General features: G+C 39.3%; 4 protein-coding genes across 6 annotated transcripts; 3 read left to right on the plus strand and 1 right to left on the minus strand.

Moving 5' to 3' along the window:
- The first annotated feature begins 2,590 nt into the window (after positions 1–2,590).
- LOC126080656 (oocyte-secreted protein 2-like) lies at positions 2,591–10,298 on the plus strand. Its single transcript, XM_049891834.1, has 4 exons — positions 2,591–2,666; positions 7,468–7,646; positions 9,093–9,196; positions 10,163–10,298. Exons 1-4 carry the CDS (start codon positions 2,591–2,593, stop codon positions 10,296–10,298), a joined length of 495 nt encoding a protein of 164 aa, XP_049747791.1.
- Positions 10,299–24,253: 13,955 nt separating this feature from the next.
- MS4A3 (membrane spanning 4-domains A3) lies at positions 24,254–29,477 on the plus strand. The gene is given in 8 exon segments (XM_049891835.1): positions 24,254–24,269; positions 24,272–24,408; positions 25,826–25,862; positions 25,865–25,933; positions 25,936–25,961; positions 26,621–26,672; positions 27,162–27,199; positions 29,295–29,477. Coding segments are annotated over 8 exon segments (558 nt in total).
- Positions 29,478–35,107: 5,630 nt separating this feature from the next.
- LOC126080898 (protein tyrosine phosphatase type IVA 1-like) lies at positions 35,108–35,785 on the minus strand. Its single transcript, XM_049892114.1, has one exon. The coding sequence runs from the start codon at positions 35,697–35,699 to the stop codon at positions 35,178–35,180; it is 522 nt and encodes a 173-aa protein (XP_049748071.1). The 5' UTR covers positions 35,700–35,785; the 3' UTR covers positions 35,108–35,177.
- A 3,467-nt stretch (positions 35,786–39,252) lies between these two features.
- MS4A2 (membrane spanning 4-domains A2) lies at positions 39,253–57,262 on the plus strand. 3 transcript variants are annotated; one of them, XM_049892090.1, is made up of 8 exons: positions 39,253–39,304; positions 41,309–41,534; positions 43,527–43,650; positions 44,199–44,333; positions 47,732–47,788; positions 49,239–49,397; positions 50,155–50,253; positions 53,349–57,262. In XM_049892090.1, exons 2-8 carry the CDS (start codon positions 41,473–41,475, stop codon positions 53,445–53,447), a joined length of 735 nt encoding a protein of 244 aa, XP_049748047.1. In that variant the 5' UTR covers positions 39,253–39,304; positions 41,309–41,472; the 3' UTR covers positions 53,448–57,262. The 3 variants fall into 3 exon arrangements, with proteins under 3 accessions (XP_049748047.1, XP_049748049.1, XP_049748048.1); XM_049892092.1 differs by having other exon boundaries at positions 39,279–39,304; positions 41,312–41,534; XM_049892091.1 differs by lacking the exon at positions 39,253–39,304 and adding an exon at positions 40,361–40,386.
- The last annotated feature ends 14,827 nt before the right edge of the window (positions 57,263–72,089 follow it).

Raw genomic sequence — 72,089 nt, forward strand, 5'->3', positions numbered from 1 at the left:
CTTTAGCAAAGCAATTAGCAGTTGGCTTCCTGTTCTCAAGCAACTGAAGCCCCTGATTTAGTGTAGAAAAAACTTGAGCTAATCACGGTAAAATTTTTTGACAACTTCTCTCCTTCCTCTTCCTCATTATTTCTTTCTTATTCAGCATTTCTTTCCTCTTCAAAATCCATTAGGAAAATCCATTAGGTCTTTTTCTGTCAATTCCCCTTCTTTGTGATGTATGAGCTGTTCTACATTGGTGATATTAAGTTCTAAATTCAGTGTTCTTGCCATATGGATGATTTTTCTACTGATTTCTTCCATTGTATTATCCTGATGCTTTTTATAATATGAAACACTAAATAAGATCTTGCTAGAGACCTGGTCTACAATGCAGTTGGAATCAGTGTTGTAATGAAGTCGGAGTCATAACAGCTATCAGGTGTGTGCACAGTTCAATTGTCATATGTCATTATAGTTGAACATTGCCCAACTTTCTATCCATTATGACTCCTGACACCAACCCTGACTTCATTGTAGACCATGCCATATAGCCTGCTATATGGCAGTGTTTTGAACAGTAAATCATAAAATTGAACATCTATGAGTGAACATCTGAGAATAAAAACATCAACAAATTATGCACTGCAACACTGTATGTAGTATGTTTTGCTAATAAGATGGACCAAAAAAAAACCCCACAGAAAACGGTTTTAAGTGTGGTTCGTCATAACTAGAATACGTCGTAAGTCAGGGACTATCTGTATATTTTTTCTACAATATTATCTTTGGCTAAGCTATTTACATTTTTTATCTCATTTAATCCTCACAAAAAAACTTACAAGGCAGATGGTATTATCATCTCCTTTTCACAGTGTGTGAACTTGAACCTTAGTTCACCTAACTTTCCTAACTGTGCGTAAATAGAGAGTGGAGAAACTGGTCTATGATCCTACATCTTAGAAGTACACTCCAATGCCTTTTGGAAAAATATTAGATGTTTATTTTGGAATGCTTTAAAGATCAATGTGGAATTAATTAATTTAGATTATAGGCATGATCAAGTGAAAATAAATGATGAAAAGAAAGTAAAAAAAGAAAATGATGAAAAAAATAACATGTGGACACCACCAGGATCGCCAGGTTGGTTCAGGTGTTGGACTTAAGATCCAATTGGTCAGTGTTTGCTTGGGTTTGAACTCCACTCTATGTACATCAAAAACCCTGCTGGCTAGTGGTTAAGAGCTACAGCTGCTAACCAAAAGGTCGGCAGTTTGAATCCACCAGGTGCCCCTTGGGAACCCTATGGGGCAGTTCTACTCTGTCCTATAGATTCCAACTATGAGTCGGAACTGACTCGACAGCAACAGGTTTGGGTTTTTTTTTTTTTTTAATAGATCAGCTTGTCATCTCAGGAATACTCCCTGCATTTCGGTTTTTGGAAATGTGTATAACTGTCCTGTTCCTATGCAAAAAAATAACACATAAACTTGCTCTTGTCTTTCTCCAACACTCTTTCCCTCCTCATAGTTGATGACTGGGTTCTCACCAGGCTTCCAGGTGAAGGGCTTTTTGGGGTCACAGCCTTGGGGATCTCACTATCCACCAGAGAGTGTGATGTCAGAAATGGAAGTCCTTTTCATAACACACGAGGAAGCCCTGGGCATCCACTTATTTTGACAGCAGATTAACATTGAAGATGTAATTCAGATGCCACTAACAAGGTTGGTAGGCTTTCAAATCAGGTGTTTTGTATTTACTTTACTGTCAACCTTTGATTTCCAAGTTCATTTGAAAACTACACGGTCATATTCACTTCACTACTGATGTTTTTAGAAAATATAATAAAAATTCTTAGCTGGAACTTGTATTCCAACTGAGTATTGGAATATGTATATATTCCAATACTTGGTGTAGAAAAATATAGTTTAGAAAAATATATAATACACACACACACTCACATTCACATATACACTCACATATAATTGTCCTCTTATGTTGTAAGCAAATAACTATAAGGCTTGACCTGACTGAAGCAACTAAAACGTTAAGTTATGGGAGAATCAACAGAGATGGATTTGTGGATTTTTTGATGTCAAGAAAATTGGTTTATCTTTGGGACCTTGTTCCCTCCCAGGGATTTACTTTCCTGGTCAAGTCGCTTTATCACTTCTGCTTCTGATTCTTCCAGCCAAACCCATAGAAAAGTGAAAATAATAGTCTTTTGACATCAAATATGTATGATTTAGGCTACTAGGCATATTAGATGGAAACTTACGGTGCCTGAAAATTGTCTTGTAAAAACAATTCCATGCAATTTACTACGTATTGAAAGTATTATGTGACTACGTGTTATGTGCCAACCTCCTAGACTATTTTAAAATGCCTTGTGTGGGCACAGTTAACCTGATATACCTCTTTGAGCTTCTGTGTTTGAGTAATCAGGAGAGTTTCAGGCTTTAGGTGCCTGAAGCTGTGGTAAAGGCCTCCTGTGGGCTATCTAAATAAGTTGGAAAATGAAGGCAGCTGAGCATGCGATGCCATAAGACATCACTTAAGCTAGTCACCACTTCCTGTTTCCTGAGAAAGCCTGTGCTAGTGGTCTGCCTAGATGAAAGTCTCTGTGGCTTTAGAGGGAATGATTCTCCTTGCTACCTCGATTTGGCCTTGTGCTGAGAACATCAATGGTAAACCATCAGTTTTTGAGAATGCTTTCTTGAAGGGGTTATTCCTAATGATTGCTTTCCACGAAGGCACCCTCATCAGAACCTGACTCTGTTATTTGTTGTTGTTGTTAGTTGCCTTCGGGTTGGCCCCCAAACTCAGGATGACTCATGTGTTACAGAGTAGAACTTCTCCATAGGGTTTCTTTGGCTGTAACCTTTAAGGAAGCAGTTCACCAGTCCTTTTCCACAAAGCCACTGGGTAGGTTCGAACTGCCAACCTTTAGGTTAGCAGCCCACCACAAACTGCTTGTGCCACCCATGCTCCTAAATTAAGATTCACTTTTTTAGAAAAGAAAGATTTCTAGGCCACATAGACTTCAGCCTATATATTGACTACTCATTTTCTCTTTCTGCCTCAGTGTCTGAGTTCTCAGGCTTTTATTCTCTCTTTCCCCTTTGTTTTCATCTTCTTTCCACTTTTAGTCTCATTTGCAGATGTTCCTCAGAAATAGTCCTTGGCTCTACGCTTCAGCCGGCCTTTTCAAACGCACTGTCAATGATCTTATCCAGCACTTGATTGTATTATAAGATGTTTGGTTGTATCTTCTTAACTGAGCTTCTTGCTTCTAAACCGAAAACACCAAACCAGTGGCTGTAGTGTCAATTCTGACTCATAGCAACCCTATAGGACAGAGTAGAACTGCCCCATAGCATTTCCAAGGCTGTAATCTGCAAGCTGACTGCCACATCTTTCTCCCGCAGAGCGGCTGATGCATTTGAACTGCCCACTTTCAGTTAGCAGATGAGTGCTTAACGACTGCACCAACCAGAACTCCCTCTTCTTGCTTCCAGGTCTTTGTATTTTCTTCAATGATATTGTGCTCTCTCTTTTTTTTCTTTTAAACATATGCTCTGACTTTCACCCATGTCACATTCATCAGTGGTTCTGTGAAGTCAATAGAATAAAATGAATAAATCAGCTTCTGGGTCTTCAACTAGTTGCTTCCAATATCCCTTTTCTATTCTTCTACCTGGAACATTGTCCATTTTCGTGCTGTCCAAATGTCCAAGGCTTGATGAGACATCATCTGATTTCAATATTACTTTTTGTGTTCTTTATTTTTTAAAAATGTCTCTTAGCCTTGTCTGTTTCCTTCTGGTGGAACCGAGGTCTCTCTTTGGAACTGGTATGTGAATTTCTTATTCATTCATTTGGGCTATTACCTTGTATAAGCGAGGACCACATATAGTTTCTGGTATCTTTCCATTTCACCTAAAAAGCATCTTTCAGAATGCCTACATTTGTGTAGCTCACTGTGAGGCAGTTAATTCTTGAAATAAATGGCATGTGAGGAGAAAGGACAGTTACTGGTGAAGCAGGAAAGAATGCTGGCTGTTGGGGATGAGGTGAGTGAAGAATTCAGGCCGTGGCTCTGGTGCCTTCTGCCCTGTTACTATAGCTAGCCATGGTGTGTATTCTTCGGGTTTTTCCCCAAATGATTCACACTGCTTAAGAGACAACCTCAGATTGTCAAACTGAAACTTGACTCTGATACAAGTGTGAAAAAAGGAGAGTGAAGTGAGAAGAGTAGACTTCCAGTGTGTCCATGTCTACTTATCCATCTGAATTCTTTATGAAGGATATTTGTGATAATCTTCCCTAACCAAAATTTTGGAGGTTCAAGTCTATGCGGAGGTGCCTCAGAAGAAAGGCCTGGCAACCTACTTCTGAAAAATCAGCCACTGAAAACCCTCTGGAGCACAGTTTTACTCTGACACACCTAGGGTCGTCATGAGTTGGAACTGACTTCAAGGGCAACTGGTTTCTGTGTTTCTCCCAACTGAGAGTTTTCACTTCCGGGAGCCTTCACTTACTCATGACTAATTTGGGTTGCAGCTTTAGCCAGTTGCTTTTTCACTGATAATTGAGTGCCTACAAATTTAAAGACCTTTCTAGCCAGGTGGGAGAATAGTTTCCCCCTAAATATTACATTCCTACTTATACTTTTATTCTCTCCTGCCCCTCCCCTTTTGTAACTAGTAAAGTGTACTTTCTGTGATTTCTGTTCACCTAGAAAGTCCTGCATGCAGGCAGCATCAGCAAAGGCTTCGCTTCAATCTAAACAGCTTTCCATTTTTTCCAAGGCAGAGCATCACGGTACAGAGAAATTGTACAAAGAGTCCTGAGGCTTCATTGTCATCAGGCTGTATTCCCCTGGACAAATCGTGTATTATCTCTATATATGTTTAACGGAGCCCTCAGGACTCTATGCACAGTAACATTTATTATTTTCTGTGCAGCTGTGAATATAAAGATGCTTAATAAAATAAATCCATGTTTAAAATATTGATTTATTCTAGCTTGGATGACAGGTTGTGTGGAGTTACTTGTATGAATGCCAAAATGGAAAAATGAGACTTAAAAGCCCTGTTTCTTTTTGATTTTGTGTAACACGAGGAGGCTGTCTCAGTTGAGATCTGGGGTTAGGTTTTAAGAATCTAATGCCTTTATATTTGTAGGACAGGTACTGCCTATCACTAAGAACAGTCTCCCTTTATTTGGAAATAATCTCTTTTTTTAAAAAATTGTGTTTCTCTCTCATTTTGAACTTTCTATCTATATATAAGATTTGCATTGTGACTTGGTTTTTGGAACAATTATTTTTTAGATTTATGTATGTTTATATGTATAATTATAACAATTTCCTATGCTATACAGAATTTGATTATATGAACAAACTACCATTTATTTCTTCATTCTGCTATTGGTCATTAGCCTGGATTATTTTGTCCACTTACATTTATTATTATCACTGATATATTTGCAATTCATTTATCAGAGCCATCTTATTATTTAGTTTTTGCTTTTCTGTTTTTGGCTTTTTGTTTCTTTTCCCTTTCCTTTTTTGCCTTCTTCTAGGTTTTTGAAGTTTACTTTTGTCCTTTTCTTCATTCTATTTTAATCTTTTCTAATTTGGAAGTTTCTCGATCTGTCTAATTTATAAGTTTTTTTTTCTGAACTTTAACATGCATCCACAAATTACAAAGGTAATACATTTTTTATTTTCTTTCTAAACAGTAGAAGAACTTTTGAACTTTTAACTCTAATTATCCCCTCACAACTTTTGGTTTATTTTCGTCTAGCACACTAAATCAGGATCCAGCTCTCCCTCACTTCTTCCAAAGGAAAATGAATCCATTGGAAATAGTGATTATTATTGATTTAATGAATATTTCAATGTAGAGTATAAGAATGGGTTTTACATGAAGACTTCGATAGAACTTCCACCTATTAATATTATCCATCTCTTCCTCCATCGCCTCCCACACAGTGGATTTTCTGTCTTCATATGATTTCCTCTTACGGTGGCTATTGTTTCTGGTTCTGGCTGCTCTGGATATGAATTCTATACCATCACCATCATTTCTCATTCCTGCTCCCCAAAAAAGCATGACTGGCAGTATATTACTCCTAGCCTGATACGTTATAGTTTACTTCTGCCTCATTTCTGTAGTCCTAGATATATTATGCAGATGACACAACCTCGCTTGTTGAAACTGAAGAGGACTTGAAGCAGTTACTGATGGAGATCAAAGACTACAGCCTTCAGTATGGATTACACCTCAACATAAAGAAAATAAAAGTCCTTACAACTGGACTAATAGGCAGCATCACGATGAATGGAGAAAAGATTGAAGTTGTCAAAAATTTCATTTTACTTGGATCCACAATCAACACCCATGGAAGCAGCAGTCAAGAATTCAAAAGACTAATTACATTCAGCAAATCTGCTGCTGCAAAAGACCTCTTTAAAGTGTTGAAAAGCAAAGATGTCACCTTGAATACTAATGTGCACCTGACCCAGTCCATGGTATTTTCAACTGACTCATATGCATGGGAAAGCTGGACAACGAATAAGGAAGACTGAAGAAGAATTGATGCCTTTGAATTGTGGTGTTGGTGGAGAATATTGAATATACCATGGACTGCCAGAAGAAAGAACAAATCTGTCTTGGAAGAAGCACAACCAGAATGCTCCTTAGAAGCAAGTATGGTGAGACTATGTCTCACGTACTTTGGACATGTTATCAGAAGGGATCAGTCATTGGAGAAGGACATCATACTTGGTAAAGTAGAGGATCAGTGAAGAAGAGGAAGACCCTCAATGAGACGGATTGACCCAGTGGCTGCAACAATGGGCATAAGCATAGCAACGATTGTAAGGATGGTGCAGGCAGGACCAGGCAGTGTTTTGTTCTGTTGTGCACAGGGTCACTATGAGTCGGAATGGACTCTATGGCACCTAACAACAACAGATATATCACCTTTTTGAAATCTAACTTCTTTAGGAGGAAGCAGGGGGCTATAAAGTTATGGTTTTTCTTATCCTTGCTTGTAGGTTTTTTTCCCGTTGTCAAATAACAAAGCTAATTATTTGATGAGGAGCCCTGGTGGCACAGTGGTTAAGTGTTCAGCTGTGAAGCAGAAGGTCAGCAGTTTGAATCTACCAGCTGCCCCCTGGGAGAAAGATGTGGCAGTCTGCTTCAGTAAGGATTAGAGCATTGGAAACCCTATGGAGCAGTTCTATCCTGTCCTATAGGGTCACTAAGAGTTGAGAGTGATGTGATGGCAATAGATCAGTTATTTGAAGACAAAATTATGTAGATATTTTGGAAAAGAGTGGTAAGATGGAAATGCTTTGTATGCTATTCTCTAAGTTGAGGTTACTGTTACTTATCACAAAGGGCAGAACTAATGTTCTTTAAACTCTTCCTTAACGTAGCTATACAACTGACCCTTCTTATTTGATTCTTTCTGCAGCACAAGTAAGTTGTTCTATGGACTGGCTGATGGTCACAGTCAGCCCATCTTCGTGCAGCAGCAATCTGTATATATTTGCTGATGAATTATTTCTGGGATTGGGCTGCCCTCCGACTCGGATACAAACATATGCATATGATTTTGTATACTGTGTTAATGATTGTGGCATCAGGACAAAGGTGAGAAAGAAAAAAAAAAAACCTCCTAAATATTTTGTCAGGTTTTTATGACTGGTTCTCAAAGTATTATTTAAAAGAAAATAACTAATTTTGCTCCTAGTTATAGTAATGTATGAAGCACTGGTGACCCAGTGGTTAAGAGCTTGGCTGCTAACCACAGGGTTGGCAGTTCGAATCCACTGGTGGCTCCTTGGAAACCCTATGGGGCAGTTCTACTCTGTCCTATAGGGTCACTGTGAGTTGGAATCGACTCTATGGCAATGGGTTTTTTGGTTTTTATAGTAATGTATGGGTAGATGACAACACAGTTCCTCATTTCTTAATTTCAAATATCAGGCAGGACCTTAGAACACAGATTTCCAACCTGAATAAGGAACTGATTTTAGATCATCTATAGGCTACTACTGTATTTCACTAAGTCCCTGGAAGGCACAAACAGTTAAATATGTGGCTGCTAACTGAAAGGTTGGTGGTTTAAATCCACCCACAGGTGCTTTGGAAGAAATGTATGGTGATCTACCTTGGAAAGGTCAAGGCCATTGAAAACCCTATGGGGTGCAGTTCTACTTGGAAACACTTGGAAAGGTCAAGGCCATTGAAAACCCTATGGGGTGCAGTTCCACTTGGAAACACATGAGGTTATCATGAGTGGGAGTTAACTCAACAGCAACTCGTTTGGTTTTTTGGTATTTCACTAATACTTAGCATGCAGTTTTAATTTTATTCAGTGTCCCTAATGCTGAAAGATCACCAATCCTGGGGAAGGTATATCGTATTCAAGTTTAAGTCTTTTTAATCTATCCATGCTCCATGAGCGTCTGTATCAATATAGGCAGTGGATTTCACTGGAATAAAAACTTGGTTGTTTTATTTTGCTACGTGAGAATCTTAAACTGTGGTGTTTTCCTGGAACAGTATCTTCTTATAGATTTCCAACGTTAAACAATTTATATTTATACTACACAAATGTTTTGGGCCTATGACTACTTCTAACAGTCACCTCTAAGTAAGGTGTCTTTATTTTAGAAGTAAGGGAACTAGACCTTCAGAAGTGCTTGAAAAACTGTGTCTTGGGATACACACCTGGTCGGTGGTAGTTTAGAAGCTAAACCAGGATGATTATCCTCCAAAGCTTGTCCTTCGAGTTATTTGACTTCCAAATCATCTTTCTCAAAGGAAATGTTGAAAGCATTTTAATTAATGAATCATAAAGATGGCTCTCAGTGGTAGTTTAAATGTGCTCCTGTATACTATTAAGACTTTTGTGGGCACTTGAAATTCACCTTTATAGATGACACTCCTATCCCAGTGGGTTGTCAGAACTTTGCATGTCTTACAGTGGTAAGAGCCATTCTTGAGATCCTGAATGCCCTCTGCTTCCTACTCAATTATGTGTATCCCTCCGTTACTAGAATTACCTTCTCCTAAAACTTGGTGCTCTCCTAGGTTATTTCAAAGGACACCCTCCTTTTTCAAACGGAGATGCATTTTATCCCAAGGAATATGCATTATGCCAGTCAGGAAATCCCTCTGGAGTGTTCGGCCTCTCGGTGAGTCCAGCAGACCAGACTTCCTATCAATGCTCAGGCTTCACTCTCACTTTCCAGATGCTTCTGCAGAAGAATAGATTTTAGAGATTGTATCATGGCTAAGCCATAAGCATAATTCCAAACAAATCCCGAATTAACATGTATGGAAACATTTTAATGAATATTCTTTCCTTTGGCTTATGTTCATAAAGCAAAACCAAGGCTAAGGAATTGAATGATACCCTGGGGGGTAGTTGAACCCTAAACAGAAACCAATCCTTGATTCTGTATTGTATACATATTTTTGACAGTCCTACACACTAGCCAGTGCTAGAGTAAAGCAAAGAGTTCTGTCCTAAGGCCCTGGAGTTATCTATCCATAGGCCACCAGGTTAATCGTGGTGAATAAGGTATTCCTATTTTGACAGTAATCACTATGTTGCCTGTGGCTTATCTCCCTTAGAAAAAAATTGAAGGCAATGCCAATAAGGGTGAAAGATTAGATTTTGGCACATAACTTTTACACACACACACACACACACACTCTCTCTTTCTCTCTTCCTTTTTCACCACCACCATTACCCTGGGTCAGATCAAAATTTTAACAGCTTTTAATCACCATTTTTATGATTCCTTTGGCTAAGTTTGACTATCTGGGCACTTCAGTATTCCAGGAATGCAAGTATTACCAATCATCTAAGGCCATTTATCTGTACTCTCAGTGAGTCTGATCAGAAACATGGGGAGATCTTCTGGAATTAGCTTTTTTATAAACAAGTCTGCCCAAATTCTATACCTTACCCAGAAGGTACAGGACACTGACACTCTGCCATACTCCTAAAAAACAAAAACAAAAACCCAAAACCCTGAAAATGATCATGGTATTAAAAGCAGTGGTAAAAGTGACTTGGCTCCAATTTTAAACTCAGAAAGTTCTAAAACTAAATATGCCTAATCTTACATCCTCTCTGTTTCTCTTTTCTTTAGAAAATCAGTGTGGCTTACACCAGTTTCTACCGATAATGAAATAAAGCTTGATCCCAGTCCCTTTATCGCTGATTTTGAGACAACACCAGAAGAGATAGGATTATTAAGTTCTTGTCAGAGTGGCTTCCTGTTTTAAAAAGAAGTGGAAACTTGGAATGGGCATTGTGATTTTGTAAAAAAAAAAAAAAAATTTTTTTTTATAAAGAAAAATAATTGGTATAAATCTCTGCTTAGGTATCTGATCCCTAAAAAGCCCTAATTTAGTAAAGGCCCGGATTCAGTAAAAGTGTATATTTAGATACTTTTATTCATTAGAGGTATGTCTTGTTGATTTAATGTTAACTATTTTTTTATTAGCTAATTCATACCTATTTACATTGTTTTCTATACTGTATGGTAGATCCAACAAAATGTCCTCAATGACAATAATTGGATCTACTTGCTATGAACCTCTAAGAAATATATTCCAAAATTCTTTACTAAAAATGAAGAACAGAGATACCCATGCAAATGTGCCATTTTGACCTGATCTTTGAGCAGAGTCTAAAATTTAACATTAACTCCTAAGAGAAACCAGTAAGGAATATTTAACTCATGTGGGCTTTTCCAATTAATCAGTGAAGACAGGTTCTGAGAAATTCAGTTTGACATAGTATTAGATAACTCTTCCAGAAGGAACTCAGCTCATCTTCTAGAGCTCAAGCAACCAATCCCTTAACTAAAACTTGATGTCAGGTTTTCCTTTATCCTTAAATGATTCTTCTACCCTTGAGATAATTGATTGAGATGGTCAAGCATAGAAACATATTCCTGCATGTTTAAATGGAAGAAACACAGTGCCATTTAAGAGCAAACAGTTAAGCACATGGCTACTAATTCCAAGGTTGGTGATTCAAACCCACCCAGAGACGCCTTGGAAGGAAGGTCTGGTGATCTGCTTCTGAAAGATTACAGCCATGAAAACCCTGTGGAGCGCAGTTCTAGTCCAAAACATATGAGATTACCATGAGTTGGAATTGGCTTGACAGTAAGTGGTTTGTTTTGGTAACACCAGCTGCTTTCTGCCATCTTCTAAAAGTCACTTTGATTTGGGAATATTTCTTGCATCAAGTATGATAATTGAGTTGCACGATTGGCTATACCATCACTTGTTGAATGTACATTTTGGATGCTACATCTTTCTGGAAACAGATTCTTCCAAGATAACATTTTTCATGAAGTTTTGTAAAAATTTAAATAAAGTGCTGCTGCCTTATGGTTTCCTATAAAATGTCACCTGTGATTGTTTACTGCTAAAATAAAGAATGTAAAATTGTTGTTAGGGTCATCTACATTTGGCAGTTAATACACGGCTAAGAGCAAACACTTCTGTAGGACTTAGTGCACGTCAGGGACTATTACAAGCACATTATTTAACCCTCTTAACAGCCCAAGTAGGTACGTATTACTACTGTCTCATTTTAAAGATGAAAAAACAGACAGGTTAAAACGTGTGCCCAAGTCGCACAGCTGATTCATATAGGTGACAAAATTCAAAATAGGATTATCTGGCCATTAGCTGCTACATCCTACTGCTGTTAATCATTTTAAGTGCTGAACTTTAGTTCTCTGGCTAGAAAACTATTACCCACTGACCACTGCCGTTGAGTCGATTCCGACTCATAGTGACCCTATAGAACAGAGTAGAACTGCCCCATAGGGTTTCCAAAGAGCACCTGGTGGGTTTGAACTGCTGACCTCTTGACACGACGGCAATGGGTTTGATTTTTTTGGTTTTTTTAGTGCAAGAAGAAGGCTCAAATCCTTTTAAATGATTTAAACGCTGCATGTACGGCAAGTGAAGGTGATTGTGATTTTTTTTTTTTTTTTTTTTTTTGCAAGAAGGAGTTGGTTCAGTTGTTTCAAAGTAAGGGTAAAATTACATAACTTTAAGGGGCAAATAGGATTGTCCCTAAGTCCAATGAGTAACCCGGGGACTGTCTGTAGTTTAGAGCAAAGTGCTTATTTTGAATATCAAATACCAATTTCATGGTTTAATTAGGGCTCAATTTAGTTTCCCTTTCTGCTTCCCAAGAAAAACAGGAGATACATATTTAGGAAGAAAACAAATCAGTGGCTAGACATATAGTTTTCGACTGCCGTATTTTTTAAATATATAAAATCCAACTTTGCCTCCAGAAAAACAAAACAAAAATTCCATTAATAATGAGAAGTACACTGGGTTTTGCATATTATCTTTGCTGAATTTACTACCTAATGACTCACCATAGGAAGAAAGACAGAACGCCCATGTCCACAAACACATTACTTTGCAGAACCTCTCCAGACTACCAGAATGAACGTAGAGTTTTTAACCTTAGTGAAATGAGAAGCTGTTGAAAGCGTTGTAGGAGGGAGTGACATGGTCTGATTTGTGTTTTTAATCACTCTTACCCTACGAACAATGGATGAGAACCGTAGCCAGGAGAGTGTGTAAGAGTTTTGTTAATAAAGGCAAGTGATGATGTTAATATGGCCTGAGTTTGTGGCAGTGAAGATGGAAATAAATCTGGTCCATTTTTCTATGCAGTTCGGAGCTAGAAGAATGAATTTCCAATGAGTTTAAGGTAAGGTTAGAAATAAGTTATATGCTATCAAATATGACTCCTAGTCATCTGGCTCAGGCAATTGTGTAGGTAGAAATGACGTTTACTAAATTCGGAAGGACTGAGGATAGAAGATTAAAAAAAAAAACAAAAAACACCTTGCGGTTGAGTCAATTCTGACTCATAGTGACCCTATAGAATATTTTACACATAATAAATCTGAGATGTCAAAGTAACAACTGGATAACTAGTCAAAAATTATATTCCATGTCATTTGAGGAAATGGAAGTAAGACATGGAATATAATGTTGTTAGGTGCTGTTGAGTCAGTTCCAACATATAGCGACCCTATGTGCAACAGAACAGAACACCACCCTGACCTGCGCCACCCTCACGGTCATTGTTATGGATGAACCCATTCTTGCGGACACTGTGTCAGTCCATCTCGAGGGTCTTCCTCTTTTTTGCTGACCCTCTACCAAGCATGATGTCCTCCAGGGGCTGGTCCCTCCTGATAACATGTCCAAAGTATGTGAGATGAAGTCTTGCCATCCTGGCTTCTAATAAGCATTCTGACTATACTTCTTTCAATACAGATTTGTTTCTTCTTCTGGCAGTCCATGTTATAGCCAATATTCTTCTCCAGTATCATAATTCAAAAGCATCAGTTCTTCAGTCTTCCTTATTCATTGTCCAGCTTTCACATGCATATGAGGTGATTGAAAACTCCATGGCTTGGGTCAGGCGCAACTTAGTCCGTAAAGTGACATCTTTGCTTTTTAACACTTTAAAGAGATCTTTTGCAGCACATTTGCCTACTGCGATGCGTTTAGTCCGTAAAGTGACATCTTTGCTTTTTAACACTTTAAAGAGATCTTTTGCAGCACATTTGCCTACTGCGATGCGTCCTTTGATTTCTTGGCTGCTGCTTCCATGGATGTTGATTGTGGATGCAAGTAAAATGAAATCCTTGACAACTTCAATCTGTTCTCCATGTATCAGGATGTTGCTTATTGGTCCATTTGTGAGTATTTTTGTTTTCTTAATGTTGAGGGGGGCCCTGGTGGCACAGCGGTTAAGCGTTTGGCTTCTAACTAAAGGACCAGCAGTTTGAATCCACCAGTCGCTCCTTGGCAACCCTATGGGGTGGTTCTACTCTGTCCTATACGGTTACTATGAGTCAAAACTGACTTAACAGCAACGGTATTTTTTTTTTTTTTGGTTTATGTTGAGGAGTAATCCATACTAAAGACTGTGGACTTTGATTGACATCAGTAAGTGCTTCAAGTCCTCTTCACTTTCAGCAATCAAGGATGTATCATCTGCATGTCACAGGTTATTAATGAGTCTTCCTCCAATCCTAATGCCCTATTCTTCATATAGTCCTGCTTCTTAAATTATTTGCTCAGCATATGGATTGAATAAGTATGGTGAAATGATACAACTGTGACACACACTTTTTCTAACTTTAAACCATGCAGTATCCCCTTGTTCTGTTGGGATGACTGCCTCTTGGTCTATGTACAGGTTCCTCATGAGTACAATTAAGTGTTCTGAAACTCCCGTTTGAAATGTTATCCATAATTTGTTATGATCCACACAGTTGGATGCCTTTGCATAGTCAATAAAACAGTGGTAAACATCTTTCTGGTGTTCTCTGCTTTCAGCCAGGATCCATCTGACATCAGCAGCATCCCTTGTTCCACATCCTTTTCTGAATTCAGCTTGAATTTCTGGCAGTTCCCTCTTGATGTACTGCTGTAGTTGCTTTTGAATGATCTTCAGCAAAATTTTACTTGTGTGTGATATTATACTGTTTGATAATTTCTGCATTCTATTGGATTTCCTTTTTGGGGGAATGAGTATAAATATGGATCTCTTCCAGCTGGTTGGCCAGGTAGCTGTATTTCAAATTTCTTGGCATAGGCGAGTGAGCACTTCCAGTGCGGCATCTGTTTGTTGAAACATCTCAACTGGTATTCTGTCAATTCTTGGAGCCTTGTTTTTTGCCATTGCCTTCAGTGCAGCTTGGACCTCTTCCTTCGGTACCGTAGGTTCTTGACTGTCTGCTACATACTGGAATGGTTGAATGTCGACCAGTTCTTTTTGGTACAGTGACTCTGTGTAATCCCTCCATCTTCTTTTGATGCTTCCTGCATCGTTTAATATTTTCCCTATAAAATTCTTCAATATTGCAACTCGAGGCTTGAATTTTTTCTTCAGTTCTTTCAGCTTCAGAAATGCTGAGGGTGTTCTTCCCTTTTGATTTTCTATCTCCAGGTCTTTACATATTTCATTTCAATATGCTTATATGGAATATGATGGTGGGATATATTTGCTTAAATGAACTTCATGTACAACTTTTCACTCTCATTCAAATAAATATATATGTATATAAAATTCTTATGTAAAATATGTAAGAATTTAAATCAAGTCTATATTTCTATAATTAATTTACAAAATATCAGAACAAGCCCTTTGCCTGCTCTCTCCCTTGCTTTTTCTTATTTTGGTCCATGTACTTGTGGTCTGCTATTTTTAAATTATTTGGCAGAATTATAATCTCCAAACTTTTCTTGAATAGTACTTTAGAGCAGCTTGACTGTTGTTGGCACAATTAGAATTTATAATGAATGAATGAAGATTTGAGGCTTCATGCTGACTGTTGTATTAAACAGTATAAGTTCATTTCTCCAGCTACATTGGACAGTACTGATTAGGTTCTGCTGAAAGAATATGACACTATCAGTGGTTTAAAAGAACACACATTTATTTCTCACTTACGTAAAGTCTCCTGTAAGCTCCAACAACCCCCCAGGGCAGCAGGACCTCAACATACTAGGCTGTATATATCTTATGAAACCTCCCTATCAACAAATTGCCACCATCACCCAGGCAGTGGAAGCCTGTGTGCAATCAACTGTCAGTATATGGTTCTTCATGGCAGGAGGGACAGTCTTTCTTAGACAAATGCATTTGTTCTTTCCTACTCCATCTTCCTACCATTTGTCTGTCAGTTTGTCGTACTGTAGAGGCTTCCATGTTGCCATGATGTTGGAAGCTATGCTACCAGCATTTCAAATACCAGCAGGGTCACCAATGGTAGACCAGTTTCAGCAGAGCTTCCAGACTAAGACAGACTGGGAAGAGGGATGTGGCAATCTATTTCTGAAAAACTGGTCAGTGAAAACCTTATGAATAGCACAGAACATTGTGCTGAAATATAGTGCTGGAAGATAAGCCCCTCAGGATGGAAAACACTCCAAATATGACTGGGGAAGAGTTGCCTCCTCAGAGTAGAGTTGACCTTAATGACATGGGTGGAGTCGAGCTTTTGGGACCTTCATTTGCTGATGTGGCATGACTCAAAATGAGAAGAAACAGCTGCAAATATCCATTAATAACTGGAATGTGGAAGGTATGAAGTATGAATCTAGGAGAACTGTAAATAGTAAAAAATGAAATGGAACACATAAAGATCGATATCCTAGGCATTAGCGAGCTGAAATGAACTGGTATTGGCCATTTTGAATCAGAAAATCATATAGTCTACTATGGTGGGAATGACATCCTGAAAAGGGATGGTGTTGCATTCGTTGTCAAAAAGAACATTTCAAGATCTATCCTGAAGTACAACGCTGTCAGTGGTAGAATAATATCCATACACCTACAAGGAAGACCAGTTAATACTACTATTCAAATTTATACACCAACCACTAAGGCCAAAGATGAAATAATTGAAGATTTTTACCAATTTCTGCAGTCTGAAATTGATCAAATGTGCAATCAGGATGCATTGATAATTACTGGTGATTGGAACAAGAAAGTTGGAAATAAAGAGGAAGGATTGGTGGTTGGAAAATATGGCCTTGGTGATAGAAACAATGCTGATGATCACATGACAGGATTTTGCAAGACCAGTGAATTCTTCGTTGCAAATACCTTTTTTCAATAGCATAAAGAGTGACTATACATGTGGACCTTGCCAGATGGGATACACAGGAATCAAAACAATTACATCTGTGGAAACGGACAATGGAGAAACTCAACAACATCAGTCAGAACAAGGCCAGGGAACAACTGAGGAATAGACCATCAATTGCTCATACGCAAGTTCAAGTTAAAGCTGAAGAAAATTAAAACAAGTCCATGAGAGCCAAAGTACGACCTTGAGTATATCCCACCTGAATTTAGAGACCATCTCAAGAATAGATTTGACACCTTGAACACTAATGACTGAAGACCAGATGGGTTGGAGAATGACATTAAGGACATCATACATGAAGAAACCAAGAGGCCATTAAAAAGACAGGAAAGAATGAAAAGACCAAAATGGATGTCAGAAGAGACTCTGAAAGTTGCTCTTGAACATTGAGTAACTAAAGCAAAAGGAAGAAATGATGAAATAAAGAGCAGAACAGAAGATTTCAAAGGGCGGCTTGAGAAGACAAAGTATTATAAATGATATGTACAAAGACCTGAAGATAGAAAACTGAAAGGGAAGAACACGCTCAGCATCTCTTAAACTGAAAGAACTAAAGAAAAACTTCAAGCCTCGAGTTGCAATACTGAAGGATTCTACAGGGAAAATATTAAACGACACAGGAAACACCAAAAGAAGATGAAAGGAATACTTAGAGTCACTATACCAAAAAGAATTGGTTTAAGTTCAGCCATTTCAGGAGGTAGCATATGCTCAGGAGCCAATAGTACTGAAGGAAGAAGTCCAAGCTGTACTGAAGGTATTGGCGAAAAACAAGGCTCCAGAAATTGATGAATACCAACTGATATGTTTCAACAAACAGATGCAGCACTTGAAGTGGTCACTTATCTATGTCAAGAAATTTAGAAAACAGCTACCTGAGCAACTGACCGGAAGAGATTCACATTTATGCCTATTCCCAAGAAAGGTGACCCAAATGAATCCAGAAATTATCAAACAATATCATTAATATCACATGCAAGTAAAACTTTGCTGAAGATCATTCCAAAGCAGCTGTAGCAGTACATTGACAGGGAACTGCTCTAGTTTCGCTGCCCCTTTATCTTCTCATCTTTATCTTTACTTTAGAGTAATTGTTGACTTTTTGGTATTTTTTTTTTATAATTGTTAAAAAAAAAAAAAGAACCAAAGCACAAATTAATAAAGTATGTAAGTTTTATTTGAGCAGTTGTTCTGTATGCATACAGGGAGACTATTTGTTTAGAATAAAAAAAGGCTCAATGCAGGCTAGTTACAATGAGGCTTTTAAGGTGAAGAGGAGGAAACAGTAAAAATGAAGCATTGACTAGTCTCAGCCTATGGAGCCCTGGTGGCACAATCAATAAGTGCTCAGCTGGTAACTGAAAGGTGAGCAGTTCAAACTCACCAGAGACTCTGAGAGAAAAGACCTGGAAATCCGCTCCTGTAAAGATTGTAATGTAGGAAACCCTATTTTTGTTGTTAGGTGCCGTTGAGTTGGCCCCTACTCATAGTGACCCTATGTGCAACAGAACAAAACACTTCCTGGTCCTGCACCATCCTCACAATCATTGTTTTGCTTGAGCAGCCAGTGTCAGTCCATCTCATTGAGTGTCTTCCTTTTATTCGCTACCCTCTACTTTACCAAGCATGACGTCCCTTCTGATAACATGTCCAAAGTATGTAAGATGCAGTCTTGCCATTCTTCCTTCTAAGGAGCATTCTGTACTTCTTCCAAGACAGATTTGTTCATTCTTTTGGCAGTCCATGGTATATTCAATACTCTTTGCCAACTCCACAATTCAAAGACATCAATTCTCCTATTCCTGGAAACTGCACATAGATAATTCTTCAGAAGAGCCCAAGGCCTAAGGTAAACTTAGACCATTGTTTAGCTCAAAGGTGGTTTTTAGGAGACTGTTATCTTTAAGGCTCAAAGTTCAAAAGGACACTTAACAGCAATGACCTGGGTGGGTTACCCCAATTTCATGTGTCCCAGAAACCTTGATTCCAGGAGAATTGAAATTGTTTCTCAGGGCCCATCATATAATGCACACTGAGCTAGGAGGTACTGGAGTTAACAGTAATGAAAAAACGAAATACACAATATCTAGGTAATTGAAGCTTGGAGTGATAAGGGCTATGAGAAGAGAAATATAACGTATTCTGAGAATAACTACAAGGGACGCTTCATCCAGACTTGGCCAGGGCTAAAGATGCTTCCTGAAGGTCTGACTTGTGGGCTGAGCATCAGTCTGAATGAAAAGCAGGAAATATCCAGGTGAAGCTTAGGAGGACAGATGTTTCAGAAAGGAGGGAATAGTAGTAAGGATTGAAGCCATTAGGAGCTTGGCACTTATGAGGACTGAAAGAAATAAAACAAGGCTGAAGCTGAGCTTTCTGATAGGTAGGGGCGAGGGATGAGGCTGGAGATAGAGACAAGTTACTCTGATCGTAAAAAGCAATGCTCTGGACGTTCCATATACGCACTGCCACTGAATTGAATCTGACTCATGGTGACCCTATAGGACGTAGTAGAAGTGCCCTACTGGGCTTCCAAGGCTATAATCTTTACAGAAGCAGACTGCCACATCTTTCTCCTATGGAGTGACTGCTGGGTTCAAACCGTCAGCCTTTCAGTTAGCAGCCAAGCTTTTAACCACTGTGCCACCAAGACTTCTTATATTACACATAGCTTATTAGATATTTCCTCTAAAATATATGCAGATTTCCAAACTGATAAATTTTAAGTCTGGGCTTTGCAAGCTAATGTTACATGGATGAGAGGAAGATTTAAAGAAGCTTCCTTCCACGTGGAGACGTGGGCTTGATTCCTGGCCAATACACCTCATGTGCCGCCACCATCTGTCTGTCAGAGGAAGCTTTTGTGTTGCTAAGATGCTGAACAGGTTTCAGCAGAGCTTACAGACTAAGACAGACTAGGAAGAAAGGTCTGGTGATCTACTTCAGAAAATAAAAACCTTATGGATCACAAAGTTTTGAGTTGCAACTGGTCATGGGGATGGTGCAGGACCAGGCAGCATTTGGTTTCGTTGGACTTGGGGTTGTCATGAGTCAGGGAACGACTTGGCAGCAGTCAACAACAACAACATTCTACTTTTGATCATTCTTACTCATATGCATCTCGTACGTAATTACATTAGGCATAAATTAAAATAGAGTTTGTTCTAACTTTTATTGACCTTTCCTCATTCTTGGATTCTGTGCACAGGATTGAACATAACAGGTCCTTGTCACTTCACCTTTATCAGTGTTTAATACAGCATGGAAATCAGTACTGGTAGGAAACTTCTATGAGGAATCGAATAGAAACTCCTAGTGTAATAAAATTGAAACGTGCTGACCCTCACCTCCTTTGAAATTCCTGCCTTAATGATTTGTTACCACACTTAAATAGGCTTGATAAATACCCTCTGTGATAGAAAATTAGAAAGCTAAACATTATATTGGAAGAGGATGGGATATATTTATTGTGATGAAAAAGAATAAAATTATTATAAAAATGGATCTGCTATATAATTCCAAAAGTAGAAATTAAGATCCTTATTCTAAACTCAATGTCAGTAGTTTTGGCAGAGTTCTGCAGTATTTAATGCTTTCAGGGTTATACCAGCCACCTCATCAGTTGTAAAGGCATATAACCATTTTCCAATCATTTTGTCTTGGAGGACACTATGTATCAGGAAGTTACATTGGTCAAAGTTAAAAAATTCTAGGTACATTTTTTAGCTGTAACCATCGAGGTGGTTGTTTGATCACCGTTATATAAAATACTTAAAGTCCTTTTTAACATAAGGCAGAGTATAGTTAAAAGTCAATGATAACCAACTGCTTAAAAGGCTAAGGACCTCGAACATTATCAAACTTAACCCTTATGATGTCTCCTTTGTGGTGAGCTTAAAATTTACCTCTATTTGCCTAAGATGAAATCTTTCATTTCTTGATATCACCTTAACTTCCTCTCCATAATGATAGTTCTATGATTACACTATTTAGTCTCTCTTTTTTTGTTTTAATGTCATCATTTACACATTGATGTCTCTGTTTCTCCTGTTTTAGCTTTGACTTATTTTCATGACTTCCCTATCTGGGTTGATATCTGGTAGTTGTGTTCTGTGTTTTAGACTTGGGTTGTTATCTGATATTTGGTTCTCTAGCTAGAGGACTCCCTTTAATATTTCTTGTAATTTCAGTTTGGTTTTTAAAAATTCCCTTAACTGCTGTTTATCTGGAAATGCCCTAATTTCACCTTCATATTTGAGAGACAGTTTTGCTGGATATATAATTCTTGGCTGGCATGTTTTTTCCTTCAAGGCTTCATATATGTCATTCCATTACCTTCTTGCCTGCCTGGTTTCTGCTGAGTACTTACAGCTTAGTCTTATTGACTATGTTTTGTAGGTGACTTTTCGTTTATCACTAGCTGCTCTTAAAATTCTCTATCTTCGGTTTTTGAAAGTTTGATTATGATATGTCTTGGTGACTTTCTTTTGGGATCTACCACGTGTGGGGTTCAATGAGCTTCTTGGATAGATGTCTCCTTGTCTTTCACAATATCAGCGGAGTTTTCTGCCAGCAAATTCTCAACAATTCTTTCTGTATTTTCTGTTATCCTCACCTGTGCTGGTATTCCAATTGCTCATAGGTTATTCCTCTTGATAGAGTCCCACATAATTCTTAGGGTTTCTTCATTTTTAAAAATTCTTTTATCTGATTTTTCCTCAAATAAATTGGCGTCAAGTGTTTTATCTTCAGTCTTCCTAATTCTGACTTCCATTGCCTCAATTCTGCTCCTATGATTTTCTATTGAATTGTCTAATTCTGAAATTTTATTGTTAATCTTTTGGATTTCTATTTTCTCTTTCCTTATGGATTCTAGTAGCCTTTTAAATTTGTCGTTCTGATTTTGTACAGACTTTCTGAATTCCTTTATTGCTTTGTCTGTGTGTTCTTGGCTTGGTCTGAGTTTTGCCTTATCTCCTTCCTGATCTCTTGAGGAGCTCTGTATATTAATCTTTTGAATTCTACCTCTGGTAATTCCAAGATTGTATCTTCCTCCAGAAGGTTTTATGGTTCTTTGTTTTGGTCGCTTGCTGGAGCCATCATGATCTGCTTCTTCATGTGATTTGATATTGACTGTTGTCTCTGAGCCATCAATAAGTTATTATATTTATTTATTGTATATTTGCTTACTATGTTCTAGCTTTTTGTTTTGGTTTGATATGCCCAAATAGGCTGGGCATGTGAGCTAGTTTGATTATTGGTGTCTTTGAAGCTTTCACATTCTGTCACCAAGCAGTTAGAGCTGCTATTAGGTGTGTGAGCCCAGGAGTCTATTTATTTTCTTGTGTGGAATCAGCTCAGGTGTTCAGGTCGTCGGTCACTGAGCACGTGGTGCAGGCTCTTACCTACAGTCCTAATGGTCAGGGCTATGTAGGGCTGACTGGAGGAGGCACAGGAATATGGCTGCAGTAGGGGTCTATGTGTTGAGTAAGGCAGGGGGCTGATGGCTGCCCCTGAGTGCCTAGATGGAAGGCATGTCAGTGCTTCATTTTTACTGTTTCCTCCTCTTCACCTTAAAAGCCTCATTGTAACTAGCCTGCATTGAGCCATTTTTTTTTTTTTTTTTTTTTTTTAGAAACAAATGGTCTCCCTGTATACATACAGAACAACTGCTCAAATAAACCTTACATACTTTATTAATTTGTGCTTTGGTTCTTTTTTTTAACAATTGTAAGAAAAAAATACCAAAAGGTCAACAATTACTCTAAAGTATTCTTTTTAAAGATGAGAAGATAAAGGGGCAGGGAAACTAGAGCAGTTCCCTGTCAATGTGCTGCTGCAGCTGCTTTTGAATGATCTTCAGCTTAGGGGGCATGGCAATTTTTCAAAGCCACGAGACTGGTTTTGGTGTGGTTAGTCCTGAGTGTCTGGCTTAGGGGAGTTAGTGAGTTTTTTTTTCTCCCTAAAGCTGGGAGACTAGTTTGGGTGAAATAGCTCCTCTTTGCAGCTTAGGGGATGTGGCAACTGTTGAATAGTGCTGGAGTGATGGAAACCCTGGTGGTGCAGTGGTTAAGAGCTATGGCTGATAACCAAAATGTTGGCAGTTCGAATCCGCCAGGCACTCCTTGGAAACTCTATGGGGCAGTTCTACTCTGTCCTATAGGGTTGCTATGAGTCAGAATTGACTCAATGGCAATGGGTTTGGATTTCTGGGTTTTGGCTGGAGTGATACCAGAGCTGAGTGGGGAGAAGGGTGGGTAAGGAGGAAAGAGGCACTTCTCTGCTATGAAAGTCCCAGAGCAAGAGGGATTGTTTTGATCCTATGTGGTAAGTTAGATGCTTTCACTTGACTTTCACAGATCCAGTGCAGCTTCCCCCTGGCTCTGGAGGCTTGTGCAGACTCTCAGCTACCCTGTCTGTCCTCACGGGGAAAAACACTTCCCTAGTGCTACTGCTTGCCTCAGCCCTTGTGTACCAGCTGACCCAGCTCACGGGGTACCGGCTACCTCAAAGATTGGCACTTCTTGCTGCTTCTGAATGTCTCTCCCTCCCCCTGCTGCTCAGTCCTACTCCTCAACTTTGTCTTTGATGTTCAGGGCTCCTAGATTGTCATACAATCAATTCGCTTGTTTTTTCGGGTCTTTATTGTAAGAGACTCCACAGAAAGCATCTGACTATTCTGCCATCTTGCTCCCACCTCCTCACTATGTCAATATAAGTTTAAAAAGATGTGAAAACTAAGGTTCTGACTACTAGGTCACATGACTGTTAAATGGCCAAATCCAATTTAAACCTGGCAGTTTGGGTTCCATGGTACTTAAATGTTTTCTTCTATACTATATTTGCTATCCAGAAGGTATTTTTCATATAGTACTATATAATGATAAAATTTGGGGGGAAGGATATTATAGTAGAATATTTGTAGTAGGATCTGAACTCACTTAAGGGCTGTATGAGTTTAGATAAATTACTTGACCTCTCTATGCCTCGTTTTTCTCATATATAATATGAGAATAATAATATTACAACAAATCTTGGGGGCTTTAAATATGTTTATATATTTAGAGCAGCTAGGTAGTGAGTGGCACATGGTAGTAAGTACTCAATAAAGTGTACCTATTATTATTGCTAAAATATGACTTAAGCCGCCTTTCTCACATAAAAGATCACTGCTCAGAGAAACCATAAGCTCATCTGTCCAGGAATGATTTGAAGAGGGACGGAGACTATATATCAGTGCATGTAAAAATGAGAAAGGATTGCTCTTTCCTGTTTCAAAGTCAAGCAAAGTACCCAGCTATACTACAATGGTCTCATGTCCATTGAAAAAAAAAAAAAATGGGATTGAACACTGTACAAACTCTATTATTCTGTCCTCCTCTACCTCTTTTGTGAAGAGTCATTTTGATTTCGTACAGAATGGAACCCTTCTATTATACTCAAAAATATTGTAGCTAGTGGTTAAAGGGAAAACATTAAGCCTTTGGATTTCTTCTCCATGACAGCTGTCAATAAACCTAAATGGCCTCCCAGGAAATTATAATGCAGAACTGGGGGCAGCCTCTGCAGGTGGTGTCCCAGGTAATAAGATGAACCCAGAGATGGTGACTAACTCTGTCTGCAGTCCCATTGATGGATCACAGAATTTCATGAAGGGAGAGATACAAGCCCTTGGGGTAAGTCAACTTTAGTTAAAAATTATATTTAAGAAGGACAAAAGTAAGTATTATTTGTAAAACCTTGTTTATGCCCATGAAAGGGAATTTCTGAGTTATTTCTCATTGAGTCAATGATGTCGCTCCTTTAAGAAAAGACTGGAATGCATTTTAGATCTAGAAACACCAATGCAGAGGCATCCTCTCATGGACTAAAACATCCTACAAAAGAAATGTTGAGAATATACTCCAAGGTCCTTCATTCTTTCCTTGTGCCTTTGGCCATCCAACGTCAGGAGGAGGCACTCTATATTTTTATTTATTTATTTTTATATTAAGTGTGCTTTAAGTGAAAGTTTACAAATCAAGTCAGTCTCTCATACAAAAACTTATACACGCCTTGCTATGTACTCCCAGCTGCTCTCCCCCTAAAAAGACAGCATACTTCTCTCCACCTTGTATTCCCTGTATCCATTCAACAAGCTCCTGTCCTCCTCTGCTTTCTCATCTTGCCTCCAGACAGGAGCTGCCCACATAGTCTCACGTGTCTACTTGAGTCAAGAAGCTCATTCCTCACCAGTATCATTTTCTGTCTTACAGTCTAGTCCAGTCCCTGTCTGAAGAGTTGGCTTTGGGAATGGTTCCAGTCTTAGGCTAACAGAGGGTCCAGGGATCATGACCTCTGGGGTCCTTCTAGTCTCAGTCAGACCATTAAGTCTGGTCTTTTTATGAGAATTTGAGGTCTGCGTCCTACTGTCTCCTTCTCCATCAGGGATTCTCTGTTGTATTCCCTGTCAGGGCAGTCATCGGTTGTAGCTGGGCACCATCTAGTTCTTCTGGTCTCAGGCTAATGTAGTCTCTGGTTTATGTGCCCTTTTCTGTCTCTTGGGCTCATATTTACCTTGTGTCTTTGGTGTACTTCATTCTCTTTTGCTCCAGGTAGGTCGAGACAAATTGATGCATCTTAGATGGTGCTTGCTAGTGTTTAAGACCCCAGATGAGTTGGTGCTCTATAAAACTCATATTCTGTATTTTAAACTCAAACATTGGGTTGAGGAAGAAGGCTGAGTAGAATGCTGCTTACCCTCTGTCTGTCTTTGTCATATTATTGGCCCCAAAGCATATCAAAAAGTATTTTGACTTAATTTACCTAACCAGCCACATCTCTTACTCTTCTGCCACTTTCTGAGAGGAGTTAGTGAGAGTAAATAGAGGTTGGGGGAGAGCTGAAGATGAAGGGCTACTGTTTGAATTGGGGAGGGGGGTCGTATGGAGCAAAAACCTGCTTGCGGAATCTCTTGCCCAATTGATTTGGGTTTGACTTTTTAACCATTGCAAGCAAGGACATTCTTTTCTGAGGACAATTGAAATGGTTTCTTCTCAATGTACACTTTAGTATATGACCATTATGCCTTTCTTTTTCTTCTTGTCCTCACAGGCCATCCAGATCCTGAATGGAGCAATGATTTTGGCCCTGATGTTTTCCTGGGTTCCTTATAATACTTGTCCTACCTCTTCAGATACTTCTTTTTCTTCACCTTCTCCACAGCTATTCACTATGGGGCACTGTGTTTGTGCATATGCAGATTTCTCTGACCATTGGTCATTTCTTAGGTAGCTCCACTAGAAATGTGTTTGGTTTTGAATGCTTTGTACTAAAGGGCTGTTCAGAGGTTATTTGACGGTTGCGTGCTGTTGGCTTGATTTGTAATTCTTGACAAAAACGGGTTTTTTTTAAAGTGCTTTTCTTTCTGATTAAAAAAAAACAACAAAAATGATACAACTTACTATTAAACAACAAAACAAAACAGACAAACAAACAAAAAAACCCATTGCTGTTGAGTCAATTCTGACTCATAGTGACCTTACAGGATAGAGTAGAACTGCCCCAAAGGGTTTTCAAGGAGTGCTTAGTGGATTTGAACTGCTGGCCTTTTGGATAGCAGCCTGGGCTTTTAAACTTGTAATTATTGAGTACAAATTAAGTCCCAAACATTACCTGAATATCCGTGCAGCAAATTTATGGATACTAAGAACATTGAATGAAAAATTAATATTGATGAATTGATTTGTGGTACGGGGGAGTCCTAGTTTGGGAAAGAAGTAATTTGCCTGCTGATTTCTGTCTGAAAATAAGACGATTGCTAGAAATCTGCTAATCAAGGGAGGGCCAAGAAGAAAATGGTTGAAATTTAATATTCCTTTGTCTGCTTCACTTTCTATTTTCAAAGAGTTTATTAGTTCTGGATCCTTGTCCATTGCAGCAGAGAGAAAAACACAAGATTGTTGCTAAGTGACAATTCTTTTTTCTCTGACCATGGAAGTGGAAATAAATCATGTGTAAATCATAGGAGAGTACAGGTTGTGCATACAACTGGGCCGCTGAGTCTGATGTAACGCATAAGAAAATTAATTTTCTTTATATAGAGAAAATATGGAGGACAACAGAAAACCATCTAGATTGTGAGTACAAACCTGGGATGGGTCTGAAGCCTGGCCGTTTCTTGATTTTTGTGTGTTGTTCAATTTGGCCAATTCTAATTATTTTGGGTGTGGGTTCTCCCACAACTAATTCCACAACTGAGAGTAAAAAAATTCAATTTCTTTAGTTGTTTGTTAAATAACTATAAAGTCTCTGTTATGTGCCAGGTATGGTGTTCTCATTAAATTATCTATTCCACTTTCCTGGTCTACTCCCTCTTTCTTCTTCATAGATGACTATTTCACATTTTACCCACAAATAACAATCCCTTTTCTCTCATCTTCGCTTTCAGTTAATAACCTGGCTTCCTACTCTGAGAATACTGAAGCAGTAAGACGAGACTTTTCATGCACCCCACTATAACATCTACTCCATGGGCTAGGTCTGTACTAATGTATTTTTCATTCTAGCCACTTACCAGAGATGAACTGTCTGTGATTCTCTTTAAAGCCAATCCCCTTGCTTGTATTCTCAATTTCATTCCCTTTCCCCCATACAAGTTCATCACTCTAATTTGTCCCTACTAGATCATTTTAATTGGCATATAAATATTCATTTACTACTGTCAAATTAAAAGAAAAAGGAAAAAAAAAATTGACCTCATTTTCCCCTGCTGGTGACGGCACAGTCTGTTTTTCCTTTTGTAGGAAAACTCCTTAAACGAGTTGTCCATACTCTATTTCCAATTTCTACCTTCTCATTTTGAATTAAACTCATGCTACCAACAAAACTAAACCAGTTGCCAGCGAGTCAGTTCCAAGTCATGGTGGCCCCATGCATGTCAGAGTAGGACAGTGCTTCATAGAGTTTTCAATAGCTGATTTTTTAGAAGTAGATTGCGGGGCCTTGCTTCCAAGGTGCCCCTTGGGTGTACTCGAACCTTCAACCTTCTGGTTAGCAGCCAAGCATGTCAACTGTTTGAATCACCCAGGGACTCCAAACCCCGCTCTGATCAGACTTTATTTTCATCCCTACCACACCTCTGTAACTGCTGTTTTTAAGATCACTGAAGACTTTCATATTCCTGACACCTAACAGAGTGGTCAGTTCTTGAGCCCCATCTCACTTGAACCATGAGCACAGCTGGTCAATCACTCCTGCTTCCAGTAATTTCTTCACTTGGCTTCCAGGACACCTTGATTGGTAGGTTTTCCTACTGTCTTTCTAGTTTCTCCTTCTCAGTCTCTTCTCCTGATTTCTTTTCTTCTCCTTGACCTTTTAATGTTGGAAGGTCCCAGAACTCTAATGGTATCCACTTAGATGTCTAAAAGGTCCAAAACTCAACTTCTAATCTTCAAATGTTTTCCATCCACAGTCTTCCTCATGTCAGCTGATAGAAACTCCATTCTTCCAGATTCCCAGGCCAAAAACCTTAGAATTATCCTTGATCCTTTTTTTTTTTTTTCACAATCTGGCATCCAATTTATCAGCAAATCCTGTTGGTCCTACCTTCAAGGTATATCTACTTTGGACCTTTTCTCATCTTTATTCTGATAACACCCTTGTCCAATCTACCTTCACCTGTCCTAATGGGGACCCTTATTACCCTCCTGTGCCTGCTCTAGACTAGTCTCTACGGAAATAGCAGGGTGATCTGATTAAAGTATAAACCTAATGATGTTACCACTTTGCTCAATCTCCTGCCCTGCCCCTGCAGTTAGTATGTATTTTCCTCAGAGTAAAAACCAAAGTTTATATCACAACCTACAAGCCAGTTGGTATTGAGTTGCTTCTGATTTATGCTAACCCTGTGTGTACAGAGTAGAACTGTGTTCAATAGGGTTTTCAAGGCTGTGAGCTTTGGGAAGCATTTTTCCAGGCCATTCTTCTGAGGTGCCTCTGGATGGATTTGAAATGTCACCATTTTGGTTAGTAATTGAATGTTGAACAACAAGGTTGTATAAGGCCCTAAATGATGTAACTCTCTGAGTTCTCTGTCTTTACTCCCCAATATTGTCTACTTTGGTCACCCTCTTCAGACACCCTGGCCCCGTTGTTTTCCCTGGAGCACATCTGGAACACTCCGGGCTTTGAACTGAGTCTTCCTTGACTTCAAGGTCATTCCCCCAGATATCCTTATAGTTTACTCTCGGGTCCTTTACATTTCTCTCCAAAAGCCATTCCTATTTAATACCACAAATCCCTACTCCTTTCTCTGCATTTCTAGACCCTCCTTATCCCACAGTGCTTTTTCACTTTAAAAAATACTATATAATTTACCTATTATTGTGTTTATTGTTTCTTTGTCTTTGCTGCTAGAATGTGAACTCTGTGAGGATGGGGATCTTTATTTATCAGTGTTGCACAGCATCCAGAATATTGCTGGGTGGGTAAACATTTAATCAGTGTTTGTTTAAATGAACTGTGGCTGAGGGAATGATGTATGTGCTGCTTATATTAAGGAAAAATTCTTATTCTATTTTAGATGCAGAAGAGTTTTGGGATGAACATCGTCTGTCCTACAATTGCACCCATCGGAATTGTTTTTCTCTCCATAAATTTAGCATTTGATAACCAGTTGTTCAAGAGTTGTCAGTCTTCAGGCATCAGATTTATACATTTACATGGGCTCCTCATCAACACTGTGTTTTTAAAAAATGATGTTTAATTATAAAATAGTTTAATAATCCAAAATGTACAGAAAATAATATATTAGGTGCTATGCTGTCTTGGACATGTCATCAGGAGAGATCAACCATAGGAGAAGGACGTTATGTTTGGTAAAGTAGACCCGTTGCATCGAGTTGATTCTGACTCATAGCAACCCTATAGGACAGAGTAGAACTGCCTCAAGGGGCTTCCTAGACTGTAATTTTTACAGAAGCAGACTGCCACATTTCTCCTGTGGAGCAGCTGGTGGGATTGAACCGCCGACCTTTAGGTTAGCAGCCAACTGCTTAACCACTGTGTTACCCGGGCTCCTCTTGGTAAAGTAAAAGATCAGTGAAAAAAAGGGAGGCTGTCAATGAAATGGATTGACACAGTGACTGCAACAATGGGCTCAAACACAGCAACGATTGTGAGGATGGCACAGGATCCGACAATGCTTTGTTCTGTCATACAAAGCTTACTATGAGTTGAAACCAACTTGATGGCATCTGAGAACAATACTGCCTTGATTTGAATCTTGGCTCTGCAACTTATTAGCTCTATGACCATGGGTAAATTAACCTCTTTGTGTTTTAATTTTCTCATCTCTGAAATTAAGATAATAATAGCACGAATCTCACAGGATTGGTATAAGGATTAAATAAGTTAACATCTGATAAACAAAATAGCTTAGAACACTATGTTATTATCACTGTCATTATCATTATTTCTATTATACTCCCCAGAAAGATTATCCCTTTCTTTTTTTTCATTTTGCTTTGCATCTCCTAGCTTAATATAACTAACCTGGGGGCTTATAACTTTCTGTGTGGCCTGGAATTTTCAAATAATATCTCATTGACATTTTGAATGACTTCAGTTATGAATTTATTTGAGTATGGTCACTTTAAAGGGAAGCTCTTTAATAACCTCTCCAAATTATGATTTTTTTGTTCATGTTTATATATTCTACCTCTTCTAGGATCAATTTAGAAATTAATATTTTCCTTCAAATTTATTCACTCATCCATGATAATCTATGAACTATTATTCGCTGAGTTACCCATAACACTCCTGTTTACTAACTCTACTCATGGAAGATTTTTACCGCATTTTCTTTATTACATTTTTGATTTATCTTATCCTCAGTCTGATTTTTCTGGGATTTTTGAGGTATTTTTCCTCCAGAGCAATTTTGTATTTGTTCTTCTAGGTGCCCCAATAATAATACAATAATAACAAACAATTTTATTTTGTGTCTAGGTTTTCAGCCTGAGGGTTTTAGGTTGTAGAGATAGTGCAAATGCCTACACCTCTATGATGTACTAATAACAAGATGGTGGAGGGGCCATTTTTGCCCATTTCTCCACCTATTCATTGCCTTAGTTTGCTACTCTTCAAACTGGTGGCTATAAGTGATAGTTTCAAGGTTCCTGGGTGGCATACATAGTTTGCACTTGACTACTAACCTAAAGGCTTGCATTTCAAACCACCAGAAAGTCCTGGCGATCTGTTTCTGTAAAGATTACAGCCAAGGAAACCCTATGGGGTAGTTCTTCTCTGTAACACATGGGTTTGCCATGAGCTGGAATCATCTTGACGGAAATGGTTTAGTGATAGTTTCAGAGTTTTGCCTCTACAGCTTCTCCCTCCCATGATTATGTCACATGGGTTGATATAGAAATACAATAGGAAACATTTTTCATGTATTTAGATTGGGATCATGTCCCTTCTAGAGTGTTGTCGTGTGTTTGTGTCTTAAACGTAATTGGTTTGCTTCATTAGGTTTTATGGGAGGGAGACATTGTAGTTTGATTTCCTGCCAACAGTTTCTTCTCTGGATGTTTCCACTGGGTGTGATATGAGACATCGTATCCCCGAGGGCCTGGTGTCTCTAATGCTGATACTCAACTTGCTAGAATGTGCGTAACCATCTCTATTAGAGCCACGTGGTGCAAAGTAAACTTCTGTAAATCAAGACAGGTGAGTGTGTTTAAATCACTAGTAATTTGGTCTGCAAACCTACCTCTAGGGTTTGAGGTTTTCTCCTATTAGGACTGGAAGGAAACTTGTATGCGGTGATGATTTGTGGAGTTCCTGGGGTTAGAGATTGTGTGACTGGGAGAGTTGGAATAAGGGTTAGATAAGAACCCCAATGTGAAACTGAAAGAGGAAACAGTGTATCTAATATTTAAGAGCATACATTTTGGCTACAAAAGGAATTAAGTTTATTCTCTCATAGTCTGTCATGTCTAACTGTATGACCCAGGAGAAACCATGAATTCATTCTAGATCTTAAGCAGAAAATATATCTCCACTGGAAAATGAGGATGATAATTGCGCCCTCTTTGATTTTTGGAAACCCTGGTGGGATAGTGGTTAAGTGCTATAGCTGCTAACCAAAAGGTAGGCAGTTCAAATGCAACAGGTGCTCCTTGGAAACTCTATGGGACAGTTCTAGTCTGTCCCGTAGGGTCACTTGCTATGAGTCAGAATCGACTCAGTGGCAATGGGTTTTGGTTTGGTTTGATTTTTGTTGTGTAGACTAGATAGATACTATTAGTACAGCATTAAAAAAAAAAAAAGCCAAAGAGTTGCCATCAAGTCAACTCCGACTCCATTAGGAGGGGATGCATGTAGCTAAATAGCTTTACCCTATACACCATAACTAATTAACGATGACATTGGTGGTAGTGGTCTTACTACTGCTGTTAGAGTCGATGTGGGATTGTGGTCAGATGCTTTGGGGAGATGTAGAAGAAAACTGCGCACTTCCATTGTGGCTGCTCTGTACCCTCTAACAACTTTAGTGGTCATCTTTTCCAGGTGTCCATTTGCTGCTAAAACGCCTTCTGATATACCTTGGTGTGTGGTTTATAAATGTCCTACCAAAGTACTTGTATTTCCGATTTGTAAGTTAGTTTTTGCCTTTTTTGTATTCAATTGAGTCATCCACCCCATTCACAAATTCATATTCATAAGTTACTCTCAGCTCCTTGTTCACCACACCTGCAAAGATTCCTCCACCCTCCTTTCTACTAATTATAGCCTCTCTCTTATTTAGAGTCCAGTTTGAGCACCATTTATTATTACCCGATGTATTCTCTAACTATATTAGTTCCAAATCCATTGCCAAAGTGGTGATCCCAATCATGGCAACCCTGTGTGTTACAAAGTAGAACAGCCCCATAGGGTTTTCTTAGCTATAATCTTTATAGAAGCAGATTGCCAGACCTTTCTACCATGGTGCCACTGGCTGGGTTCAAACCATCAACCTTTTGGTTAATAAATAAGTGTAAGCCATTTGTGCCACCCAGGGACCTATTATATTAGTTTTACTATACATTTATTCACTTAAGCATTTATTTTTTAAATTCATTCAGCCATCATTTGGAGAGTACCTACTATGTGTCGTGTGCTGTGCTGGGAGCTTGGTATACAATAGAGAATGAAGCCCAGTCTGCTTTCAAATTGCTCATCCAAAGAACCAAACCCATTGTCCTTGAGTCAATTCTGACTCATACTGAACCTATAGGACAGAGCAGAACTGTCCCATAGGGTTTTCTAGGCTGTAATCTTCACAGAAGCAGACTGCTGAATCTTTCTCCTGAAGAACAGTTGCTAGGATCAAAGCAGCTGCCAACCTTTCTGTTAGCAGCTGAGTGCTTACACATTGCACCACCAGAGCTCTTCAAGTTGCTCATAGTGGGAGATAAAGACCCACTGAATCACATAATTACAATATAGAGTAATAACTGCTATGACAGGAAGTGTGCAGGAATCTAGCGAAGCACAGAGGGTTTCTAAGCTGTGTTTAAAGGGGGTCATTGATAATTTCTCAGAAGACTTTTCTTCTAAACTGAGACCTTAAAGATAACTAGATGTTAAACAACAGCAATAAAAAGAGCAGCTGCTGAGGCTGCTTATGTACAACTAAACACCTCATGGGATTTGGTTTCTTGGTTTGGAGGCTTAGGATCATGGTTTTATGGGCCATCCCAGTTAATTTGCCTAATATCATTTTTAGTGCTTCTGTTCTACCTCCTAGTTTGTTGCATAGTGTCTGGGGTCTTAAAAGCTTGCAAGTGGCCATCCAAGGTACAACAATTTGTCTCTATTCTCCTGGAGCAACAGAGAAAGAAGGAGTCAGGAGAAGGAGAAGGATATGGAACGTGTGGCTAATTGCCTCCACGAACAACTGCCTGCGTCCTTGCCATGAGACAAAAAGAACCGGATGGTACCTGTCTACCATTATTGAATGTTTTGATCAAAGATTCTATAGAAGAATTCCAATCAAAAGGGGGGATATGCAGGACAGAATTCCAAAATCTCATGGAATCCAGGTTTTCTGGAGCCATTGAGATTGACTGAACCCCTGAAACTATTGCCCTGAGACCATCTTTATTTATTTATTTATTTTTTTGCATTTCATCATTTATTTACATGTTTAAGCTCTCGCAACTAGGTTTTTACAAGCTGGTGAACACTGACAAATTATTTCTCCCACAGAACTATAACCACACATTCCCAGACAGTATAAATACATGGTTGAACTAACATTAATACACATCACCATTTTATCAATTACATAATAAAACAAATTATCAAGTATCCAAATATTAAGCTACACAGCTCAAAAGGCATATAAAAATTAGAGTCTGCTCAATTCATTAGCAGAAGCCCACTTCTTTTTTTGCAAGAGAGGTTGAAAAGGAAAAAAAAAAAAATCACACTTCAAACAAAAGTTGGTAAACAACTTTCAACTGATATGGAAAAAAGACAAGAATTTCAGAAATTTTATGATTAAGAATTGTTTTAGCTACAATAACAAAGCATCTCTACCTTTTAAAAAAATATTTACTAAATTAAAGAGCATATTCTACATGTTCTGCACAAGACAAAGGCAACATTTTACTAAAAATATTTAATAGCCCCCTCCCATTCCTTTTTCAGGCCCTCCCTGTTAAGTTGCACCCCAAAGTGCAGACATTAAATTAACTGTAAGGCTTTTTTTTTTTTTTTGCCTGGAGACATTAAAGATATGTGCTTCTGTACAATGTAGATTTTTCAAAATGGTTTTCCATTAAAGCACAAAATGAGATTTATAGAAAGACGTTAAACAATCACTGTAAGACTTGGTAAAAATCCAACAAAATCAATGGTTGTGCAAACCTGATGTATACTGGTATGAATGTGGGAGATGTAAACAAAAAAGTGAGCAGGCAAAAAAAACTATAGATCTTTCAATGTTTGAAATGACTGAAGGAATAAACCACATAAGGTCTAGAGTGTTCATAGTTCTGGGATTTTTTAGTTCTGTATGATACTAAAAATATACAAGCGTTGTGCTGGGTATTTTGGCACCTAAATCTCTCTAAATTTCTTATATATTGATAAGCTTCTGGCATGGGAATAGATTTAAAGAAGACTTATAATCATACTGCATGATTTCAGGAAAAGTCAATTGGTACAAATGATAAGCACATTTTAAATGCTTAACAGTAAGAAACTTTTGCTAAGTATCCAGATAGATTGATCGTAACCCAAACATGGAGGTTGCAATTCTGTCAAGCTTGTAAGCTTGGTGAAACTGCTTTTCAATACTCCTATGGAAGCTTTATTAGAATTATTCACCAAATTAATATGTTGGTAAATATGCATGACAAATTAGGTCCTGTCTCAAGTTCCACTTCCAAGGCAATACCAACAGGCACCCATTTTACTGAATACAACAGTTGTTTCTATGACCATTGGACTCTTTGAAGCGCAGCCGCGTTTTAGGACGATACTTCTCCAAATACAAAAGTTGCTTGCTGTTAAAAGCTCCACGCCGCTTTTGTCTTATGAACTGTACGGCATCTTCATATTTCATCCCACCTTCAATTAATGCTAGGGCAACGAGCACTGGAGCTCTCCCAAGACCTGCAACACAATGAACAGCAATACAACAACCAGGTTCTTCACGAAACTGAATTTTTACAAGACTTAACCAGTCATCAACAATCTGATTGGATGGTGGGGTACCATCATCAAAAGGCCAATCAAGAACATGGATGCCTTCTTTTTCCACAAGAGCAGTGTCATAAGTTGCTTCACATACTCTTACTATTGTGGTAACTCCATATTTCTTAAGTTCCTCTATAAATTTGTTTAAGGTCGCATTGGTTGGGTTGTGTGTAATAAGAAATCTCATGTTCTTGTATGTGACTTCCACAGGAGCTGGGCGGTTCATTCGAGCCATGTTAATTTAGTTAAAAAACACTCAATAGGGTTATGAAAGAATTTAAAAAAGTGAATACAGAAATGATGTAAAGAAACTAAAGTCTACTTCAAAATACTCCACTTGAAATTCTCGTGCTTTGAGTATGATGTTGGGAGTAATGGAAAATGAAATGAACCTCCTAACAAGAAGCAGCAATTCTTCAATCCAGTAATACTGAGGCAATAGAAAGGAAGTGCACTGAGGTCTACCCCATCCAGGTCAGAACTCTTGAAAATTGCTCTGCAGATTTCAATTCAACACTTCTGTGTCAGGTTAACTGCTGTTATGGGGGCTTCTTGGTGGAGTAGTAATGAATTTCTACAGTTCACTTGTCTGCATAGGGGTCGTGCTGTGCCTGGCAGTAATCTCCACTGCCCTTCAGAAACTCCATAAATGTGTGACCAAGAACACCACAGAACTGAGGAATATGTTTACTCGTTGAAGATTGTGGCCCAATCATACAGCCGGTCCCGAGGCGGCGGCAACACAGGCGGCAGCAGTCGCAGCGGCTGCAGGGAAGGGGGCAGCGGTGGTCGTCACGGGGCGGCGGCAGCTGCGGTGCAGGCGGCGGTGGGGGCACCAGGCTGTGCCATGCAGTCTTGCCCTGAGACAATCTTTAAACCTTAAACAAAAATATGCCCTGAACTCTTTAAACCAAACAATAAACCGAAGACCAAACCCATTGCCATTGAGTTGATTCCTACCCATAGCAACCCTTTAGGACAGAGTAGAACTGCCCCATAGGGTTTCCAAAGCTGTAATCTTCACAGAAGCCTACTGCCACATCTTTCTTCCATTGAGCAGCTGGTGGGTTTGAATCACAGACTTTTTGATTAGCACTGCACCACCAGGGCTCCTTGAACCAAGCTATGGGCTGGGTTTTATAGTTTAGCTTAAGTGGTAAGAATGTCTCCTTTGAGGATTGTGTTCTTTTAAGTAACTATCTATATGGGATCAAATTGACAACAGCAACTCCAAAGTTTAGATATAAAACTTAGAGGGCAGTGAGTTTATGTTAATGGGGGAGGAACAATTCAGAGAAGGAGAGTAAGAATGTTTGCACAACTTGAAGAATGTAATCAATGTCATTGATTTGTACATGTAGAAATCATTGAATTGGTGTATATTCTGCTGAATATATTTTAGCAACAAGAACAAAAAATAAAATAAATTATTAAAAAAAAGATGACCACAAATTAGCATGATGAAGAGGAACAGAAAGAGGGTGGGGGTACGAGCAAAACCTCTAAGCTAGAGAAAATTCAGGATATTCTGAGAACCACAGAGTTTAGTGTATCTAACGTTGGGGTTGGAGAGGCAGACGCCGAAGCTTAAGTTTGCAGGGAGGAGAAGGAGCCACTACATATCACAAGAGATTGTAAAACAGGGTAACCCTGTGAGTCTTGCAAAGCAATTGAAAATTTATGCAGTGGTATGCTGCAGCTGGCTTATATAGGCTTGGGAGTGCAAGTCAACCTAATTTTGGTAGCTTGAAATAGGCTATGGTAGTAGTATTTACACCACAGAAATTGGCAAAACTACAACTCATGTCTTACCCTTCCTGGAAAACTAGCTACTAAACATTTGCCAGCACACTGCTAGATAAGAATATGGACAAAAACAAAACAAAACCCCAAACCAAAACAAAGAAAGCCCATTGCTGTGTTGAGTTGATTCTAACTCATGGAGACCCCATGTGTTATAGAGGAGAAGTGAGATTCATAGGGTTTTCTTGGCTGTAATATTTAAGGAAGCAAATCACCAGGTCTAACTTTTGTGGTGCCCCTGGGTGGGTTTTAAATGCCAACCTTCAGCTGAGTACAACTGTTTGTGCAACCCAGGGACTTTTCCTAATGTTGTGTGCTGTCGAGTTGATTCTGAATCATAGAGACCCTATATGACAGAGTAGAACTGCCCTGTAGGGTTTCCCAGGTTGTACCCACTACAGGAGAAGATCTCTAGGTCTTTTTTCCCACAGAGCGCTTGGTGGGTTGGAACTGCTAACCTTATAGTTAGCAGCCAAGTGCTTAACCACTGCACCACCTGGCATATGCAAAAGAAAGAGAGAGTACCGATGCATCCAAATGTATCTGCTTGCCTGGTTGCTGCTTCCCAAATCACCACTCATATTAATTCACCTCTTCTCCCCTGGAGAGGAGTGAATATAGCGAGGGTAAAAAGTGTTACTCTAGTGGACTTAGCTCCACTTGGAAACATGAAGACAGGAAAAGGCCACCTCACTGATCCCCATAGAGCAGATGATATTTAAAGCCATAAGATAAGAATGAATCACTTGGAATTTTTTTTATGTAACTTGAGAAGATAACCAGTTACCATCGAATGGATTCCGACTCATGGCGACCCCATGTGTTTCAGAGTAGAACTGCACTCCATAGGGTTTTCAATAGCTATGATTATTCGGAAGTAGACTCCTAGGCTTTTCTTCTTAAGTTCCTCTGGGTGGATTTGAACTGCCCATCTTTTGGTAAGTAGCCAAATGCTTAACAGGCTGCAACCACCCAGGCAGCCATAAGGGGACTTATAACTGATCCCTGGGAAAACTGAGAGAAGAAGCCTTGCTTGTCAAAGAAGAGGAAGCAAGAGCTGGAGGGTGGGCAAAACCGTGTGCACAGGCACTGCCAGAGAAGGAAGTGTGTGTGGTAGAGGAGGGATGTTAGCACTATTATCTCTTCCTTTCAGGCAGACGTATGGTTAAACTTCATCTCGATAATTTTGTCCCCAGCAAAAAAAAAAAAAAAAAATCATTTTGTCATATGTTTCAATCTTCCCTGTTGTGAAAGATGAAAGCGCTTGGTTGTAAGGAGTCGAAATGTGGGCACAGAAGATGATAAGTGTCTCAGAAGGGGGAAGAAAGAAGGTGCTGGTGAAAAATGGGATATGAAACAATTTGGAGGTTCTATGTCCTGATTTGCAAACTTCTGTTGAAAATTTTCCCAAAATAGTCTCTTGTCCAAACACCAAAGACTATACTCAACCTGTTTCCGGACTAGATCTTTCAGATTCCCAATCATTTGCTGCGCACATGGTGAACTATGATATACTCCTAGGAAGCACCATAAGAAGCCATGGTAGCACAAAGGTTAAACACTCGGCTGCTAACCAAAAGGTTGGCAGTTTGATCCCACCCAACCACTGCAAGTGAGAAAGACTTGGTGATCTGCTCAAGTAAATATTACAGTTTAGAAAAACCTATGAGGCGGTTCTGCTCTGTCACATGGGGTCACTATGAATCAAAATCGACTCGACGGCACCCAACAACAACAAACCAAAAACCAAACCCACTGCCATTGAGTCGATTCCAACTCATAGCGACACTATAGGACAGAGTAGAACTGTTCCCTTAGGGTTTCCAAGGTTCCAATCTGCTTTATGGAAGTAGACTGCTACATCTTTCCAGTAGACCAGTTAGTGGGTTCAAACCACTGACCTTTTGGTTAGCAACAAAGTGCTTTAACCACTGCACCACCAGGGCTCCTTCAACAGCAACAGGAAGCACCATAAATAGCTGCTTCTTCAGGCCATTTCCCAGCAGATCTGGGGTATTTTCACTGAGGAAGAGGCATGTAAGTAAAACTCCTGGGGCTGTCATTTTAAGTCCTGGCTTAAATGTCACCTTCTCTTAGAATCCTTCCCTGAGCTTTATCAGGTAGAAATGTTATTCCCTCTGATGTGTTCTAGCAGCTTTCACATACTGGGCAATATTACTTTGTTTATTTTTGTTCTACTTTGCTAGACTGTGAGCTGGTCAAGGGCTGGGACCATGGGTGTTCACCTTTGCATGTCCAGTGATATGAGCAGTAATGTGGCATGGAGCATTAAGTTCTTTTTGGTTGAATATACAAGTGAATGAAGTTTATTTCTTAATTCCTATAGCACATTGATTGTTGTTGTATCCCATCGAGTTGATTCTGACTCATAGTGACTATGTATAACGGAGTAGACTGCCCCATAGGGTTTCCTAGGCTATAATCTTTACAGGAGCAGATTGCCAGGTCTTTTCTGCCATGGAGCCTCTGGTGGGTTTGAACCACCGACCTTTAGGTTAGCAGCTGAAGGCTTAACCATTGCACCACCAGGGCTCCTTATGCACGTTGGTTAGGTCCATTAATTCCTGAAGACACAGTGGGAAGACGGTGCCTGGGTAATAAATTTTCGTAATGAGAAGTATGCTAATATATATTTTAGTGTCCTTTGCTCAAGCGGAAACCCTGGTGGGGTAGTGGTTAAATGCTACGGCTGTTAACCAAGAGGTCGGCAGTTCAAATCCTCCAGGCGCTCCTTGGAAACTCTATGGGGCAGTTCTACTCTGTCCTATAGCCTTGCTATGAGTCAGAATCGACTCGATGGCAGTGGGTTTGGTTTGGGTTTTTGGTTTGCTCAAGCATATGAGCCCTGGTGACGCAGTGGTTAAAGAGCTTGGCTGCTAACTGAAAAGTCAGTGGTTTGAACCCACCAGGCGCTTTGAGGGGGAAAAATGTGGCAGTCTACTCCTTAAAGGTCACAGCCTTGGAAACCCTATGGGGCAGTTCTACTCTGTCCTATAGGGTTGTTATGAGTTGAAATCAACTTGACGGCTGTGGGTTTTGGCTCAGGCAAATGTCTTAGTTTTCAAGACATCCCGGAAAGACAAAACAGGCAATTAGAGGTACAATTTGTAGAATCTTGATGCTTATTAAAGAGTCATTTAAGATTATGTCTATAATTAAACTGAAATGCAAGAGGCCAGAACCTTCAGTGAATCTCATGTATACTCAGTTTTGATATGGTTATACTGTTAGAATGAGTACACTGGTTTAGCTTTAACCCTAATTTAGGCCTACTACTCAATCCAAAGCTGTATAGATTTGCTCAGAGAATATGCCACTGAGTTCATGCCCCTCCATGCTTTCATTGTCCCACCTTAGCTGTTACAAGAGGACTTTAAATCCTCTCTTCGACACTCAGAAGCAGCACACAGTCAGTCTAGTATGTCAGCAGAAAACGGAGTCTTTACTGTGAAAAATTTTAGCTTCCGCACTCTATCGGGAATGGGTCATAGCAAGTAGAATCCTACCTGATCCAGTTTGAGAGACTTCGTGGCAGAGAGCCATACAAACAGTGTCCAGCAGACAGGAAGAGAGAGAAAGACAACAGACATTTAAGTCAGAGATGAAGCCAGATTCCGAGACACAAAGACACACTCCTGCATGCAAACAGTGCTTCAGCCTTGGGTCTTCTTGTGAAGCTGAGTATGCCTAAAACAGGGAGACAGGCTTCCACAGGTGCAGTTGGAGAGCTTCTTGCAGAGAAATGGCTGAACTGGAACACAAGTAGAGAAGGCTCTAGAAGAGGCACATTTCTTTTTGTTCTGCTGTTTTCTCTCACTTTCTCAACTTCACTAAATGCCCTATTTTTGAGCTCTGCAAATTCCGCTAGTCTCAGGGAGGATTATTTTCCAGGAGTCTCAACATTCTTTATTTCATACTACTTCCTATTCAGTAGACTATTCAATTTTGCTGTTCATTTTAACAATAGCAAAAAAAAAAAAAAAAGAAATGAAAGAAAAAAACTCTCTTGATCTTAATCAGCAGGGAAACTTATCTGTCTAAAAAATGGCTTGTGTGTGAAGATAGTCATCAATGCCATGCGTCAACCCAGCTTAACTGCATCTGGAGCACACTGTGAGAAGAAGTCCGCCAAGTCCTGATATAAAAGTAATGTTCATCACTGGATAGCCCAGTTAATTAAAAAAATGGACACGAGAAATACGAGCAGAGCAGACTTTGCTCTCCCAAACCCACAAGAGCAGTCCAGGTAGGTACAGGCCATTATTTTTTCTATTCACAGTCGCTAAGGGGCCCAATGGAGAGATGCTAATTCATAGACTTGGACACAGACCTGTCTGGCTTAATTAATATATTGAATATAAGGAAGCCTTTTGCTATACTTTCTTTGTGAGGCAGTGGTTCTTTCTGGCTAATAGACGGGGAGGTTTTTATTCAGCTTGTGAACTGGGGATAATAGATTTTTTAATAGTTGTTGGTGTGTGCTGTAGAGTTGGACCCAACTCATAGTGACCCTATATGATGGAGTAGAACTGCTCCATAGGATTTCCTAGGCTGTAAATTTTATGGGGGCAGATCGTCAAGTCTTGTCTCCAATGGAATGGCTGGTGGGTTTGAACTGCCAACCTTTCGGTTAGCAGCAGAGTGCTTAACGATTGTGCCACCAAGTCTCCTCCTTCTAACAGTAGAGGCTCATCCTCTGGGTATGAGGCAGGGGACACCGTACTATCCATATAGATCTCTTGTCTCTCTGTCTGATGTATCTTAAAAGACAGAAGCTTTACAAGGTGGCCTGGGGCTCCTCCCTGGTTGATCTTTGTGAACCTCAAGCTGTGGGATCCTGTCCCACTGTTTAGAGATGAAATGTTGTCAGAATGAAGATTGGCCAAACCTATTGCTGTCAGGTTGATTCCAACTCATAGCCACTCTATAGAACACAGTAGAACTGCCCCATAGGGTTTCCAAGGAGTGGCTGATGGATTCAAACTGCTGACTTTTTGGTTAGCAGACAAGTTCTTAACCACCGTGCCCCTAGGGCTCCTGAAGACTGGCAGAGGTGCATAATTTAGTTTTACTTTCAATACCAAAGGTGAAGACCATATGTTAAGACTCTTCTTTTAAAGGTTTTAGAAGAGACTGAGGAGCCTGGGTGGTGCAAGTGTTTTGCACATCAGCTGCTAACCCAAGGGTTGGCGGTTCTAACCCACCCAGTGGCTCCATGGAAGAAAAGGCCTGGCAAACTGTTTCCATAAAGACTGGAGCCAAGAAAACCCTATGGAACAGTTCTACTCTGTAACACAGGGGATCACCATGAGGTGGGGCCAACTCAATGGCTGCTAACAATAACAAAAACAATACAAGAGACTGATGGCAGAACTTTTGGGAATCACTATGGGACTGAATATAATTGCAAAAAATTAAGTATTCTACAGCTTTAGAAGGAATGCTATTCTTGGTTATTCCCTTCTGAGGATGAAAATAGGAAGAGAGATCCAACTAACCCTTCAGAGTCATTCCTTTACTGTCCTCTGTACTTATGAAATTGGGTGTGTCTTTAGCAAAATACATTTAGAAACATTTATATGCTACAAGGTCTGTGACATGTATAGATAGATGTGTTTCTTTCTTTCCTTTTTTTCTTTTAACTTTTATTCAGCAAACTAAAAACCCATTGTCGTAGAGTCAATTCCGACTCATAGTAACCCTATAGGACAGAGTAGAATTGCCCCAAAGGGTTTCCAAGGAACAGCTGGTAGATTCGAACTGCTGACATTTTGGTTAGCAGCTGAGCTTTTAACCACTGAGCCACCAGGGTTCCAGCATGGATTAATGGGAAAGAACTTGGTAAGACTCTGGGTTGACAGTCAGAAGACTTAGTGTAGTGTTTGTCTTCTTTTAGTCACTGATTATATGGTGATATTGGCCAGTTACTAGGTTCCTGGGTGGCTCAACTGGTTTGCTCTTACCTACTAACCAAAAGGTTGGTGATTCAAACCCACCCAGTGGCACTGCAGAAGAAAGGCCTGGTTATCTGCTTCTGTAAAGATTACAACCAAGAAAATTCTATGGAACTCAGTTCTACGCTGTAACACATGGGGTCACCATGAGTTGGAATCAACCTGATGGCAATGGATTGTTTTGTAAAAACAAAACAAACAAAACTTACTCTTCTGTCAGTCTAGGACTTTGCACATGAAGTTAGAGAATTTTCTAATGATCGAATTTCTGTTAAACTTCTAAGTGTGTCTGAAATTGAACTCTCGGAAGTAGCTTTCCACGACAACCCCATATTGGAGAAGGCTGCCCCATCCGCACCACAACGTACATGGCTGACATTTTTGAAGAAGGAGCTGGAATTCCTGGGGGTGAGTGAGACTCCTTCAGCCTAGACTGGAGTAGGGTTGCCTTGAGGAAGGAATATTAGGTTGTGTAAGCAGACTACTGCTCTTGGGTCCATGAGGGAGTGAAAAGTCCTCTAAGAGAACATTTTAGAGCTAGATAAAGCATTGACACTAACTGAGAACTTTTGGGAAGAGAGAAGCATTTCCTCATGAAGCCTCTAAATTATGAGGGCAAGAATGGCAAATAGGATCTGTCGACTCTCGTCAGTTGCTGGTAGATTAATGTAATGTCTTACTGTGAAAGACTCAGAATCTCTGTCTTCACTTAGATGGAGAGAACAATTATGATGTCCACCATGACAACATGAATAAATGTACTGGCCATCTGTGCACTAGATAGCGCCTGTATCAACTGTCATAGTGGCCAGGGGATACTGTGAAATCTCACATTGGGATTCTTGGTGCTTAAGATTCTAAAGCAGTTTCTCATATTTGGCCTCAATTGTAAGGGAATTGATTCAATTGTGGGAAAATATATTTTTATTCTACAAAACCTATGCATTTTTCTACAGGTAACACAAATTCTGATTGGTTTGATATGCCTTTTCTTTGGAACAATTGTCTACTCCATATTCAATATTTCGGAATCCGAGGGAGAGGTTTTTTCATCATTTAAAAAAGGCTATCCATTATGGGGAGCAGTATTTGTAAGTATATATCTACAAATCGTTTCCAGAATAATACTATACAGCTTTTATGTTGTGGATTCCTAATGGTTTGTCACCAGTACTGAGATTACATACATATAACCAACAACTACATACATACGTGTGTGTGTCTGTCTGCGTCTGTATATACATGTATACATATGCACATATACATATGCATATATATACATATGTATGTATATATATAGATAGAGTGAGAGAGCTCCCTGGTGGCACAATGGTTAAGCACTCGGCCGCTAACCAAAAGTTATCAGTTGGAACCCGCCAGCAGCTCTGCTGGAGAAAAGACCTGGGGATCTGTTTCTGTGAAGATTAAAAAAAAAAAGAAAGAACCAAACCTGTTGCCATTGAGTCAATTCCGACTCATAGCAACTCTACAGGACAGAGTAGAAGTGCCCCATAGGGTTTCCAAGGAGCACCTGGTGGATTTGAACTGCCGACCTTTTGGTTAGCAGTCGTAGCTCTTAACCGCTACGTCACCAGGGTTTCACTGTAAAGACCACAGCCCAGGAAATCTTATGGGGCAGTTCTACTCTGTCATATGGCATTGCTATGAGTCAGAAGTGACTCAATGTCACACAACAACAATATATATACACATATCAAAGGATAATTACTGTAGTTTCAAAACCTAAAACCCAAAGCCATCGAGTCACTTCTGACTCACAGTGACACCATAGAGTTTCCAGGGCTGTAAATATTTATGGAAGTTGACTGACACACCTTTCTCCTGTGGGGTCACTGGTGATTTTGAACCAGCAAGTTTACTGTGGATTAAATATGTTAATATGCTTTTATCAGACGAGAAACTTAAGATTAATAAAAAATTAAATTGCCCAAGGGACATTGGGCATTTAGCCAATAGAAATTGAACCTAGAGTTTCAGAATCCAATTCTGAGAAAATATCCCTAACACTATTCATCAATAAGCTTATCTTATTGAAGGATGCAGAAGGAGATTGCAGAGGTGAGGAGAAAAAGGTTAATGGGCATTTGGTAAACTACTATGTCCTAGAAACTCTTTTAGGTACTTTTTTCAGGGTATCTCTTTTAATCATTGATTGCACTGTCTGGAAAATAGGCAGCTGAATGAAATCGCAAACATACATAGTTTTATTGAGGTATAATTGACATACAATAATTTGCACATATTTAAGATGCACAATCTGATGTTTTGACATATGTATATGCATGTGAAACCATCACTGCATCAATATTAGTAAACATATCCATCACTTCTAGAAGTTTCCTTGAGATACTTTTAATCTGTCCTCCCTCTACTGTCTGTCTTTCCCATCCCCAAGTAACGGCTGATTTGCTTTCTGCCACTATAGATTGTTGTTGGATGCCGTCGAGTGGATTCCGACTCATAGCAACACTATGTACAACAGAATGAAACACTGCCCAGTCCTGTGCCATCCTTGCAATTGTTATTATGCTTGAGTCTATCGTGGCAGCCACTGTGTCAATCCATCTGGTTGAGGATCTTCCTCTTTTTCATTGATGCTCTACTTTACCAAGCATGATGTCCTTTTCCAGGGACTGATCCTTCTTGACAACATGTCTAAAGTATGACAGACATAGTCTTACTGTCCCTGCTTCTATCTTCAAAGCAGCATTCTGGCTGGACTTCTTCCAAGACAGATTTGTTCATTCTTTTGGCAGTCCACAGTATATTCAGTATTCTTCTCCAGCGCCATAATTCAAAGGCATAAATTCTTCTTCTATCTTCCTTATTCACTGTTCAGGTTTCACGTGCATATGAGGCGGTTGAAAACACCATGGCTTGGGTCAGGCACGCCTTAGTCTTCAAGGTGACATCTTTGCTTTTTAACACTTTAAAGAGGTCTTTTGCAGCAGATTTGTCCAATGCAACGCATCTTTTGATTTCTTGACTGCTGCTTCCATGAGTGTTGGTGCCACTATGTACTAGTTTGTATTTTCTAGAGTTTTATTTGAGTGGAATTTATACAGTATGTTGTCTTTAATACTGGCTTTCTTCATTGAGCATAATTATTTTGCAATTAATCCTCATGGTTTTGTGTACCAATATTTCATTCCCAAGGACATGTTTTAACTGTAAAAATATCACATTGACTTGGCGACCTGCTACATACTTAGTGCTCAGATCACTCGTTCAAGACTTTCCTTGAATCTTTGTCGTATTTTATTTGAACGTTCTCTCTTATTGGCTTTCCATACCAAACACTTAGCTACTTAGGTGTCTGTCAACTCATCATACAAATTGAATCTTTAAGAGTTTGTGCTATTGACTTATCTTTTTAGTAAATATTTGACCATGTAGATTTGCATAATTAATATATGATATATAACAGTAAATTTTTTTTTTATATAACAGAGTCCTTGGGTGCTAAAATGGTTAACATGCACGTCTGCTAACTGAAAGGTTGGCGGTTTGAGTCCAACAAGAGGTGCCTCACAAGAAAGGCCTGACGATCTACTTTCAAAAGATCACAGCCTTTGAAAACCCTAAGAGCACAGTTCTACTGTGACACACGTGGGGTTGCCATGAGTCAGAATCGACTCAACAGTAACTGGTTTGGTTTTGTATATGAAATATATATGCATATATATATGCGCTGGAGCTGTCATGGTGCAGTGTTTAATGGCTCAGGCTGCCAACCAAAAGGTCAGCAGTTTGAATCTACCAGCCATTCCTTGGAAACCCTATGGGGCAGTTCTACTCTGTCCTATAGGGTTGCTATGAGTTGGAATCGACTCAATGGCAACAGGTTTATATAATATGCTAGACACTGGCTGTATACACGCCAAAAACACGTTTCTTGCCCAAAGGAGCTGATAGTCTAAAGCAGACTTTTGTACACACACACACACACACACACAAAAAAAAAAAATTGCAATAAAGTGAGAGTAGAGTTAGAATCATGCCCCACAGCCTTGAAGACCTTGCTACTCCAAGAGTGGCCCATGGATGGGCTGTGTCAGCAGCACCTGGGAGCCTGGGAGAATGCAGAGCCACAGGTCCCATCCAGAGGGTGAGAATGGTTGCGCAACTTGAAGAATGTAATCAACATCACTGAATTGTACACATAGAAATGGTTGAGTTGGTGTATGTTTTGCTGTGTATATTCTCAACAACAAAAACAACAACATAAATTATATATAAAAAAAGTATCTGCATTTTAACAAGACCGCCAGGTGATTCATGTGCACACTGAGATTCGAGAAGCACTCTCTTGGAAACAAAAATAAGGAAATACTGGGCTTACTGGGGCCAGCGATGGACAGCTTTACAGGGGGCCCCAAATTTTACTTAGTATTTAAAGGGTGTGGTCGAAGGGGGTATAGAGAAAAGCAGAGACTCACCGTGGCCTTTTCTTCTCCTTTTTGGACAGTTTGCTATTGCTGGATTTTTGTCACTTATACGTGAAAGGAAAAATGCAATGTATCTGGTGAGTTGCAATTCTTTGTCAATCACTGAGAAGGTAAGAAAAATGGAGTTTTCGGAGTTTTTGCTAGTGCTATGTTTTCATTTTCTATGTTATTATTGGAAACCCTGGTGGCGTAGCGGTTAAGTGCTACTGCTGCTAACCAAACAGTCGGCAGTTCGAATCCACCAGGTGCTCCTTGGCACTCGATGCACTGTTTTTGTTTTTTTATTTATTATTATTATTTGCTGTGGATGTATGATTTTTTTTTCTTTTAGTCTATTTTGTGTCAGAAGGCCTTTTGCCACAGAATTCAAATATAATAGTTAAAAACAGATGAATATATCATGTAAAAACAGTAAAGTATCATTGCCTTGTTCAAAAGTGTCCCCACAAAAGAAAGACCAGACTTGCTGGCCTGGCAGAGACTGGAGAAACCCTGAGAGTATGGCCCCTGGATACCCTTTCAGCTCAGTAATAAGGTCACTCCTGAGGTTCACCATTTAGCCAAAGACTGAACAGGCCCATGGAACAAAACAAGACTAAAGGGGTGCATCAGTCATGGGGCAGGGACTGGAAGGCAGGAGGGAACAGAAAAGCTGGTAATACAGAACCCAAGTTTGAGAAGGGTGACGCGTTTTGGGGTTTACTAACCTAATAAGGTTGGTGGTTTGAACCTGCTTAGTGGTGCCATGGAAGAAAGGCCTGGCTATATACTTCCGTAAAGATTACAGCCAAGAAAACCCTATGGAGCTGTTCTATTCTGTAACACATGGGGTTGTCACGAGTTGAAATTGACTCAGTAACAACAGGTTTGGGTCTTTTTTCTCCCTCTGTGGTTAAAACTCCCTATTGTTCTATCAAGGAGCTCTGGTGGTGCAGTGGTTAAGTGCTTGGCTGCTAACTGAAAAGTCAGTGGTTCACAAACCATTGATTGCTCTGAGGGGGAAGGATGTGGCAGTCCACTTGTGTAAAGATTTACAGCCTTGGAAAACTTATGGGGCAGTTCTACTCTGTCCTATAGTGTCACTATGAGTTGGAATCGACTCAATGGCAATAGGTGTTTAAGAGCTCGGCTACTAATCAAAAGGTCAGCAGTTTGGATCCACCAGCCTTTCCTTGAAAACCCTATGGGCAGTTCTACTCTATCCTTTAGAGTCGCTGTGAGTCAGAATCCACTGGACAGCAATGCTTTTTTAAAAATTAATATACCAAGGCTTGTACTTAGCACAAATGGTCGTTTTCATTTATTCATTCTCAGAAAAGTTTTGTTCCTGGCAAAAACAGCCATTAATTTTTAGCTAATATTTGGCACTTATTAAACAATGAGTACATAGTCAAGGTTTCCCTTTTTAACCTATATTTTGAACCAACACAGGATTGAATGGGTACATCTATCCCTGAAATATGAGTGGTTTTATTGAATACCCTGGCAGGTGCAGGGTCAGGTCTGAGCGCTCTTCTCTACCATCAGGTGGGAGGAAGACTGGGAGCAAACATCGCCAGCAGCTTGGCTGCGGGAACAGGAATTAACATTCTGATCAACAACCTAAAGGAGAGTTTGACTTATCTCTACAGCGACTGCCTGGGAGTTGAACAAGAAGACATTTGTTTTGTGGTCTCTTTTTCCATTGTAAGTATCTCTTGTGGGAAGGCTAAGATCCTGGATCTCAATCTAATTAAGAAGCCCTCTTTTCCTTTTCCATGCAAACAATAGTTTTTCACAATCTTAATCATGCAGCATAAATTTTTGTAGGTTCGTGCTATCCAGGAAGATACTAGCTACCCCTCCTCTCGCTCGCCCAGGCCAGGCTGGGCAGGGTTTTGGTTATCTGTTGTAAGCACTAACTGAATAACCATCTCCAGGTTTTCCTGAGTGTGCCACCTTGTAGGGCCTGATCATATGGGGGGTGATGATAGCAGGAGCTGCTGTAAGGCCATACTTTTGGGACATCTGATGTGTGCCCCTAATTAACTTTTAATTTTTCACTAAATTTTGGTTTTTTTTAATGTGAAATAATCTCAGACATACAGAAAGGTTGTAAAAATAGTATGAAGAATTCCCATAGAGCCTACAACTAAATTCCCCCAAATATTAATGTTTTGCCTTTGTCATTCTCTGCTTATACAATAGCCACACTACAGGTCTTAGATGGTTTCATTTATAGGTCTTATTTCTACCTCACCCATTCTCCTAACAAATTCTTCTGTTGCAAAACAATTGTTTTTTGACCCAGGATACCATCCAGGATCCCATGTGGCATTTAGTTCTTATGCTTTAATTTAGTGTTTTAGTTAAAAAAAAAAATTTTTTTTTTAATTGTTGTAAAAATATAGATAACACAGCATTTTCTAATTGCCTTTTCTTGGTGGTGGTGACTGTCCAACAGGAAATGGTTTCGATGCTCCTGCTTCTCACCCTTTTGGGGTTTTGCAGTGCTGTGTCACTTACGATCTATGGAGTTGGGGAATTACTCAAAAGAGCTAAGGTAAGTACAAAAGTGGACTGATATTAAAGCCTAATAGTAATTACAGGGTGAGGAATTTAAGTTTTAGCTTTGAAAACAAGGCCTGAATTTTTCTGGATCATTTCTTTCACCTTTCTTCTGAGAAATTGCCTCTTTTAGTAATTAGGTTTCCACATCTCTTATTAAAAAAAAAATTGTATTTTCGATGAAGGTTTAGAAAACAAACTAGTTTCTCATTAAACAATTAATACATATATTGTTTGGTGACATTCGTTGCCAACCTCATGACCTGTCAATATTTTCCCCTTCTCCATCTTGGCTTCCCCATTACCAGCTTTCCTGTCCCTTCCTGCCTTCTTGTCCTTGTCCCTGGGTTGGTGTGCCCATTTAGTCTCGTTTTGTTTTATGGGCCTGTCTAATCTTTGGCTGAAGGGTGAGCCTCAGAAGTGACTTCATTACTGTGTTATAAGGGTGTCTGGCGCCGTAGTCTCAGGGTTTCTCCAGTCTCTGTCAAACCAATAAGTCTGGCCTTCTTTTTTTTTTTTTTTTTTTGTGAATTAGACTTTTATTCTACATTTCCACATCTCACATCTTAAACCACATTTTACACCCACAAGTAGCACAGATCTCTAAACTAAAACCCAAAACCGAACCACTTGCTGTCATGCTGACTTCAACTCACAGCGACCCCATGTGTGTCAGAGTAGAACTCTGCTCCATACGGTTACAATTGCTGATTTTTCAGAAGCTGATGGCCAGGCCTTTATTCTGAGGCACTTCTGGGTGGACTTGAACCCCTAAACTTTTGGTTAACAGCCATGCATTAACTGCTTCACCACCCAGGAGAAATGTCTCCTCCCACTGATTCATAAGAATTAGAACATTCTGATTCACAGTGAAGGATCCAGAAAGCTAAGGTCTTTGTTTAAGGAACAATTGGCAAAATTTGTATTTTCTCTCCACAACCTGCTGGTTTTACATTAAGATTTATTCCCCAGATAGCAGTTTTTTTTTTTTTTTTTTTTTTTGCTGTTTCTATTTATCTAAATATACTCCCTCCCCTTTTTGGTTACTATACCAGTTGTTGTAAGGTAGTGTTGAGTTGATTTTGACTCATAGCAACCCCAAATGACAGAGTAGAACTGTCCCTAGGGTTTTCTAGGCTGTAATCTTTATGGTAGCAGATCACCAGGTCTCTCTTCCATGGAGCTGCTGGGTGGATTCTAACTGCCAACCTTTCAGTTAGCAACGAGCGCTTAACCATTGCACAACCAGGGCTCCTCTAACTCATGACTACCACCTGCATTTCTACTTGCCTTCCCTACCCATTCCACCTTTGATGTGTGAAAAGAATCACCTTGATTTGTCTTTTCCTTCAGACTTCCCTTTTCCTTTAAATCAAGCACACATGTTTTCTAGACTTGTTATTGCTGACGAGAACAGAAAAAGGCAGAGCCTCATTCACCGATTCAATGAAGATTTACCAAACGCCAACTGCATGGCAAAAATACTGCTCGAGAACTGTTTACAAAGAGTTTAAAAGTGAGCACTCAGAGTTTTCAGAAGAGAGGGAAGACAAATAACTAACGAGAACAATAGAATATAAGACAGGAGGGGATTAGAGTAGAACCAACCTATAAATTGAGTCCTGAAGCAGAAGTAAAGCTTAGGGGACTATGAGAGGGAAAAAGTGGAAAGCTGAGGTATGCAGTGGAGTAAAAAATACAGATGATCATAGCAATTAGAAGAAATTAACAAATACCACTGAGTTAAGTTTATAGAAAATTTACCAAGTTTTATAACAGGATTAACTTTTTTAGATCATTCTGGATAGCTCTCTGCTGTGACACCTCATTCCTAAAGGAGATGTTTAACATTTCATCCTTCTGGTTTCTCAAAGACTCCTTGCTTTATCAAGGAAATTTCAAATGCAGTAACCTCTTATCAGATGGGTTACATAGATAAGGGACAGAAAACCTAAAGGAGGAAGACTGTAAAAAGAGGAATATTTTTTTTTTTTTTTTAACCTAAGTGACTCAGGACTTCCCAGTTCCATCGTGGAGTAGAGGTATCGTTTCCCCTCTAGGTTCATACCAGTCAAAGGGAGCATCTGGTATGCTTTCTTCTCCATTTTGTTGTGTGCCATCCGGTCAATTCCCACTCACAGAGACCTTATAGAACAGAGTAGAACTGCCCCAGAGAGTTTTCAAGGCTGTAATCTTTATGGAAGCAGACTGCCACATTTTTCTCCCATGGAGTGGCTGGTGGATTCAAACCACCAATCTTTTGATTAGTAGCCAAGCGCTTACCCACTGCACCACCTACTTCTTCTGCATAAAAACCAAAACCAAACCAAACCCACTGCTGTTGAGTTGATTCTGACTCATAGTGACCCTATAGGACAGAGTGAAACTGCCCTACAGAGTTTCCAAGGAGCGGCTGGTGGATTTGAACTGCCAACCTGCTTAACCACTGTGCCACCGGGGCCCCAATTATGCTTGGATAGTATCGCATCCAAAGGTACTATAAGCATTACAGCAAGATTTGTGATGCATTAAAAAAACAGTAGAATGACATTTAGGTTTTCTAATGCAAGCTCTACGAAATTGCCGTCAAAATTCTGACTTTATGATATTGAATCTAGAATATGACAACTACTGCTCTAGTCCTGTTGACCACATTTAAAAGTGAGTATGATGGATTTTCGAATCCGCCAGGCGCTCCTTGGAAACTATATGGGGCAGTTCTACTCTGTCCTGTAGGGTCGCTATGAGTCTGAATCGACTTGACAGAACTGGTTTTTTTTTTTTTTTTTTTTTTTTATGATGGATTTGGTGCCAGTTCTCATAGAGTTTTCAGAAGAGAGAGGAAGCACATAACCAAGTGATAACAACACAATGTGCTGCAACTAAAACATTATTCTTTACTTCCTCTACTTATGAGTAGATGGATTTGGTTTTGTTGGAGACAGAGGCAATAATTAGCATGTAATGTGGAAAGTATGAGATTCAGAAACACACATACACACACAAATGAGATAAGCCTCTTGACAGGTCTTCTGGTAATGGAAAATTCTTGCTGACTGACACTGAATGATTTTTTTTTTCCCTTGTCAGGTTCCAGAAGATGGTCTTTATGAAGAATTAAACATATACGCCCCAATTTACAGTGAGCTGGAAGACCCAGAAGAAATGTCTCCTCCCACTGATTCATAAGAATTAGAACATTCTGATTCACAGTGAAGGATGCAGAAAGCTAAGGTCTTTGTTTAAGGAACAGTTGGCAAAATTTGTGTTTTCTCCTCAATCTGCTGGTTTTACATTATGATTTATTCCCCAGATGGCAGTATTTTGTTTTTGCTGTTTTTGTTTATCTAAATACACTCCCTCCCCTCTTTGGTTACTACACCAGTTACCGTTGAGTCAATTCTGACTCGTAGCGACCCTATGTGTGTCAGAGTAGAACTGTGCTCCACAGGGTTTTCAATGGCTGATTTTCTGGAAGTAAATTGCCAGGCTTTTCTTCTGAGTTTGGTTACTACATACCCCCTTTTCTCTTGTTTTCTATTGCCAGGTCTCACTCATCCCTCCTGGGAAGTTAACTTGTAAAATCTAAGCATGTATTGTGTACCTATAACTGTTCAAAGAGAGAAAACAAGGAAAGATTGGGTTAAACTTTGACAAATTAATAAAATTTTGTTCTTAGTTCTTTTTAGAATTTATAATAGCAACAGATGTACATGATACATGTCCCTACTAGACTGTATGCTCCTTGAGGGCGAGGTCCATTCAGCAGATATTTAGGAATAGCTGGTTAAGTGCTTGAGATTGTCCACACCTGTCTCCTTCACATTGCGTAGCTGAGTATTTCACACATAGTGCGGGCTCAATATGTATTTGTGGAGTGGACGGATGAAGATTTAGGAAGGTATACTACCAGGTCTACCAGGTCAGGTCAGAGGTAGACTGAAAAAGGAGAAAGAAAAGATAGTGAAGTGAATTTGAAGGTAACAACGAGGACAAATTAGGTGTTATTAGGAACAGGATTAGGAGATAGTCAAATGTAGGTTTGCATAAAGGTTCTGCAGGTGTGTATTGAATAATTTTGGTGGGTCAGTAGCAGGCTTGCAACGAATGCTTCTTGTATTTGATCTTATTACATGGAGACAAGCAACATGGTACATCAGAAAGATCATGGAATTTATAAAAGGCAGGGAGTCTGAATTCAACCCCAGCCCTGCTGTTTATTAGCTGAGTGAGTTCTGGCAAATCATTTAATCTGTTACTTAATTTGGGTTTCTTTATTTGTAAAGTTATTAGGGATAATTTCCCTGCCAGTATTTAAGGTCTTTTTTGGGAAAACACACATACATACGCACTCACATACTGTAAGTTGAAAGGGCTCTGAAAAAGGAAGGGATTATTGTGTAAAGTACATAATTTGCATGTACAGGAAACAATCTTCAAACATAACTATTACCTAATTGTACAAATTTTTAATCCATTTTATTCTAACTTTAAAGTTACCCGTTCTTTAATCTGTCTTCAAGTTTCTCTTTCGTATGCTTGGTGATTAGTCATTTTACATCAGCATTGTTTGAACTGTTCTGTCTTCTCTTCCATGCTTGCTTGAGTTCTTTCCTTATTAAATGCCTGTCATAAATGCCACCTCATTCTTTAAGCTTTTCTGGTCCAGATTGTTCCTCTCTAGATGATGAGATTTTTCAAACTAAATAATACAGTATGTGTGTATGTTATGTATATAATGCACACATACCCATGTATACACACTCACACATACATATATATGTATTGCTTACACTATGTATAATTTTTTGTATGCCAATATTTCACCCACCAATGATAATACATTTTTGCAAAGACACCAACAAAGTATCACAAAAATCCATGCATCACCTGATTTTGTGACACTCTGTTGGCGTCACAAAACATTGCCAGACACTGCATTGTTCAGTAATGTTTGCAGATTGATGAGTAGCTTATGGGGAGGTTATTAAGTTAGTCAATATCCAATGAGGTGGACTGGTAAACACAAACAGACTGTAAATGGACGGATCCTTTACTGTGGCACTTGGATTAAAATGAGAATAAATTGATGAAGACCTGAGCTAAAATGAAGTCAGTGGGAATGAACAGAAATGGTCAGATCTAAAAGGTAAAGAGAAAGAATAAATGGTAACTCTTGTTAACAAGTTGAACTAAAGGTTAAAGTTAGACAAACAATTGGTTGATAAATACATTAAGTTCATGATCAAAGGGGGAACACTTGGTAATGTGGAAAAAATGATAGGAATTCAGAATTACAGATTGGTGAGGGAGAGGTACAGATAGACCTAAATTAAGCTCAATTTTAGACTTTGATTTTAAGGAAACTAAAGAGATATTCAGTTGGAGAGGGCCTGAATACGTCAATTATAGAGCTCTGATAAAGAAGAAATTGGTGATACAGGTTTAGCTTCATTATAAGACAGATTGTTACTAAATGAAGCAGATTAACATGCCAAAAGGATTATTTTAAATAGGGGGGAAAGCCAAGCTAACCTTCACATGACCGTAGTTACAGGGAAAAATGAAGAAAAAATCTAGGGTAGGAGATAAGAGAATTAATCAGAAAAGTGCCTTGTGCATATAGTGGATAGCCCAAAGTAGAGAGAGTTTCAACAAAGAGAGAATAATTAGCTATCAAATATTATAGAAACAGTATCTGTTGGCTTGAGCATGAGAAAAGTCCACAGTGATAAATCAGCTCCAGGACGGACATGGAGATGGGGTAGAGAAATGGCAATGAGCTAATAAATGCAAAAGTGAAGAGGAATTCAATACAGGGGCATGACAATGAACAAATGACTATGATATTTGCAGAAGCATCGGCAGAGAATGGGGGCATATGTGGTGCGAGGAATAAGATAATGAAGAGAAAGCAGTGAAGAAAAATTAGGCTAAGGACAATGATTTCGCTCCTGTTGAAATTTTTGTTTTTAAGAAAAGGAAATATAGTAGAGTAGTTGCTTAAACCTATTGCTGTTGAGTCAATTCGGGCTCATAGCGACCCTGAAGGACAGAGTAGAACTGCCCCATAGGGTTTCCAAAGAACAACTGGTGGATTCGAACTGCCAGCCTTTCGGTTAGCAGCCAAACTCTTAAACCACTGCATCACCAGGGCTCCAGCAGTGGGCTAAAAGTTTTAACCTAAATCAAAGAGCCCTCTGATGGGCATGATGATTCAGTTTGGGGGTATTAGTCACAATCAGTTAACACACTAATTAGTTATATTTTATGTACAGAGAATGCCAAAAATCAAAAGTGACAGGTAGAGGTTAATTTCCTTAAATTCTGAAAGTGACAACAACCCCATACCAAGTGACTAAGTGACTTGGTATGCTTTAACCTTAGTATCTCAGGTTTTCTATTTTCATTTTTTCAAATAAAATTTTGCTTCTGAAAACTTGACTGCAGAATAAATAACAAATCCTTTCAGTGTGGAGCTCCTAAGCTGAATCTAGATTCCTGAGCAGGTATTAATCACATCACTTCCATTACATACATACTCTTGCCCAAACTGCTAAGCCTGGTCTACCAAGACCTCTGAAATGGATCCAGTGTAGCTTTAAAACTGTATAATAGGTACCACCCTCTTTCTCCCACTCAAGGTTGACTGGGTATTTCCTTCATATATCACAAACATTTTTGACTCAAAATAATGCTGATAGCTGCCCACCCCGTGTGCCTTTTATCACATGCCCGCCTCGGGCATACACAGAGTACTCACCTGGTTTGCGTTTCACAGTTTCATTGGCCCCAATTTATCTTTCCGAATTTCAACTTTCATGTCACCTTCTCCTTGAAATCCGCCTAGCATATACCTATTCACCCAGGCTTAATTTCTTGTTCCATAACCACTTTACCTACTGATGCAATATACTATCCTTTACTGTTAGTGTTCTTGTGAACTCCTTGGAGTGTCCTCAATCAGTAGTATCTGTGCAATAAATTGGAATAATTTAATTTGACTTCTTGTCTGTGTTTGTATATAAGGGTGGGGGACTGAACAAGGAAAAGGGAGAATGAAAGCAAAAATTTAATAATTCCAAGAATCAAGAATAGTTTCTGGTGCCCTCCTTTTTATCAACCACACCATTACTGTGTAATTAACCTTATTCAAAAAACTTCACACATGAAACATTACAGTTGATATTTGAGGAAGTTAAAAAATAGAGTCCTTTCTTCTTCCAGGTACTTTTGACCTAAAGAAGATATCAAATAGGACAATCTATAAACAATTCCATAGAGAGAAAGCAGACTGCCCTTGATGATAAATGATGGATAAAGTTGACAGAAAATGGGATCGTGAGCCACACCATAAGTAAATGCTGACTCTAATTTTATTTTCTTGGTGAACTTGGGAAAGTTTTTCCCTTGTGGACCTCAGGTTTTCCAGCTAAAAATGAGCAGCTTGGGACAAAAGATTTCCAGTTGATCTTCCTGTTTCCATATGATGCGATTTTAGATATTTAGGAATTTTGGTAATCACAATTATTAAGTTTATGGTTGTGACATCAACAGTAATCTGCTGCTTGATTTGAAGGCACATATTTTCAAAGACATTGCCCCGCACTTTGATAAAGAGCCGTGTAGTCTAGCCCAATACCTGGGATAGTAATAAAGCCAAAAAATCAAACCCACAGTAGTCGAGTAGATTCTGACTCATAGTGCCCTTATAGGACAGAGTAGAGCTGCCCCACTGGGTTTCCAAGGCTCTAAATGTTTATGGAAGCAGACTGACCCATCTTTCTCCTGCGGAGTGGCTGTTGGGTTTGAACCATCAGTCTTTTGGTTAGCAGCCAAGCTCTTAACCACTGTATTGCCAGGGCTCCTGATTCTGAACTCCCTCACAGAAGCTGATCGAGGGCCTCTTTTAAAAGTAGTCTTAGAAATAAAATTGCCCCAATTCTTCTTCTAGGAAATATGGATCTACTTGTAGCAACCACTGATAAAACAGGGCATTGTGTTAAGAATTTCATCTTGATTTAGAGTATTGGGGTAAGTACACATATAACAGACTTTGGGATTTTATCTGTTTTACCTCTGCTCACTCTGCTGTCAAGTAGGCTCAATTTACATCTCTGAAATAGCTACAACCTGGGACTCCCTGCATAGATTTTTGTTCGACAACATGGGGCAGGGAATGGGGCAGTGATGGCTTAGAATGTGGACTTTGAAATATAATAGAGCTGGAAGCAAATTGTAGTTATATTAAGTACTAGTTCTATGATCTTATCCAACCTTTTAATTTTATGTCAGTTATAATTTTCTTACCTCTTAAATAGATTAGTTATAACTACCTCAAATACATTGTATACATTCAAAGCTCATGTAGCCAACTACCTAGAATAGTGTATGGAACATATTTTGGGGTTCATAAATACTGATTCCTAATCCTGGATCTGAAATCACAGAGACAGTTCATGACATTCCCCAAATAATTTTTTTTTACTTTACTTCTGCCTTCTAAGTCTTACACAGTTCCTGTCATTGACAAACTATAACATGGGACCATGTAGAGAAAGGGATTCTGAGAAACATGGTTCCCAGACACAGAAGGAATTGGTACTGATGGTGCCACGATGACACCACCAACACCAGGCAGCATTGAATACTTAAGAAAAATAGACATAAATACTTATGATTTGATAATAGGGTCCAAAAATGAGTATCCTAGGTAGATTTGCTGTTTTCAAGTACAGCTGTCAGTAGATTTTTAACTAGCGTTGATGAAACTGAAAAACCTAATCTGCTTGGTACAATACAGGGGGGAAACCCATGGCCTCAGGAATAAATCTGTTTAATTTTCAGATGCAACTGATGAGCTTTGTATACCCACTAGAGTAGGATCTGTAACAACTGGCGATATTGTTATTACTGTATTCAAAACACAGGGCTAAAATTGCATCACCTTCTACAGTCCGCACAGTCATGCTTTCAGCCCAGCAGTTCCTTGATAATAGGTATGATTTAGAGCCTTTTTATCTGAGGCCTTGGAGTCTGAGCAAGTAAGGGCTTGGGTTGATTTATGAACTGTTGGACAGTGATAATCAACAATTAAATCCAAAACATTGCACTGGAATTTCTAAACCTTACTAGAAAGAGAGAATAAAGTTAAAATTAATTACACTTCTGCTGAAAGACTATAATTGTACCACTTTATTTACCCATAAAACAAACTCTTAAGGTACAATATCTCTTTTGTAAAACTATAAGCTTCTTTACATAATAACAGGAAAAACAATTTGCCCTAGATCCTTTAGTCAGTAAATTACAGAGCTAGGGTTTATACCCAAGTTCATATGACTTTAGTGTCCATCTGTTTTCCACTTGGCTCTACTGCCTCTCATCCCTGGGTGGCACAACCTGTTTATTATATTCAACTACTAACTGAAAAGTTGACCGTTTGAACCCATCAAGTGACACCTCTGAAGAATGTCCTGGTGAGCTACTTCTGAAAAGAGTATAGCCAAGAAAACCCTAGAGAACACTACTCTGTAACACACTGGATCTCCGTGAGTTGGAATTGACTAGAGAGAGACGAATTTGGTTTCTTTTGATTTTCTACTACCTCTCTTAGTCGTGAGGGGTGTGAAATAAATGAGTTCTATTTCCCAAGTGATAGTTCATTTGTTCTTCAGGTAGAATATGTGGAGTGTTAACTGGCAGGTTAAAGCAAAAGAAATAAAATTAAAAAGTTGCCATTCAGGTTCCCACATCTCTCTCCCTTGGAGCAGCTGGTGGGTTTGAACTGTCGACCTTTTGGTTAGCAGCTCTGTGCTTAACCACTGCTACACCAGGGCTCCTTAACTGGCAGGTTAGTTTCTATATAATTATCTCTAGATATATAGACAGATAGGTGCCATGCCATCATGTCAACTCCAACTCATGGCCATGCTATGAACAACAGAAGGAAACATTTTCCGGTTCTGCATCATCCTCATAATCACCGGCATGTTCAAGTCCATTGTTGTAGCTATGGTGCTAACTCATCTCACCAAGTTTCCTTCATCCTCACTGGCACCCCATTTCATCAAACATGATGTCCTCCTCCTCCAGCGGTTGATCACTCCTGATGACATGTACAAAGCAAGTGGATTGGATGATGTTCTGTTGTGATCCATGTTGTGTTAGTTGTTAAGTGCCATCAAGTTGTTTCTGACTCATAGCAACCCTACTTACTTCAGAATGAAACCCTTCCTGGTCCTGTGCCATCCTCACAATCGTTGTTAAGTTTAAGCCATTTGTTGTAGCCACTGTGTCAATCAATCTTGTTGAAGGTCTTCCTCTTTTTCCCTGACCCTCTACTTTACCAAACATGATGTCCTTTTCCAGGGACTGATCCCTCCTGATAACATGTCCAAAGTATGTGAGACGTAGTCTCGCCATCCTTGCATCTAAGGAGCATTCTGATTGTACTTCTTCCAAAACAGATTTGTTCATTCTTATGGGAGTCCATGGTATATTCAACATTCTTCTCCAACACCACTATTCAAAGGTGACAATTATTCTTTGGTCTTCCTCATTCATTGTCCAGCTTTCACATGCACATGAGGCAATTGAAAACACTATGGTTTGGGTCAGGCACACCTTAGTCTTCAAGGTGACATCTTTGCTTTCCAACACTTTAAAGAGGTCCTTTGCAGCAGATTTGCCCAATGCAATGCATCTTTTGATTTCTTGACTGCTGCTTCCACAGGTGTTGATTGTGGATCCAAGTAAAATGAAATCCTTGACAATTTCAATCTTTTCTGCATTTATCAGGATGTTGCTTATTAGTCCAGTTGTGAGGATTTTTGTTTTCTTTGCATTGAGGTGCAATCCATACTGAAGGCTGTGGCCTTTGATCTTCATCAGTACATGCATCAAGTCCTCTTCACTTTCAAAAGCAAGGTTGTATCATCTGCATATTGCAGGTTGTTAACGAGTCTTCCTCCAATCCTGATGTTGCATTCTTCTTCACATAGTCCAGCTTCTCAGATTATTTGCTCAGCATACACATGGAATAAGTATGGTGAAAGGGTACAACCCTGACGCACTCCTTTCCTGACTTTAAACCACGTATCTCCTTGCTCTGTTCGAACGACTGCCTCTTGAACTATGTACAGTTTTCTCACGAGCACAATTAAGTGTTCTGGAATTCCCATTCTTCACAATGTTACCCATAATTTGTTATGATCCACACAGTAAAATGCCTATGCATAGTCAATAAAACACAAGTAAACATCTTTCTGATATTCTCTGCTTTCAGCCAGGATTCATCTGACATCAGCAATGATATCCCTGGTTCCATGTCTTCTTCTGAATCCAGCTTGAATTTTTGGCAGCTCCCTGTGGATATACAGCTGCAGCTGCTTTTGAGTGATCTTCAGCAACATTTTACTTGTGTATTAATGATATTGTTTGATAATTTCTGAATTCAGTTGGATCATCTTTCTTGGGAATAGGCATAAGTATGGATCTCTTACAGTCAGTTGGCCAGATAGCTGTCTTCGAAATTTCTTGGCATAGATGAGTGAGTACTTCCAGTGTTGCATCCATTTGTTGAAACATCTCTGTTGGTATCCCATCAATTCCTTGAGTCTTGTTTTCTGCCAGTGGCTTCAGTGCAGCTTGAACTTCTTCCTTCAGTACCATTGGTTCCTGCTCATATGGTATCTCCTGAAATGGTTGAACATTGACCAATTCTTTTTGGTATAGTGACTGCGTATTCCTTCTACCTTCTTTTGATGTTTCCTGCATAGTTTAACATTTTCCCCATAGAATCCTTCAATATTGTAACTCAAGGCTTGAATTTGTTCTTCAGCTCTTTCAGCTTGAGAAACGCCAAGTGTATTCTTCCCTTTTGGTTTTCTACCTCCAGGTCTTCGTACATGTCGTTTTAATACTATACTTTGTCTTCTCAAGCTGCCCTTTGAAATCTTCTGTTCAGTTCTTTTACTTCATCACTTCTTACTTTTGCTTTCGTTACTTGATGTTCAAGAACAAGCTTCAGAGTCTCTTCTGACATCCAGTTTGGTCTTTTCTTTCGTTCCTGTCTTTTTAATGACTTCTTGCTTTATTCATGTCTGATGTTCTTGATGTCATTCCACAACTCGTCTGGCCTTTGGTCATTAGTGTTCAATGTGTCAAATCTATTCTTGAGATGGTCTCTAAATTCAGGTGGGATATACTAAAGGTCATTGTGATCCTTAAGGGTGACCAAATGCTCTCAAAAACACTTTTTGTTTTAGTAATTATGAATGACATACTCCTTGACTTTATAAAATCCTTCTGGTTTGGATGCTCAATTACATGGTGAAAATAATTAAATGGAAAAATGGTGACTTGGTCTTAGTTCTTGGACCCTTCAATGCCCATGTTCTTTACATGCTGCTTCCACCAGTCATAAATAATGCTAAATAAATTCATACACTCATCCACACTAACAACTCTTAAAAAGTTAAGGGCATATGATGCAGTTCGTTCTGAGCTGTCTTACTACCTAACATTCTTAGTTGCCTAGTGTTTTGTTGTTATTGTTCTTACCATCAAGCCCATTTTGATAGATTTTATTATCACAAGAGGGTGGCTTTAAAGAACAGAAATTTGTTTTCTCATGGTTCAGTAGGTGAGAAGTTGGAATTCAGGGGGTGGCTTTAGGAGGAGATACTTTTTTTGTTTCTGCTTCTAGTTGCTGCTGGCAATCATTGATATTCCTGGGCTTGTAAACACTCCTGTCATGTGTCTGTCTTCAAAGTCTTAACCATTATATGTGTCTCTGTGTCTATTCTGATCTTTTTATAAGACACCACTCAGAAAGGATTAGGTTTAGGACTGAACCTGCACTGGTATATCCTCATTAACATAACACAAGAAAGCCCTTATTTCCAAACATAGTCATTTTAATAAGTACAATGTTTAAGACTTCCACATTTCTTTATGGGGAACACAATTTAAGCCATGACACCCACATAACTCTTTTTCAAACTTGGACACAAGATTGATAGATTTTATTAATCCAGAACATTTTAAAGCACCTGATAAATGACATTTTTAAGTGCACATAATTTTCTTTCCTTTTATTTCTGCTAATTTCCCTATTATGGGCATAGATAAGATTTGCTTTTGTTTTTTTTTTTGTTTTTTAGCAGTCATGGAAAAACATGAATGGCTTATGCCTCCTTTTTTATGAAATATAACATCTGCAGAAGCTAGAAACCTAGTGTCTATTTTCCTACTAATAATCTCTCAGATAAGAGCAGAGAGTTTTGTGAATGGTCAGTACATATCTGATGCTATTTAACAGATGGAGACAAGATGGAGGGTGGGCACAAGACAGAAGGTGAAGCCAAGCTGGAGGATGCAGAATAGATACAAGATTGAGGGTCGATACAGATGGAGGGTGAATAAAAGACGGAGGATGGACACAAGATAGAGGACGGATACAAGATGTAAGGTTGAGACAAGGTAGAGAGTGAAGACAAGGTGGAGGTGGAGAGAAGGTTGAGAGTAGAGATAAAGTAAAGGTTGTAGGCAAGGTTGAGGGTGGCGACAAGGTGGAGGATAGATGTGAGGTGAAGGGTGGAGAAATTATGGAAAGTGGAGATGGTAAGTAGGAAGGATATAGATAGATGCTGTAGACAAGATGGAGGATGGAGACAAATTGTAGGAAGGATACAAGGTAAAGGATGGAGACAAGATGGAGGTGGATACAGGATGAAGGGTGAAGGATGTAACACATATACAATATACAATGTTATGTACATAATTGTATATGTTGTTATTAGCTGCTGTGGAATCCCTCCTGACTCATGGTGATCCCATGTATATCAGAGTAAAACTGTGCTCAATAGAGTTTTCAAAGGCTAATCTTTCCGAAGTAGGTTGCCAATTTTCTCTTCCAGGTGCCACTGGGTGGACATGAACCTCCAACGTTTTGGTTAGCAGCCAAGCGCGTTAACTGTTTGCACCATCTGGGTGCATTCATTCATATTTAAACATGCATATATTTTAAATATACATATTTTAAAGATATGTATATAATTATATAAGCATATTTAATATGAATATATTATAAAATATATGCATATTTAATATATATATAGATTAAATATGCATAATCTATATATAGATTAAACATGCATAATCTATATAATTGTATATGTATATGTTTTAAATATATATTTTAAATATGCGTGTATTTTGTATATATCCTCAGAATAATCCAGAAAAACTTATGGATCTAACAGGGTTTTTTTTTTTTTTTGTTATCATCATACCACACCACATGGGCAAACATGAGCAAAGGGGCAAAGAAAAGGAAAAATAAAAGTAATACTCTGTTATACTTAACAAACCAACAACTTCTCTATCTCGGACTATAAAGTGAGGAGTCTGCAATAACTACACACATCAGTTTTAACAAAGCTCTCCCTACTTGTGTGGCAGATGGAGAGAGCTTCCTATTGCTGTTAATGACTGAGATGTGGATTTGAGTCTCCATATTAAAGCACATTTGCTTATGTCTAAGCTCCCTGGGTCTGATGATAACCATGGCCCTGCAGTCAAACGTAAGGTGTCTTCCACCTGGTTTATCAACAGCCAGTTTATGAAATGTCTCATGGTCTCGGAGCATGGCAGTCCTGGTGACAGTGAGTACCCAGACTTCCACCAGACAACCATCCGCAGAAGAGAAGCTGCTGTTTTGGGGGCTGTGTAATCAGGACTTCTCAGTCTTTATTCAAAATGTTGTTGTTGTCAGTTGCCGTGGAGAGGCTCCCACTGATAGCAACCCCATGTACAACAGAATGAAACCTTGCCTGGTCCTATGCCATCTTCATGATTGTTGGTAAGCTCCAGTCCACTGTGGCAGCCACTGTGTATTTTGATCTAAGGGGCTCAACTCCCAGTGTTATATTGGACAGAATTCTATTGTGACCCACAGGGTTTTTCACTGGCTGATTTGCAGAAGTAGATCACCAGACCTTTCTTCCCAGTCTGTCTCAGTCTGGAAATTCTGCTGAAACCTGTCCATCATGGGTGACTGATGGTATTTGAAATACCAGTAGCAAGGACTTCAACATGCTGCTGATTGTAAGACTAATGCAGGACCAGGCAACGTTTTGTTCTGTTGTACATAAGATAGCCATGAGTCAGAGTCAACTTGATAGCAGCTCTCTCACTCTCTCTACTGATCTATTGATTTACTGATCTATCGATCTGTTTATAGACTGTGATTTTTTGTAAGTTTTCAGTTTCATTCTATTATTGCATGTGAGTGAGAGTTAATATGAAAATGACCCACTGCACTATTCTGTCTCTGCTATGATACAATATGTCTGGTAAATCCTGGAACTGGCTGTTCTCACCGCATCGACAAAGCTCACCTATGGCGGGAGAAAAGGACTTACTCTTCAGCAGGAAACAAGGACGAGACATGGTGAAGGACTCCTCCCTGTAAACTGTGCTGAAGATTTTTCACTTGGCCCTCACCTTGGTATGTTTTGTCAAGTCAGGAGTCAAAAGAATTCCGCTTTTTTTAAAAGCAGTTCAATGGAGACATGTCACTCACAACAAATGACTCCTACTCAGTATGAAGAATTGGGTTTTGAAAGCACAGACTAAAAGGTGGAATCAGCTGTGCCAAAGTGGAGTGATGGGTGGTGAGGTTTTCACCATCACGTGCTGGAGCACTAGCAATATTGCTACAATATAGTAAGAGAGCAATTCAAACCATTGCTTATTGGACTTGGTACTCAGAGCACGTGCTTATCATTCTGAAGATATATCAGACTCAGATGGAAGATGACAGAATCATAAAATAGGTAAGTTTTTTTTTTTTTTTTAAATGGCATTTGAGAAAGCACAAAATGAAGGAAAAGCTTTGTTGGTTGAAAAGTAAATATGTCACAATTAAATATACAAATAAGAAAGACCCTTTCTACCTGTGGCAAGTATTCTAAGACTGCTGGACTGCTAGAAGTTTGGCAAACTTTCAATATGTTAAATAGAATTAGTCACTGCATATTAGAGTAAGTAGACTGACTGGGAATGAACCAGAGGACCAAGTTTCTCCTGTGTTCCATGTGCCTACCATTTCTTGTAAAATAAGTGAAATAGAACCTACCTCATAAAGTTATAATGAGAAATCACTGAATAATTATAAAATTTTTAGACTAGTTCTTGGAGAATAGAAAGTCCTCAATTAATTTTAGATATAATGATTGCTATTTTGTAGTAATCACCTTTCTTAAAGTAAAATTCACTGGAATGCAGTCTAAAAGCAGCAAACAGATCACTATTGATTTCATTCACTTATTCACACATTATTTATGGAGCTTATTACTGTCTGAGTCACTATGTTCAACACTGAAGAAATAGACTTGAAAAAGATAAGGTCTTTGCCCGTAAAGTAGGTGGGTCAGAAAATAAACACATTTAAAATTAAACAAATTAATACATGTCATGGATGGAATGGTGTCCCCCCAAAATGTGTGTCAGTTCGGCTAGGCCATGATTCCCAGTATTGTGTGATTTTCCACCGTTTTGTGATCTGATGTAATTTTCCTGTGTGTTGTAAATCTTAACCTCTACGATGTTAATGAGGCAGGACTAGAGGCGGTTATGTTAATGACACATGGCTTAATCTACAGGATTAGGTTGTATCTTGAATCAGTCTCTTTTGAGACATAATAGAGAGAATTGAGCAAGAGGAGAGGAACCTCCTACCACCAGGAATGAAGAACCAGGAGGGAAACATGTCAATTGGACCTGGGGTCCCTTTGCTGAGAAGCTTCTAAATCAGAGAAAGATTAATGACAAGGACCTTCCCCCAGAGCTGACAGAGAGAGAGCCTTCCCCTGGAGCTGGCACCTTGAATTTGGGCCTATAGTCTCTTAGACTGTGAGAAAATAAATTTCTCTTTGTTAGAGCTATTTATTTGTGGTATTTTTGTTATAGCAGCACCAGAGCCCTGGTGGCTCAGTGGTTAAGGGCTCAGTTACTAAGCTATAGGTTGGCAGTTCAAATCCACCAACCACTCCTTTGACACCCCGTGGGGCAGTTCTACTCTGTCTTATAGGGTCGCTATGAGTTGGAATTGGCTAGACCACGAGTAGATAACTAAGACAATACGCACATACATTTGTACATACATCACGAGTACAATTTCAGATAGTGTCTTAGTCATCTAATGCTGCTATAACAGAAATACCACAAGTGCATAGCTTTAACAAAGAGGAGTTTATTCTCTCACAGTCCAGTAGGCTAGAAGTCTGAATTCAGGGCGCTGGCTCCAGTGGAAGACTTTCTCTCTCTGTTAGCTCTGGAGGAAGGTCCTTGTCATCAGTCTTCCCTTGGTTTGGGAGCATCTCAGTGCAGGGACCTCAGGTCCAAAGGACACTCTCTGCTCCCAGCGTTGCTTTGTTGGTGGTATGAGGTCCCCATGTCTCTCTCTTTCTTTCTTTCTTTTATATCTCAAAAGAGATTGGCTTAAGATACTACCTAATTTTGTTAAAAAAAAAAATTTTTTTTTTTTGTAGGCCTCAACAATATAACTGCCACTAATCCATCTTATCACTTCACAGTGATGGGATTTACAACACATAGGGAAATCACATTAGATGATAAAATGGTAGACAATTATACAAGGGAATCATGACCCAGCCAAGTTGACAGATATTTTGGGGGGACACAATTCAATCCATGGCAGATAGTGAACAATACTGTGAAGAAAATCTATCTGAGTAGTGGGGTATAGAGTAATTGGTAGGTAAGGTGAGACACTAGTAACTGTGAGACTTTGGGCCTTATGTTTAATCTCACTTTGCTTGTAATTCCTCGTCTATAAAAAAGGGAGGGCAACAGCATCTATTTTACAGAGTTGTGAATCTCATAGGATGAAAGAGTCTATGCAATTTGAAGAATGTGGTAGCAGGAATTATGTAATACTTGAAAAAGAAAACGAGAAGAGGAAATAGTGGTGATGGCTGAAAGACTTGGAAATTTAGAAATGAATTTCTTTGCCACCTAAAGAAGTCAGCTAATTTTGTGTAAGTTTAAGGGCAATGAAAGATCCCTTGGCAGTGCAAGTAATTCATGCCCACCAGTAACCTAAAAGGTTGGTGGTTTGAACCCACCCAGTAGCACCATGGAAGAAAGACCTGGAGCTCTCCTTCCGTAAAGAATACAGCCAAGAAGATCCTATAGAGCATTTCTACTCTGTAACACATGGAGTGGCCATGAGTCAGAATCAACTTGCAACGATTTTTTTTCTGTTTTAATGGCAATAATCTAGTTAGCATGATTATGATGTTATTTCTAGTAACAGTACAGCAAATGAGGAATGCATTATGCATGAAAACAAGAGCAAATACGATGCTAAGAATCAGTAAACAGTGCAAGAAGGGAGACAGATCATGGAGGGAAAAAAAAAGATTATAGTGTGTTTATAAGAATTATTTGAAATGTTTCACCACATGCCTCAGAATGGATGGGAAGTCCAATGAGGCTCATGGGGAGTTGGTAGACTCGGAGGCACTAATGATCATGGTCAGGGCCAAGTGCACCACGGTTTGGCCGGAGTAAAGATTTTAGAGTGATGGAAAAGTAAGAGTGGGAGATCAAAGAGTCCAAGGCTGGAGTTAACTGTATTTTTACAGAAATAATGTGCACATTACACAATTTTGTAACCTTGCAACCCCTTCACGAGTTATTTTCCTAAGTGCTATGCACGCTATGTGGGGGAGGGGGGGTGGGTGGGAGTGTTATTTACGTGGGTGCATTATTTGCAAAAATACGGTACTTGATTATTGACTGGGAAATCGTGAGGATTGGATGGCTTGCTCTCAACTGCTAACCTTAAGGTTGGTGATTTGAACCCACTCAGAGATGCCATGGAAGAAAGGCCTGGTGATCTGTTTCTGTAACGGTTACAGCCAAGAAAACCTTATAAAGCAGTTCTACTCGGTAACACATGTGGTCACCATGAGTCAGAATCGCCTGTACAGCACAGGTTAAAGGTGTTTATTTGTTTTTCGAACAGAGTTACAGAAAATGACCATTGGGTCATTGAGGATTTCCTTCTAGGTCAGTTTTGGGAACTCCAAATTAGTCTCCCAAATGGCTACTTTTCAAGGGGGTTCCTCAATGTTTTCCACTTAATTCTCAGAATCGACTCCTCTGTAGCTGGTAGTGGTATGTTATCAATTGAGTTGTGTTCCTCAAAAATGAGCGTTGTAAATCCTACTATACCTGTGGTTATAATCCGATTTGGAAATAGGGTTCTCTTTGTTATGTTATTGAGGCAGTATTAGTGTAGGATGTGTTTAAAATAAATCTCTTTTGAGATATGAAAGAGCAGATTAAGCAAGTAACAAGGAAGCAGAGATGGGGGAAGATAGATGCCATGCCATATGAAGATCACCAAGAAACCAAGGAACAAGGACCCTCTCCTAGGACTGACAGAGAGAGAAAATCTTCCCTTAGAGCTGGTGCCTTGAATTCAAACTTCCAGCCTCCTAAACCGTCAGAAAATAAATTTCTGTTTGTTAAAGACACCTACTTGTGGTATTTCTGTTATAGTAGCACTAGATAACTAAGACATAGTATAACAGTCTGATCTTGGGTTTCATGCCTCATATAATAGAGTGGAAACTATGACAACTACCAACAACACTAGAGATGGGGAATCTTCCCAGTTGGAAGTCCAACCCATTGCTGTGGAGTTGTTTCTGACTCACAGTGACCCTATGGGACTGTCTTAGTCATCTAATGTTGCTATAACAGAAATACCACAAGTGGGTGGCTTTAACAAAGGGAAGTTTATTCTCTCATAGTCCAGTAGGCTGGAAGTCCAAATTCAGGGTGCCTGCTCCAGGGAAACCTCTCTCTGTTGGCTCTGAAGGATGTTCCTTGTGATGCACCAGCCTTCCCTTGGCCTGGGAGCATCTCAGCCCAGGGACCTCAGGTCTAAAGGACACGCTCTGCTCCCAGGGCTGCTTTCTTGGTGGTATGATGTCCCCATGTCTCTCTGCTTGCTTCTTTCTTTTATATCTCAAAAGAGATTGGCTTAAGACACTACCTAATGTTGTAGACCTCATCAATATAACTGTCGCTAATCCATTTTATTTTATTACATCGTAGTGATGGGATTTACAACACATAGGAAAATCACATCAGATGATAAAATGGTAGATAATCATACAATCATACAAGAGAATCATGACTTAGCCAGGTTGACAGATATTTTGGGGGCACACAATTTGATCCATTACAGGGACAGAGTAGAACTGCCCTGTAGGGTTTTCAAGAAGTGGCTGGTGGCTTCAAATTGCTGACTTTTCAGTTAGCAGCCGAGCTCTTAATCACTGTGCCACCAGGTTCCATCCCTCAAATTTATTGCTTTCCATTTGCCACTTTTATATACTAGGAAGACATGAGCCTCAGAATGGGAATCTGATATTTCTTGCTCTCTTTCAGATTCAAGGAAGCCTGGCTGTCAATGTAATCCGTGGCATGGCTTCAGGAGCAGGGTTAATTTACTAACTATAGATGAGTTCACCGGCAATTGGCTAATGAGGTTTTTCCAGTCAAGTGCTGAAACGTATGCTTTAGTTAGCGATTCTCATCTTAACGACTGCTTCTCGTTTTAATGACTCATATCAACGCTATAGGACAGAATAGAACCGCCCCATAGAGTTTCCCAGGCTGTAATCTTTACGAATGGTTGGGTTCGAACTGCTGACCTTTTGGGTAACATCTGAGCACTTAACCACTGCACTGCCAGAGCTCCTTATTTTAATGATTACCTACAAAATCATTAATATTGTCAGAGGCATCTTTGGAATTTTACTAAGTAATTTCTGTGTAGAAGCTGTCCTATTACTTGGAAAAACAGATCATTTTCTCTGAGACATTGCCTGTCGGTTTTAATATCACAGCTGTTTCCAGGAAATCAGAACGTTGCGCCTGTTGCCCATGTTAGGAAATTGCAGACAATGGCCACCAAAGGCTACAGCTGCCCGACAGTAATGAGGCAAGCAACTTGGTAGGAGAAATGAGATTGCAGCAAAACCTCAAACCTGCTGAAGACCACATCCCTTCCTGCCACTCAGAGGGGTGGGGAGGTGGTAGCATAAATAACTTTTGCCTCTCTTTCTCCTACCAAATCTTGTTCTAGTGCATCTTGTTGGCAAAGTATAATTTGTATCCACAACATCCAGAATCCTGGCAGAAAAGGCATCTGGGAAATATTGACCCCAGTCTTCCAGCCCCTTTAATAAAAGGTAGAATAGGGAAGTAGAAGGGCCCACCTAGTTTCCAAAGCATCTATATCCAACATAAATCTTCAAGATAACTTTATTAAAGGCTTAGTGTTTAAAGGGTATATCCATTTCCTTCCTTCTATCAGTGGGTTACTGTTGAGGGAGTTAGTGTCTGTGGAGCTAAGAAAACTATAAGTTCTAGATAGTCTTTATTCCATGTGTTTGTGTATGAAAATGTTCAACTGGGGTTGTAGATCTACTGTGCTACACATGAGGTCTACCCCAACCCTTGCATCTTGGAGCATGGACTTGCTCACTAAATATATAATCTTTATTCATGGTTAATGCCAAATGTTGGTTTTGTATGTTCATCATGATGGTGGTGAAGATAATTCAATTTCCTCTGTGGGAAAAGGTGGCCTTGTAGATCAGACTAGAAGAGGAAACTCTCTTCAAAACAACATTATCTGTCTTGCCTCTCTTCCTTTTCTAGTTATAATGTGATAAGATTTGAAGTCTCATGTTTCTTAATATAACTAATAATCATTTT

This window comes from Elephas maximus, chromosome 7 (genome assembly GCF_024166365.1).
Source record: "Elephas maximus indicus isolate mEleMax1 chromosome 7, mEleMax1 primary haplotype, whole genome shotgun sequence".
NCBI lineage: Eukaryota > Metazoa > Chordata > Mammalia > Proboscidea > Elephantidae > Elephas > Elephas maximus.

Excerpts from the sequence above, each read along its gene's own strand:
- LOC126080656 (XM_049891834.1), top strand. The coding sequence starts at position 2,591 with ATGAAAGTCTCTGTGGCTTTAGAGGGAATGATTCTCCTTGCTACCTCG. Across the intron at positions 2,667-7,467 it reads TTGTGCTGAGAACATCAATG|CACAAGTAAGTTGTTCTATG; the intron begins GTAAACCATCAG and ends TTCTTTCTGCAG. Across the intron at positions 9,197-10,162 it reads CTGGAGTGTTCGGCCTCTCG|AAAATCAGTGTGGCTTACAC; the intron begins GTGAGTCCAGCA and ends TCTTTTCTTTAG.
- LOC126080898 (XM_049892114.1), bottom strand. The coding sequence starts at position 35,699 with ATGGCTCGAATGAACCGCCCAGCTCCTGTGGAAGTCACATACAAGAAC.
- MS4A2 (XM_049892090.1), top strand. The coding sequence starts at position 41,473 with ATGGACACGAGAAATACGAGCAGAGCAGACTTTGCTCTCCCAAACCCA. Across the intron at positions 49,398-50,154 it reads TTGTGGTCTCTTTTTCCATT|GAAATGGTTTCGATGCTCCT; the intron begins GTAAGTATCTCT and ends ACTGTCCAACAG. Across the intron at positions 50,254-53,348 it reads AATTACTCAAAAGAGCTAAG|GTTCCAGAAGATGGTCTTTA; the intron begins GTAAGTACAAAA and ends TTCCCTTGTCAG.